Source organism: Rhamphochromis longiceps, linkage group LG6 (genome assembly GCF_057381845.1).
Source record: "Rhamphochromis longiceps isolate RC_006_pf linkage group LG6, R_longiceps_female_GT1.1, whole genome shotgun sequence".
NCBI classification, from domain to species: Eukaryota; Metazoa; Chordata; class Actinopteri; order Cichliformes; family Cichlidae; genus Rhamphochromis; species Rhamphochromis longiceps.
In genome coordinates this window covers 20,368,611-20,440,699 of record NC_140562.1, presented here as the reverse complement: position 1 = coordinate 20,440,699, position 72,089 = coordinate 20,368,611, and the positions used below count along the sequence as shown (strand labels likewise).

Sequence of the window (72,089 nt, the reverse complement as noted above, 5' to 3'; positions counted from 1 at the left end):
ATTAAGGTTGATAATGTCTCCATTATTTTTTAACTGCCTGTGGCAGTGCTCAGCACAGCCTACGGCAGCCATGTTAATGAGACCTCTCAAGATGGCAGGCAGCGCCTCCTCAGGACACAAAATGCAATCACTCTTAATCCGGCACTTTAATTGCTGGCCAAAGCCTGCCTAAGTGAATTCAGCTGTTCCATCTCTGCAGGCGAGTGGCTGCACCTCGAGAATATCATACTCGCGAAGATAAACTGGCTTCCAAAACAAATGAGAAGCGAGGCGAGGCGTGGACCGGCTTCTCATAAGCGAGGCTTATTTTTCTTGTTTGGGTGGGTGGGTGGGTGGGGGGTGGGAGAGGGCGACTGTCACCGCCTTCACACGTGATTTTTTTTAACTCTCCACAGAGGCGGTGTGGAGCGAGAACAGTAGCCGCCCCCCTCGCCTTCCTCTCTTTTGTCCTCTTCTCCGCTACTTGATTGACCCGCTTGCCCCCCCACCCCCCGCCGCATCATTATCCTTACCAATCCTCCTCGCTGGAGTAAATTCTTCTTCACTCCATCCTTCTCTCTCGCTCTCCTGCCTTCATGCTTCTGCAAGTCCTCCTGTCATATGTCCCTGTCCTTCCCCTCCGCCCACCGCCACCACCTCCTCCCCCCGTCTATGTGACCCCTCATTGCCCTCTTGCCAGTCTCTATTATTTCTGGCTGCCCAGTGGCCTGGTCAGGCTGGTGTTCCGGGGCTCGAGGCAGCCCATGTTATGACAGGTAACACTGGGCCACACACTCTCTCAGGCAACACGTGGAGGTCAGCCCTGTCATACCTGTCCACAGCTTCACTGCGCACAAGCACGCACACACGCGCACACACTGAACGGCATGATTCACTGTGTATGGATAACTGCCAGACAGCCCCGGCTGTAACCTTAGATTCAGCACAAGTGAGCGATGAGGCACAGTGCCGTAGAAATACACCTTTTCCCGCTCTGTTCCTTTGTGCTTTCCAAACAATGTCTTTTTTTTTTCTAAAGGTCTTACATGATGTGCTGCTTTTTCAGCCTTGGCAGCCAGTAGGAAGGCTGCAGTTGCTCATGTTTAGCACGGAGAAAGAGGATTTAACTGGATAGTGGTTGTTAACTACTTCTAGCCTCCCCTCTCTGCTGGCATGGACTGCTCCCTGTGTTAATGACCACTCACAGTTGCTGCCCTGAGGGGGCTGCGGGACAGAGTCAGCCAACATCAGACCCTCGCAGCACCTCCAAGACCATCTGCTTGAACAACGGAGAACATGTTCCGCGTGTTATTCCTCTCCATCCTTTGTCTTTTGCTTGTAAAGGAAAAAAAAAAAGGAGATGCCAAGTCACAAATGGGTTTTATTCATAATGGTTTTTAAAGGAATGGTTTGCCTCCTTTCCTTCCAGCTGCCCTCTTTCAGCCGAGGAAACGCCAGGTTTTACAAGGTTCAGGGCCCATAATGAGAACAGCCATCCTGAGCAAACTCGATCCACACTGGACAAGATGGTAGCGCCCCGGCAGTCGATCAGCAGTTGTTGTTACCTTGGCATGTTTCTGGCTCCCTGCTTGATCCAGGGCAGCGCCCCACCAACACTACCAGGCCTACAAGGGCCAAGGGCACGGCATGGGTTTGTTACGCCAGGTTGACATTTCAGGGAGCTTTGCCAGGACAACGTAGCACATTTTGTCCTCCTGGACAACTCAGGCAGATGGGCAGGCGTCAGTGCCAGGAGCACTGGACTGTACCGGACCACTGGCCTGGCAACTGTCAGCCAGCTAGCCACACAAAGCTTTTCCTGGCACACGGTGGTGGGGGAGGTGTCTCTGGAACACGTGTCTGTTTTTGAAATTCGGAGTCAGAAAATAAGATCAAACCATAAATTAAAAAACAAAAACACACAAAAATGAAATCACTCCTGTCACAGCGCTGGCGTGCCAGTACAGCAATGAAATCTAGTTAAAAACACAAAGAAACAGCTTACTGAAAAACATCTCACCTGCATGTGTGACAGGTGCTTCAGAGGCCAGCACGGCTCATACTGCTGACACATTCATTCAGAGTGTTTCAGCCCACGGAGTCTCCGGCAGGTCTGCAGATGAGCAGTAGTTTCTTAAAAATGTATGGATACAGCCAACAGCAGCTACAATAGGAGAGCTTACAGTTTTAAAATGCACAGTATGCTGGAGAAAAAGGTATTTGTCCCCTTGATTGTCACACATGTTTATCAAGAACATTTTTAATGTTCAGATAAAGATCAGCTAAGAAAATGTAAAATGCAGTTTAAATAATGATTACAATTATTAAGGGAAAGAAAGCTATCCAAACCTACCGTGGCCTAAGTAGAAAAGTAATTGCCCCCAAAATCCAAGAACTGGTGGTGCCATCCTTGACTGAAGGAGGTGCAATAACTGACTCCAGCTTCAGGGCATGAACCGATGGCCGGACATCATCCTTCAGGATTTTCTGGTAGAGCAGAATTCACGGTTCAATCAGTTACGCCAGTGAATCTGAGGCAGCAGAACAGCCCCAGACCATCACACTAACACCACCGTGTTTGACTGTTGCTATAATGTTCTTTTAATGAAATACTGTGTTAGTTTTAAGGCATACTGTAACAGGACTTAAAGCTTCCTAAAAGTTAAACCTTTGTCTCATCAGTCCACAGAATATTTTCCCAAAAGTCTTTTGGTAAATGTGAGACGAGCCTTTGTGTTCTTTTTGGTCAGCAGTGGTTTTCTCCTTGAACTCTCACGGAGGCCGTTTTTGTCCAGACTCTTTCTTATTGTTAAATCATGAACTCTGACCTTAACTGAGACACGTGAGCCCTGCAGTTCTTAAAGATGTTGTTCTGGATTCCTCTCTGACCTCCTGGATGAATCATCAGTGCGTTCTTGGAGTAATTTTGGTAGGCCGGTCACTCCCGTTCACCACCGCTCCATTTGACGATGATGGCTCTCACTGTGCTTCACTGCAGTCCTGAAGCCTTAGAAATAGCTTTGTAACCCTTTCCAGACTGATAAATGTCACTGATTTTACTTCACATCTCTTTCTTTCAATCTTGGCCCCATGTTTTGCTTTTTTAATTTCTTTAAGCTCACTTTGTCAGACTGCTTCTCTGGTTTTCAAGATTCAGCTTTGCATTGATTGCAAAATATTTTAAAAAAATAAGTATATTTTAATACATTACATATTTATATGTTGCAGTGATATGCTTTTGAATACATAAAAGCATCCAACATTAATTGCTTTGTTATTGTTTTTGCAATATTTTTAAAACTAGAAAGGTAAATATGATTATATATGAGTTAAAATAACAATTCTTTAAATAATTAGATTTATTTTGGCAGTTCTGGACTCTTTAGTGGATGTCTACTGTTATCATTTTCAAATGCGACGTAGGTCAAAAAAACCCAGATTGGATCAGAGTGGTCATGGATTTGTGACTTTTCGTGCATATGTGTATAAATACATACAGATCTCCAGTACACCAGTGCTGGCATACACCTGTGCATCTGCAGCGGTGAAGTCTGTGTTGTGCTGCGCATCTCAGCCAGGCCTGCTTGGTGGGAGGACCATTAATCTTAGCTAAATCAAATAAATCAAGTGCACTTTAGAAAAGAGCTGTCAGTGTAATTGTAGAGATAGCCATTCCCCTGCTACCCCAGGGGGAGCGCTATTGAAAATCGTGCCAGGGAATGTGCGCTGCCATCCAAAAGGACAAAAAAAAGAAAAGAAAAAAAAAAGCTAAGACTCTGAGGAAAGACGTACTCGAGGCTTCCCTCTGAATGAAGACATCTGAAGCCTCCCAGTAACATGATGCTGATGGGGACGTTTGGGGCCGTGGTTCTGCCACAGACTTCATCATGGTGGGATTCCCACGCAAGGCCGCTGCAGTCTAGCAGGCCTCCGTTTGTGTTTGATCTTCCCCGATGTTAAACGTGACCAAAACACTCCCCAATGCTCTGCTCTCTGCAGTTGGCACTGCTGTTAAATGATTTTTCTTTTTTCCTGAAGAGCGAGCCGCCATGACGATAAAACATCAAACCTAATCTGCAGCACCATCCCGCGCGTCTGCGCAGAAAGAGCACCGTTTGGTATTTTCATTTTAAAAGAATGCAAAAGCCTTTCAAGGAAACCAAAGGTCGCGGGGATGAGACAGAGGAGATAATGGGGATGGAAAGAGCAGCATGTGAAAAGGCTGCCGCTGCCCTTGTCTTCCCTCTCAACCAATGAGGGTTAAATGACTATCTGGGCACCTTGGCAACCATTTCTATGCTTCTTCTTCTTCTACTTCTAATTTAGCTGCAAGCATTCATCAATCAAAGTTTTCTGGCAAAAAGTAGCAGGTATGCAATTAAGATGTCAAAAAACAAAAAAAGGAACAGGAAGAAATTCTCCCCCCACCTCCACACCTGCTTTTTATTGTTATTGTTACAAATAAGCATGATTTCTTCTCCATGTTTCTCAGGGTTCCAGCAGATGGTGCCAAAAAGTGTGGGCGTCTTTGTGCGGTCAGGAACGTTCCTGAGAGGCGAAGAAGGCCGCTGTCACTCCACTCACCTTCACATTAGGCAACACAACAGCCAGCAGAGTGAAGCGGGACAAAGAGGTTCTCGGATGAAAGGCGATGGTGTATTTCTTCAGGGTTTCGCTGCAGAACACGTTTACAAGAGCAGCGTTTGTTTGTTGGCAGGAGCCTCCTGCCAGTGCCTATTAATAGTTAGTTATTTATAGTTTAAGTTAAACCACACTTAAACCGACTGAAAGCGGTGGTTAGAAGTAGGAGAGAGGTGGGGGGAAAGAGACATGGATGGATGCAAACTCTGTTAATTGTCTGACCCGCTCTCTCGCCTCAAATGAGAATGGATGGAGGGATTCCCGGTGTCCTGATTGGAAGATGGATGAGCGCGCAGCTTTGGCTTTAATTGATTGAAGACAGGAATTCAGTTAGGGGTAATTGAATCATGGAAATCATTAAAAAAGCTCAAGTGCAGGAGATAATTAGGAGAGCTAACCAGGTTGTAATCAACCCTGGTCTTCAGAGGGGGGGAGAAAAAGAAGCTTCTTACCCTGCAAGATTTAAGTTTCCCTTCTTTGAGCTTTGAAGCTGCTTTTGTGTCTGTGTGTGTGTGTGAGTGTGTGAGTCTGGGATTATATTTATTAAAAAATGAATGCCGTGCTTTAATATTTCCGTTTACTTTTGCCTAATTGGTCTCCAGGCCAGTTTGCTGCTACAGATTCCCAGGGTCAGCCAGGGGTCAGCGTTCTACTTCATTACTTCATCCAGGGAAACGAGGAGCCTGATTAGTTTGGGCTCGACCTTGGACTATTCTGTTAAGCTCTCTCCTCACTTTAGATCTCAGCAGACCACCCCCACCCCCAAAATCATTGAAATCATCATGGTAAAGAGAGGGGGGGAAAACAACCGGGGTGCGTGTGGATGTTTTGAATGATGCAGGGGAGGCTTTCTTTCTTTCTTGTGAGCTGCTGAGATTCGGTGGGCGATATCTGTAGGTTCAGTGTCACGGTGGATGTGAAGTGCAGCACGGACTGTTACCCATAGAAACTAAGTAACCTATGGCTGGTGACTGTCATAGAATGCCATGGTAACAGCAGAGACTGGCTTGTTTCCTATCTATTTCAAACACACGATCATACTTAAGTAGAGCTGCTCTCCCTCTGCCCATTACCACCACCCTCCTCCTCCTCCACCACCTCCTCCCTCGTTCTCCCTTCTATAATGTGTTTGTCATCCAGTTGGAGTGGCCAAGCATTAGCTTTATATTTGAGGCAGCAGCCAGCAGGGGGTTATGATCTGTCCCCCTCCTGCTGATTCAGGCTGCCCTAACTCTGGATATGCCAAGCCCAAAGACTTGTGGGTAATCCCCCCACTCGCCCACACCTACCTCCGCTCCCCAGTTTTCCTCCAACCCACCCGCCACCCCCCTCCTCCCCTGCAGTGCTTCCTGAATCAGATTGCTGCTGACCCCCGCCGAGTGATGTCTCACCCTGGAGGACGGGGGAGCGGGCGCAGCAGGGGGAGCAGGCAGGCAGTGATGCTATGCCCCCTGGGCCGGGCACCAAAACCTGCATTATAAATCCACGTCCCCACCATGCGTGTCCAAATCAAGAGCATCCCAGTGAAGTGACCCTCCAGGCGATCCCACAAAGATGATCTGAAGCGTGCATCAGGTGCTGACTGCCCCTCTTTCTTGTTCTTTCTTTCCTTTTTTTTTTTTTTGGAACATGTGACATCATCGGCTGGCTCTTCTGCATAAAATCAGCCGCTCTTCCAGTAGCTGGCAACCAAAACTTGCACAACTTCTGCAGGCGTTAAGTGCTCGAATCAACATGGAGCTTCACATTTTTACCACTTCATTTCTGTGCCTAATTTTTTGTCAGAGATGAATAGATTTACAAATCAACAAGCAGCCTCAGCGGAGCCTCGCCGCGCACAGTTTTAGCCTTGGCTTCAACCCATGCCAAATCGATTCCAGAGGTCATTTTCCCTTTCCTTTTTCTCTCTTTCCCCTCCTGCACCACTGGTCCTGCTCTGCAGACCCCACCCCACCACCACCACTGTACTGAAGTCTAAGACTTTGTGTGTTTATTTTCTCCTTTGGAAGGAAAAAAAATCAGATCTGTCTGCAGTTAGCAAAGCCTCGCCTTCTTCACAAGCTCGACAATGGAAGGATGGGGGAGGAGGAGGAGGAGGAGGAGGGGGGAGTCTCAGAAGTATTGATGTGGAGTGAGGAATGCATGAAGTTTGCTGCGAGATGAAATAAACGGTGAGGATATATGAGATGAGCGTGAGGGGTAAAAAGGAGAGATGGTGCTATAAAGTAAGGAGAGGGGGGAAAAAACAGAGAGTGAGGTGGATGTATTGAGGAAAAAACAGAGAGATGGAGAGAAAGGCCAGGCAGCTGGGAGCTCCCACAGACACGCACTTCTGTCTAAGCAGCTTTCCTCTCAGGGCAGGGTCGCGGCGGGTCATGGCGGGATTACACTTTTGGCAAACAAGAGGGAGCTCCTTTCTCACAAAGCCGCGCACGACTCCCCCGTGACTCTCGGCAGCTGTAATAAAGCCAAGGCAGCCCTGAACCTACAAACAAAAAAGCTAACACGCTATCGATCCACAGCGGCCAACTTTCACGAGGTGGTGTCGAGAGGTCGACACCGTGCAGACAGCTCGGGCTGGGGGTGAAGGGCTATTATTGGGATGAGGGAAAACTCTGGCGTTTGGTCTTATCGCAGAAAATTCCTCACTTAAGTTGGGCAATTTTCACCAAACTGTCAGCGCAGGGGATTGAGTTATTGTTATTCAGAAGATCAGTTATATATATTTATATAAAAAAAATTGCAGTCTGATATTCCAATCACCACAATCCAAATGAGTTTTTCCCCCCCTCTCTCTCTATCCTTTCAATCAATAGCCACCCCCTGCAGTGCCTCCATGTCTCTTTACTTCCTAATCAACACTTCCACTCATAGGGAGGTCAGCCGAGCAGGCGCACAGTGCCCCGAGCGCTGCTTTGAACTTAATTAAGCAGCTTTAAACACAGCCGAAAAAGATTCATTAATACACAGGCAAGATGAGCAGCTAAGATGAGAACATGACCCCCTCCCTCCCCTCAGCAGAGGCGATTCGGCTCCGGATGGCTGTTGAACCCACAAAGGGTCAACATTGGGAGGCGAACGGCTATGAAGGTCCCGCAAGGACTCCCAAATCCTTTAGATTTGATAAAGGTTCCATAAAAACTCTCTTTTTTGGCTTATAAAACCTATATAAACCTTGTGTATTTGCACAGAAGTAAAAAAACAACAACACCTTTATAAATATATATATATCTGTGTGAAGCACAAAGAATGAAGGGGAAAAGAGAGGTAAAGATGGAGGTGTGCATGCGCCTGGAAGGCTGCAGTGTGCCACCAGGGTGCTGTGAGGCAGGGCCTGTTAAAGGAGAGCTCCAGACCAAGGTGTTCTATAGCTCGGGGGCTAACGGTGATAAATGAGTCCCTTAATGTCGGCAAACACTTTATCTCTGCTTCATCTGTTTTCATTAGGCAGGGCCAACCTTTGGCTGGGAGAGAACGTGCTGTAACTTTCATTACTACAACACAGAAAGGAGAGGCGCAGAGACTTCCCATCGGTCTAATAAAAACACCAGCTAGACCCCATGACAGATCCTATTCCTTATTATTACGATGGCATGGCGCTGTTATAAATTTCGAGAATGCCACGTCCCTCAAAGATGATCGGTGCTTCTCCTTAACTCGCTGCTCATGATTTCTGCTCCTGTGGGTCTGAGACAAACTTGTAATCTTTCTCACTTCTTATTTCATCTTATTATTATTCACATTTGTCGCAGCATTGCTGAATAGCCACCACAGTGCTTGCGTTCATAATCAAGATGGCGGTGGAGGAATTAGGGCTTGGTTTGTTGTTGCTGAGAAAAACAATCTCACTGCATGCTTCATTTAGTGGCTGTTCTGTTCTTTCCCATCATGCACAGAACACAGCTTTCATTAGCAGATTGTGTTTGCTCGGTTACAAATGTAAATGTTTCAATTTAAGTATTTCATTTTTCAGTCACTCATTTTCATCTTTTTCACCCTGAACTGTTAAGATGACAGCCTCGGCACATTTAGAATCACACTCTTTGTAAGCTGACGCACACACTTCATTAGGTATGTATGCTTATTACTGCACATTTCTAATCGGCCAAACACATGGCAGCAGCTCGTCATGTAGACATGGTCAATATGACCTGCTGAAGTTTGAACTGAGCATCAGAATGGGGAAGAAAGGTGATTTAAATTACTTGGCGTGGTTGCTTGCATTTCAGAAACAGCTGGGATTTTCCCACACAATCATCTCTATGGTTGGAAAGAGAAAATAACCAGTGAGCTGGAGTTCTCTCTGGAGGTCACAGAAGAATAATCAGCCTACTTTGAGTTAATGGGAGGGAAAAGTAACTCAAATAAACATTTATTACAGCAAAGGTTTACAGAAGAGCATCACTGAATGTACAACATGAAGCAGATGGGCGACAGCAGCAGAAGACCACTCCGGGTCGTCACTCCTGTCAGGTAAGAACAGGAAACTGAGGCGACAGTTCACGCAAGCTCCCTAAAACTGGACAACAGAAGCTTGGAATATGTTGCTTAATCCGACGAGTCTCAGTTTCTCCAGCAATTTTCAGATGGTAGGGTCGGAACAGTGCATGGAATGGGCTTCCATGGGCAAACAACTGCATCCAAGCTTTGCATCGCCAAGCTCAATGCAAGTGTCGAATGCAGAGGTGTAAAGCACGCCACCACTGGACTCTAGAGCAGTGGAGACATGCTCTGTGGAGTAATAAATCACGCTTCTCTGTCTGGCAATCCAGTGGCCAGTCTGGGTTTGGTGGTTTCCAGGAGAACGGTACTTGTCTGACTGCATCTGATGGGTGTAAAGTTTGGTGGCGGGGGGATTATTGTGTGGGGATTTTTTTCAGGAGCTGGGCTCGGCCCCTTGGCTCCAGTGAAAGGAGCTCTTCATGCTTCAGCATACCAGGATATTTTGGATAATTTCATGCTCCAACCTTTGTGGGAGCAGTTTGGGGACAAGTGCTTCCTGTTCCTACATGACAGTGCACCAGTGCACCAAGCAAGGTCCATAAAGTCATGGATGAGCAAGTTTGGTGTGGAAGAACTTGACTGGTCTGCACAGAGTCCTGACCTCAACCCCTCTTATCTTTGGGATGAATAAGAGCAGAGACTGTGAAGCAGGCCTTCAGGTCCAACATTAGTGCAATTGTGAAAGAACGGTCAAACATTCCCATAAACACATTCCTAAACCTTGTGGAACGTCTTCCTAGAAGACTCGAAGTTGTTATAGCTGCAAAGGGTGAGGAGACATCATATTAAACCCTATTGATTAGGAATGGGATGTCACTCAATTTCACATGTTTCAATGCAGATGAGTGAATACTTTTGGCAATATAGTCCATTTTCTTGGCTCCTTAGTACCAACTGAGCAACATTTAAACAGCACAGCCTTCCTGAATCTTTTTGCTGGCCATCTCCATCCTTTTATGACCACAGTGTGCTTATTTTCTGATGGCAGCTTCCAGCAGGACAACACACCATGTCACACAGCTCACATCATCTCAAACTAGCTTCTTGAACATGAGAATGTATTGAAATGACCTCTACTGTGGGCACAGTGATTAATTATTCTGCCTTTGTCATGTTGTAATTCAGCAAACTCATCTCAAGTCCACTTCACTTACTACCTTCTGCTGTATAAAATGAAAATAAACGCAGAATGGAAGCCATGTGACACCTCTATTTAAATGAAAATGGTCAAAGATAACAGCAAATGTTGAAATGGAGAAATTTCATCCACTGAAAAATGTGTTGTCACTTTGAATTCGATAACATCTTTCAAAAAAAGTTGGGACAACAAAAGAGCATCCCTGAGAGGCCGAGTAATTCACAAATAAAAACAGGCAGGGGTTCACCACACGAAAAAAAAACAAAACTTTTCGGCCTAAAATTTGAAAAGAATTTGTGGATCTCATCATCTGTGGTACATAATGTCATTTAATGATTCAGAAAACTGGAAGAAAAAAGAGACAAGAATAGAAAGCAGTGCTGAATAGCCAAGATCTTCAGGCCCGGGGGGGCGCTGCATTGAAAACAGAAATGTATCCGTTGTGAGCTTCAGAAAGCCATTATCAGTGAACACAGTGTGTCCCTGCATCCCACAAATGCAATCTAAAACACTGACATGCAAAGACTAAATAAAAAAAACTGACTAGATCCAGATCCTCCACTTCTGAGCCTCAAGTCTCTCTGGAAACCGTGGGCCGTTTGTCCCCCGGCCCTAACAGGAGACAGACCAGCTGGTCGGGAACAGAGTTCGCATCAGTGATGGTTCAGAGAATTACTGAATTAGTGCCCACGACATGGGCAACATCTGGTAACATCTGGGAACATACGCTGCCATCCGGATGACGTCTTTTTCGGGGAAGGCGTTGCTTATTTCAGCAAGATGATGCCAAATCACATTAAGTACATATTACAGCAGGATTGCTCCACAGTGTAGGCTGACAGGTGTCCGTTCCACATCTGTCACCTGTATAAAACCCAGCTACCCACTCACATAACACAAAAATACCACAAATGAGACGCCAAACTGTTGGGAGGCTAAAATCCTAAGTTGGACAAGAATGGGAAAACCAAATGTTACACAGAGGACACGAGAAAGCCATTCAGAATAATTTAGTTCGAAACCACAGAGTTTCTTTTGAATGAACACAAAGGATTCGTTTTATTAAATATATCTTTGATGGATTTTTTTTTTCTCCCTGAAGAAAACTTTTTGAAGAACTTTAAGGAGCAGTTTGCTGTTGGTTTGAATTTTATCACTTGGTTTTGTTCTATATTAAAAAATAAATAAATAAAATTAAGCTAAAAGGGGAAAAACATTTCATTTTTAGAACTATAGCAATCATTCTCTTCCCAAATGAACCAAAAGATGAAGTAATGCAGCACTGTGGTAATCTTCTCCCAATCTTTTTTCCCTTTTAGAAATACTGTTGCTGTGAAATTTGAAATGAGAACCCCCCCCCCCCACCACACACACACACACACACACATCACATGCTGAAACAAAGTCTGTTATTTTTATGCTATTCAAAATTAAATAATGGTTTAAATGGGATGGCACAGCGGTTATTCGGATCTCCTCACAACAAGGAGGTCCTGGGTTTGAATCTGAGCCTTATTCCAAAATGGATTCAATTCATTTTACACCCCAATCTTTTTTCCAGACAAAAACTCCGTGATGACAAAGCAGAAAAGGTGTGCTTGAAATTCTTGCAAAGTCATTAAAAATAAAAAACAAAAATACAACATGTACAGAAGTGTTCACAGCCTTTGCCATGACACTCAGATTGATCCTGTTTCCACTGAAGTTCCTACAGCTTAAATTGGAGTCCACCTGTGATAAATTCAGTTGATTCGACATGATTTGGAAAGGTGCACACCTGGCTATAAAAAGGTCCCATAGTCTACAGTGCATGTCAGAGCACAAAACAAGCCATGAAGTCCAAGGAACTGTCTGTAGACCTCAGAGACAGGATTGTATCGAGGCATAGATCTAGGGAAGGGTACAGAAAGAGCTGATTGCCCGATTGGGGTACCTTATTTGGACCTTATTCAGGGAGGATATCAAGAACAACACCTAAAAGGCACATGACAGCCCACCTGGAGTTTGCCAAAAGGCACCTGAAGGACTTGAAACAACGAGAAACTAGATCCTCTGGTGTGATGAAACAAAGATTGAAGTCTTTGCCCAGTGTCATGTCTGTAGAAAACCAGGCATCACCTGACCAATCCCATCCCTACAGTGAAGTATGGCGGTAGCAGCATCATGCTGAGATGTTATTCAGCAGCAGAAACTGAGGGGTTGAGGGAACAATGAGTGCAGCAATGTACAGGGATGATAACTGCGAAGGTTCCTCTTCCAAGAGGATAACGATGCTGAGCGCATCGCCAAGATAACAAAGCAGTGGCTTTGGGACCACTATGTGAACGTCCTTGAGTGGCCTGCCAGAGCTCGGACTTGAACATCTCTGGAGAGATCTGAAAATAGCTGTGCACTAGTGGTCCCCATCCAACCTGATGGAGGTTCTGCCAAGCTTGTAGCATCACACTCAAAAAGACCTGAGGTTGTAATTGCTGCCAAAGGCACTTCAACAAAGCGTTGAGCAAAGGCTGTGAATATTTATGTACGTGTTCTATTTTTGTTTTGTATTAATACATTTGAAAGAATTGCAAGCAAAGGCTTTTTATTTTGTCATGATGGGTTATTGTGTGGAAAACGATAAGGTGTCATATGAATTTGATCCATTCTGGAATAAGGCTGTAACGTGACAAATTGTGGAACAAGTGAAGCGCTCTGAATGCTTTCTGGGTGCTCCGTAGGTATGCATGTGTGAGTGAATGGGCTCTCTCATTTCTTTCGGTTACCACTGTGATAAATTGGCAACCTGTCCAGGGTGTATGCTCGGCCCATGACAGCTTGGACAGGCTCCAGCCCACCTGCAAATTTAAATAGGGTAACTGGAAAAAAATAGATGGATTATATCTGCCTGTATTAATGTCTTTTTAATTTAATTTTTATTCACAGTTTCTAAACAAATTTGAAACCAGTTTATAATTAAACTACTTTGTTGGCATGGCTCTGAACTGTAGTGTTTAACACATCTGCCTCACAAGCAAAAGGTTCCCCTTGTTTGATTTTTTTTTGAAGACACACATTCAAGTCAATTTTATTTATGTAGTGCCAAATCACAACACGTCACCTCAAGGTGTTTTATATTGTAAGCTAAGAGCTTGTAATAACAGAGAAAACAACAATGAGATGACCCTGCTACAAGCACTTGGCGACAGTGGGAAGGAAAAACTCCCTTTTAACAGGAAGAAGAGCCATCGGGGAGAGAAAACGGAAAGAGACACTGTGGAAGAGAGCCAGAGATGAATAATAACTAATGATTGAATGCAAAGTGGCGTATGAAAAACGTTGGATCACAAGCTAATCCAACTCTGGTCTTGGGTATCAAGCCCACACAAATGGGAGGACATCTAGTGTCACCAAATCAAACACGCAACATTGGTCTGCTGCGGTGACAGCCTTGGGGAAATCAGCCAAAAGTCTTGGTCATAGTCTCTGATTGGGAAAAAAGCCCCCAAAACCTACATCTGTGAAGATGTTTTGTGCGGTTAAGTGAGCGTCGAAATCCAACAATATCGCAAAGAAAAAGACAAGACAGCCGACATAATATCTGATGTAAGCTTTACTTTCAAATCCTGTTACATTTAGATCTGGCAAGTTGAACATAAAATAATGCCAAACAAAGAAAAACAAATACAAAACCAAAAAAAAAAAAAAAAAAAAAAAAAAGTACAAATGATCTATTTACCAGTTATCATCACAACCCTGTACAGCCTTGACAATGGAGTAATAAAAAAAAAAGCTTTGTACAGCACATACCAATCTTTACCGAGTGCCAAAAGTTAAGATAGTTGAGCCTTTTCTAATCATAAAATACAGCCAAACTTAAAGCTAACTGATTGCAGACAGTGCAGTGTGATGCTAACTAAATGCAACCGAGGGGGAGTTAGTTTGAAACACAATTAAGTGCTAAAGAACTAGAGGACAATGTCATGCATACTCTGAAGTGCTCAAAAAGGTAGTCAAGCATTAAAAAAAAGAAAAAAAGGTCACTGTGCTGCTTACAGTTGGGCAAAATAAAGAGAATAAGTGCTTAAGAGTACTGGGTTTCAAAAGGAGAGAGCCCTGTTGCCTTTTTAAACATTACACTCAAACTAAAGGGGGGAGACAGGGAGGGGGGAGGATGTAAAGAAGTGCAGCCATTCATGATTACGCTGTATTAAAAAGGCAGACATTTTAAAAAGGTGTCAAGAGGAGACATTCTTTTTCTTTTATTATTTATCTCTGTTTTTTTTTCCTCTATTGGACCCTGACAATTAGTTTGACTCATTCTCAGAAGTCTCAGGTGGTTTCCTTCCACCAAGTGGCACTAGAGTATAAAAGATAACATAGATAGTACAAGGAAAGTGTGTGTATGTGTGTCTGTGTGTGTGCTGGAGAGATGCTCCCTTTACTCCAGAGACAGCATGCCAGACGTCGACAGAACAAAAAGGAACAAACGGGAATTTAAAAAAGAAGAGGAAGAGGGGGGAGACAATCGAGGCATCACTCCAGAGCAGGACGTGACGGATTCCATCCTAACATCACGTACTGCCACGAGTTACAATTTGGTCTTGACGATTTACGTTCTCTGTCCAATCGATGCGTTCTTCTTTTTTGTTTTGTTTTTACCTTACATAAGTGAAGTAAAAAAAACCAAAATAAACATGCAACAATATTTCATTTTTAAAAAAAGAAAATGCACAAGTAAAAACAGACACATGGAAATAATAAGGGAAAACAACCCCTTTACAAATAAGGGATTTTGGCTTAAAGACCACTTAGGAAACACAAACGCGATCGATGACGGGTAAAGCTCTTTTTTTGTGCCGCTCCATTTTGCAAAAAAAACCAAACAAACAAAAAAAAGACTTGTTTTCGAGCATTCTCGCGGATAAATACATAGTCTCATAATCAAAAAGTGCAGCACTGTGCAAAATTGGCTATCACAATTTAGCCTGGGACCTTTAGTTCCCAGGGGGAGCTTGACCTCTACTGTCTAATTCATGCAATTTGTATTCATTTGCTTTCTCTGATTTCACAGAGGCAGACCCTTTTGCACCGCCAGAAACGTCTAAATGTGAAACTAAGGGGTGTTGATTGAGTCATTTCCAGCAACTACTGCCTACTTCACATTATGCTAACTTGGTGGATCTAAGTTTGCACTTAAAAAAAAAGGGGGGGGGGGGGTGTAAAATAAAAGGTTTAAGTGCTTTTGGCTTGAAGTGTAACTAAAGTAAGTGCAATTAAAACTCAAAAGGTTGACACGAGGGAAGGAGGCGGGGGGACTAAAAGCAGTACCGTGTCTGCCGGCCTAACAGAGGCCCGGCTTGGCTTCATCGTGGCACCTACAGGAGCTTTGCCTCGTCACGGGCTCTCTATGAACGCTAGTAGAAAAGATTTATTATGATGTAAAAGGCTCAGTTAAAAATAAAATTAAGGACAAAAAAATGAGAATAAAAATAAACGAGGACACAGAAAGGCCACCAAACACTAACTTTCCCCGCCTTTACCAGCACTGAAGACGTCTCTTGACTGTTCACACTTCTGTATCGCCTTTTTTTTCTCCATGTACATAAACAAAAATACATTCATTCAAGTCATTTTGGAACAGTTTTTTTTCTTCCTTTTTTTTTGTACACAAAAAAAATTACAAAAGCTCCAAAAAGCACCATTGAATCGGCCTGCGGTGACGCCTGCTGCGGGCTAGCTCGCTAAACCCGAGAGCGGGTCACCTCCACAAAACAGTTATCTCATATCTCTTCTAAGTATAGGTGCGTGATACATAGTTCTGCATGTGACGCTGCTCTGACATCGATCCCGTCTCAGGAGAGACGAACGGATGTTTGTAACTTTTTTTTTTTTTTTGCAATATTTCATATTTAGATTGATTGATGACAGGTCGGATTTTCCATATTTACATCGTCACAGCTTACATATTTTTTTTTCTGAGCTTAGAAATAACTACTAACTCTGAGATGGAATCGATATCAGCCAGCAGCTACGCACAATACCGTTTCACCATTATACAACAAAAAGAAAACAGAAATTTAAAAAATAATAATAATAATAAAAGTAAAAAAAAATAAAAAAAAAGATGGGAAGGGGGGGGGGCTATAAAACTATGTACAAGATTGATAAATAAGTAAGTGCGTGGTTTGAGGCGTTGCTTTTGAAAAGCATTCCGTTTCATTGGTTCTGTCCACAATTGCACCGCTAACACTTCAAGGATATCTCGAATTTCGCTTCCTAATGACGTCAAAGCTAGTTTGAAACACAGAAACAGGCATGCTATTCCGATGCATAATAGCGATAGACAAAAATGCACTAAAATTGTAGCACTTGCGAGTTTTGTTTTTCGTCTTTTTGTCTCCTCGAAACGACTAACGAAAAATTAGCTATAAAAGTGAGAGACGTTAGTTCCGTCAGGTAATGCAGCTGGGTCCAGGTCATTCAGATGCTTAAAAACAGGGGAAAAAAACAACAAACAAAAACAAAATATTAAAAAAAAACAAAAAACAAAAAACAAAAAAACAGGTAAAGAGAGTAGTAATTGATGCTGAAGTAGTAATAATTCAATTGATAGAACTGATAAGAAAAGCAGCTTTTTTATATATAAATGCATTTTAGCATGTACAGCCTTTTTCTCTTATAAATGTTATTTTTTTCTTTTTTTTCTCTGGTCCAGCTTATTCTGCTGGTCTGATTGGAAAAAAGGGTTGCTCCCGCCGCAGTGGTCAAGTGTCATTCACACCACCGTCCGAGGAGTGAGGGGAAAGAGCAGGAAGGGGAAGGAGGAGGAAGCGGGGGAGGAGGAGGAGTGGCGGGTGAGGTCAGACAGTCTTGGCCCTCTCCATCAGTCCCAGGTAGGCCAGGAAGGAGTGTTTGTGGGAGGAGGGTGAGGGGAAAGAGCGGGAGGGGGACGCCAAGTTGGAGGAGAAGAGGAGAGGAGACGTGGCCGGCCGCCATCTGGAGTGGAGCTGGGAGTGGAATGTGAAGCGGCTGTTGTGGGTGAACAGGGTGGTGAGGGGGATGAGGTGGGCCCGGTCGCAGTTCCTGTACTGCTCCAACATGTGGCGGGAAGAAGGGAGGAAGAGGGAGGGGCTGCCGCCGTCGCCGGCAACGCTCGCTCCGCTGGGGTCTCTTGGGGTGGCGCCGCCAACGCCGTTGGCGTTAACCAAACCGTGCCGGGGGCCGGCGGGGTCCAGCTGCTGGGACTTGCCCAGCGTGAGCGACAGCGCGACGGACTGAAGCGCCTGAGATGCCGTGAGGCTCATGAGAGGGCTGTTGCTCCCGCTGCCTCCGCTGCTACTACCACCGCCGCCGCCAAACAGGAAGTTCTCCTGGCTCTTCTGCAACGACGAGCCACCCGGTGACGTCTCCATCGGCAGCTCCTCCCCTACCGCCTCCTCGTCTTCCTCCTCTTCTTCTCCTCCGCCTCCTCCTCCCCCTAAGGCTCCGTCCACCCCCCCCGTTCCCCCGCTCTGGTGTTTCTTGAGGTGGCGGCTGAAGACGAAGGGGTGTGTGGTAGTGAAAGGGCACTCTTGGCAGCCGAAAGTCTGGCGCGGCGCGTGCTTCAGCTTCTTGTGCAGGTTGAGGTTGTCCTTGCGCTTGCAGCTATAAGAGCAGCGGTCGCAGTGGAAGGGCCGCTCGCCCGTGTGCACGCGCACGTGCTCGATGAGCTTATTGGCCGTCTTGGACAAGTAGCCACACTGCTCACACTTGTAGTGGTTGCCCAGGCGGTGCCTGCGCATGTGGGCCTCCAGCGAGGCCTGGTCGGGCCACAGTCCCTGGCAGATGCGGCAGCGGTACTCCATCTTACAGTGCGTCTTAAGGTGGCACTCCATGGCCGCTGGACGATTGGTGGAGTAGATGCAAAAAGGGCACCTGGTTAATGGAAGGAAGGACGGAGGGAGGAAGGGAAGGGGGGCAGGGAGGGAGGACACAACACACAAAAGCAAAAGACAGCTGAAAGGAACATGTATGTCCACAGCCATGTAAGACACCTTGAAACTTAATAACACGAGAATGATGAAGAGGAGGAGGACAGATAAAGGAAAATTGAGTACAATGTACAGTTCTGTGTGCACGTGGTGGTATGTGTGGAAGTTTAATGGTGAAAGAATTGAAGTGACCAGGTATGCATGTGTGAGAGGGGAGGGGAGGGAAAGGAGGAAGGTGAGGCAGTGTGGGGTAGGGGAGATGACAGGCAGGAGAAAAAGATTGGAGCAGTAGGACATGAAGGGAAATGAAGGAATGGAGTGGCACTTACATTTAAATAGCACCTTTCATCTGCTCTGGGCCCCAAAGCGCTTCACAAACCCTGCAGAACAGAATTACCTCAGAAAAACCTCGAAATGGTCAAGGCCCTCTCTCCCTCTCTACACACTCCTACATATACAGAAACACTTTACATTGCTCGAGTGCATACATGTGTGTGTGCGCACACAGGATGGGAGGGGGGAGGGAAGGGTGAAGAAAAAAAAAGTATTGATCTGGGCTCAAAGGGGGGGTAAGAAAATGCAGGCAATCGAAAAGCAATTTTCCCCGAAGGTTCTTTAACATTTTTCTAGTTGGCTTAATTCTGCCTGCTTTTATTAGTAAATATAAAAGTGGCTTAAAGAAAGTAAGAGTCTGGCAGAAGGTCACATATGCAGATGTTAACAGTAAGGTATACGAGTCGAGCTGGAGCGAATTGAATACGCAGACATCAAAAGAGCTCTGTTCTTCCCGTTTAAAATGTCCTCTATCCAGGTCTATATTATTTGTATACTGTACCATAAAAAATTAATCTGGCTTCAGAAACGTACACCAGACAAACAGTTAAATCATTAAACAAGAAGTCCTTTACATTTAATCGCTCGCACTACAGCTAGCAGCAACGTGTCGAGGTAACGACTAAAAGACGCCGTGCAGGTCTTCGAGCTATGAAGGGGCTTCTTGTGTCATTTTTGCATTCGTATTTTCAGATGAGATAAAAGTCAGTGCAACTCTGTTAAGCAGCTTCCTGTTTTCATTCAGTGAAATGCTACCATTTCCACACATTTATAGCAATGTTGAGAACTTCACTGATGGCTGAACAGAAAAAAAAAAAAAAAAAAAAAAACTACAAAAAACAAAAAAATGTACAACACAGGTCTTTCGTGACAAGATGAGGCGGTATTCATAATGATATTCGATGGTTCTGCACATGCACGGGACTGGAGTTGTGTGAGAGACTCGAGAACAAAAACAAAACATGACTCGTGTTGCTTGAAATGAATCTTCACAAAACATCTGCATTTACTTTTTAAGACACATACAGAAGCTTGAATCTTGTATCCAGAGTGGCGTTAACATGGCCGAAGCTAAAGGTGTGTTTAAGTACATTGGTACATTATCAGTGTGTGTGTGTGTGTGTGTGTGTGTGTGTGTGTGTGTGTGTGTGTGTGTGTGTGTGTGTGTGGGGGGGTGCTGAGGTCAGCAGATGAGTTTTATGTTAGCTTGACAGGCCTGAAATGTCACAAGGACGTGTCACAGTACAACAAAGGCTCCTGTGGGACTGGAGTATGGTGATGGAGAGGGAAGCGTGAGGAGACGAGAGCTGTACACACAGTCGGTGCTAATGGCTCAGTCACACTAGAGGAAAAGTTGGTGGTTGTCCGGTGTTTGCGCTGAATTTTTTCCACATTCGGCAGCTGAGTGCGCAGAACTCTCAGCCTCTCTGTGACCACTTTTGATCGCACAGGTCTCCTAGTGGGAGGCAACCGGTTTGAAAACACTCATGGTCTGAGTGCAGCGACTCTCAGACAGATTGGTGAAGGTTTACAAATAGCTGCTGATTAGTTTATCAACAGACTGCCAACATCTTACAATCAGTCAGAGTCAGTCTGCAACCATGAGCACAACTGGTTGCAGACTGGCTGCATTCCATTATATTCCTATAAAAGCCACAGAAGTCGCAGAGCGCCTATGTCACTTTGTAGTCAAATATTTGTCCTGCGGCAACTACGTCACTATTTGTGGAGATATTTCTGAGGTTCTCGCTGGACTCTGAATGTAAGTAGTTAATATGAAATTCTGTGCATGTAGACGACAACAGATTTGCAATTTAGTTGACTGATTGCTAGATTGAAACGGATAGCCGACCGACTCCAGCCTATTGCCGTTTTATCTCCATCTTGATGTGCCAAAGTTGCTTTGAAGGCAAAACTGACCACAAGCGGTTGCAGACTTAGTCTCTAAAAATTTAACAACTTCAAATTGATTGCGCACAGTCGCAATACTTTTGGTCGCACTGCGGTCTCCGACTGCCGTTTTCTTCTAGTGTGACTGTAGCATAATAAAAACAAGGCTGCTTTATCAGAATACATTAAAAATAACGGAACCATATGCAGTGTGCATGTGTGTTTGTTCACACTGGTATTTAAAGGCTGTTCATTCTTTCCACTGCATGCATTTAGACTGAACAGACTGCGAGTGATTTAGACATTTGTGATTATGGGGTGCCTGTAACGCGCTTGATTATCTTTTAGGGGTGTGCCAACAAATTTTATATAATCAACAGCAGAGTGCACCATGTGTCTGTTATTTTGAGGAGGGAGGGACGTAGTTTTGTGGAATGCAGGTTTCCTAAGATATTTTTTCCTTGGCATGCCTGTTAGCTGTGGGCAGAGGAACAACAGACCCTGAGGGGAAGCCCGTTTCCATCTCCTTTCCACTCTCCCTTCTGTTCACAACAGCCACTGCAGACCCACAGACCGCTGTCTAATAAGTTGGACTTGCCAAGACAGGCTGTTGAGAAAAACTGAATCAAGTATCATTTCATTTGCTGGCCGCAGATAATAACCATTAAAAGGGAGGTTAGGCGATTAAAGGCATGCGGCCCAAATAATCTTCAAATTAAAAAACGTGTTGGTTACAATCAGCTCTTATTTAAATGAATAATGCTTATATATGCTTGTGCAATTTTTTAAAAATGTTGCATTTATAATAAGTTACAAGCACACCCCACGAGGTACTCTAATGAGTGTGTATATACAGTATGTGATTTTTGTGTGTAGTGAATTGAGAGGGGAAGGGAGGGGAAGGACGGGCGGAGTTAGGAACCTCTGTCTGTACTTGCTTTCCTTACTTGAGCCCTCCGGAGGGGACGGTGTGGCACTTCTTGTGCTCCAGCAGCTGCTCGGGCGTCTTGAGGAACTTGTGGCAAACGTCGCACTCAAACATTCGTGTGATGAGGTGGATCTGGAGGTGGCGCTCGTACATGCTGCGCGTCTTGCACACAAAATTGCAGAAGACGCACTCGAAACCTGGAGAGAGAGCAAGAGGAGGAGGAGAACGGTGAGTATTAAGACCGGGTTTGTTTTTTTGTAGAAAGCTGATCTGCATTTGGACGAAATCTCAGAGGTTGCCCATCTGCTAAGGGGAGAGAGAGAGTTCAGATACAGGGAGAGGTCAGGTGTAATAATGCCCTCTTAGGCTGCAGGAGTAAAATTCCTCTGCACTTCTGTTCAAGCAAAGGGGCTCACGAGAGACAGATCGTGAAAGTGGACGTCCAAGGAGATGCAGCAGCGGCTGTAATATCCTGACTGAGTCCAAAAAAGGGCTCGAGCTCTTTAAAAAACACACGACCCTGCAGTTCTTGCAACAAAATGACCCCTTACCGCTCTGTAACAAAAACCTCTTTCTGTTCTACAGTACAGACAGACTTCAGAACACGGGACATGGTTTTTGTACACAGACTCTCATTTAGAGTAAACTAACCTTCATGGATAAAATCTGCAGAGCATCCAAATAAAAGGAAAAAAAAACAAAACAATTCACAGCATCCTCGATGAGGCCACATACGAATACAATTAAGTGAATCAAGTTAGTATGTACTCATTGGCTGTGCTTGGTTGAGAATTAATGAGTGTGTTTTTGAAGGACGGAATCGGTTTGGGGGCGTTGTCCCGTCTTCTTGAGCCCGTCGCCCAGCGTGCACCTTCCTGACCAAAGCATTTAGTCTTAATAGATCTTCAAAAGACAAGGGTAATTATGGAGACGGGATCTCTTTAATACTCACTTTCTCAATCAGAGGAGTACCCTCAAACTGTTTGGCCAAGAGATTTGTTGATCAGTTTGACCCCAGCGAGGTTTCAAAAACATGTCAGTTTTGCTTGTTTGGTCACTTTAAACAACTTTTTCAGAACACCTAAACTCTGATTCTTGCTCATTTAGAAATGAATAATTCAGTTTGTGGAGATTTCAGGGGCTTTGAAAGTGTATTTGGGTGCAACAGTTCCCACAGTCCCTTGCCTTTGTCAGACTTGTCCTCGGTTCCTGATCCCGAGTGGCTTCCGGAGCTGGACTGGCTGCCGGCGGAGGAGGGCGGGGCTAACAGGCTCTTGAGTTCTTCGTTACCGTGGGTGAGGTCTCCGCCCTCCGAGCTGTTGAGCGAGTCGCTGAGGGCCGAGAGGGAGGATGAGGTGCTCTTGGTCTCGCTGAGGGGACTTCTCGAGTTCAGACCTGGACGCCGGAGGGCGGAGCACAGAGAGAAAGAAACGTTTGTTGGTAGGATCTAATAAGCAGGGGAGAGAAACTGCAGGGGCAGTGAAGAGAAAATAAAAATCTACACAATCTGTGAGCGACACATCATCGGTTTCTAGATCCCCATTGTTACGCACGCGGACACATACACAAACAGAATGAAAACAGGCAGGCTCGATGGTCCTGAGCTCTGACTGAGGCCCTGCTGCCAGTCCAATCAAGATGCAGTGTGCTTTTATTGATCCCCGTCTGTAAGTCTGCAATTCAGTAGGAAAAGAGAGGGAATAAAGAGCGGAGGGGGCGGCAGGGAGGGAGGGGCGAGGAGCTCGGGTCATGGCCAAAGGAGCTAAGATGGCGGGAGCATCTCAGGGCACAGCTCAACAAAGGGCATTCACTCAGGAGGGAGAGGAAAAGAAAAAAAAAGGAGGGAGGAAAAGCCTGCACCGATCCTGAAATGGTTGACCTACCTTTTTAATAACAGCCTAGAACACACACACACACACACACAAGCATAAAATGTACAGGAATGTGCACATGCAGCGCACATGTGTCTCCCCCCGCCTGGTATCACAAGATGACGAAGCGCCTTCAATCAAATCTAAATATACCAGGGTCATTCACAGCACGGTCTCAGCAGCTTTTAAATACAGCGTGCCTCTGTCTCCTTTGCTGCAGTATTTATCATCTGCTGGCCTTCTCTTATAATATCCCAAAGGCTAATGGCAAAAGATGCAAGCGGGGAGGGAATGCCCTGAGCCACCGAGACTCGACCTTAAAACACACTTAACTGAGAAATATTTAATTTTCTTTCACAGAATAACTTTTCTGTGACTGTCCAGCAACATTTATGATAAAGAGAAATAAAGAGGCAAATTTTCACTCCTCCCTTCTTATGAAATCCCACCCACACAAGCCCCCGCCACCCCCCACTCACTGCAAACTTCACCGGAGGGGGTCGGCTCAAACACCCGGTGAGCTCTCTGCCATCTCGCGCCTGGGTGTGTCCACACATCTGACAGGCTGCTGAGCCCACCCTCTCCGACCACCTGAAGTTTTGACACTTCACCAAAAATGGGCAGGACCTTTGACAAATCATTAAAACATCCCTCACGAAAAAAGGCGGGATGCACGTTTCTACAGTTGAAGTCGCTCGTACCCCCTCCCGCCACCGTTTGTGCGTTTGCCACTGGTGTCCATCTTGTGCGAAGCTGAGATAAATGCCAAGAGACGCTGAGAGACTTAAAAGATGGCCAAAGTGGCATCGTAAACCCAGCTCGTCTCCAAAAGGACCCGAGGCCTATTGATTTCCCCCCCCTCAGGCACGATAAGGGCCAACCTTCTCAGATAAACAAGGCCGCCGTGGCCTCTGAAAGACCCCTCAGCTGTCTGGGCCGGACAATCCCACCCTCCCACCCACACATAAGGAGCAAACACACACACAAACAAGGAGCACTAGCAGAGGAGCACAACGTCAGCAATAAACTGGACAAAGCTGTTTTAGACAAAAACAGTCATATCGACCACCAGAGGTTCAGACCAGCAGCTTTAAAAGTCCAAAGAAGGTCGATTGGAGGAGACTTGTTTATGAAACCCAGCTCTGCCGCTCGTCTTTCCCTCTGTCCTCGGAAATGTGTTTTTATCAAGGGTTACATTAAGATGTTTTTGCTTAAAACAGCCCATAGTGATTTCCTTTAATTACACAAAAGCAGCCCATAAATATTTAAACAGTGGCAGAGTTTATATTGCTGTGATTATGCTTTTTATTTCTCTCAAATTTGATATCTGTTCACAAAACGCACATACACCAGCCAACTCAAATGCTTATTACCGAGCACTTTACCTTTAAGTTGTTCACATACAGACAAGGTGAGCAGAGGAGGAGCCCTACGATTGCCCTGCTCGCCCTATCTGCGCTGCTAAGGGGGGGGAGAGCTCTTTAACCTCACCCGTTGTTTAAATTTAAACTCCATGTGTTGGAGTGCAGAGCCAAAATAATAGAAAATGTGTCACTGTCCAAATACCGCACTGTATTTATATTCTGAGCTGCGACCAAGAGCCACAATGTGTAAGCTACCACCCACTCTTCCATGCGAGAGTAATTTTGAAAATAACTCCATAAATCTCTTTTTCTGCGGGAGCTGAATCGGGTGCTTTTGCAGAACAGGTCTGAGGACCCGCAGAAACAACAGCGAGCGGAAAGGAGATTAAAAGACGCAGAGTGCGGTTAAGTCCCGCCCATATGGGAAAGAGTTCTCCATCGAGTTTACGTGATTCCTCATCTCCTCCTACCTGTGACCGGGAAATCATGTTAGTGTGCCGTTCTGAAACATCTATCGTTTCCTAGAACGCACTGAGAGGAGGCAGGAACGAAGAGAGGAGGCCTGATTGAGGGTGCGCAGATGTATCCTCTGTGGCACCGTTTGCACCCATGACATATTACAGAGGCGTGAGACACAGATAACACCTATACGTTTTACACCAAATTAGGTTTAGGTGTGAAAAAGAAAATATTGTATTTCTTTTAGTTCCTTTCTTTAATATCTGGAGGGGAATATTTAAATCATGCACAAAAACTTTGATTTACTGCCAATTACACCAACATTTCAGATGGAAAAAAGACATGTTTTGCGCTCGATATTCAAAAAAAGACGCAAGTGATTTAGAGCGCAACATCTGTAAATCACCCGTAAAACTAACCACAGGAGTATAGCGCCTTCCCCCCCTTTAGTAAATCTGGCCCATGGTATGAGGAGGACTCTACAACTAAGTCTTCCTCCTTATCCATTAAGTGCATCTATGAGAAGCTTGTTTCTGCTGCTGAAAAGAAATTCATCAATTCAAGTCATTTTTTGCCATTCAGAAGCCAAAAGTGTTTTTTTTTTTTTTTAATTAAATACAATTAACATCCTAAGATACAAAATAATAAGAAAATAACATGAAATGTTGAGTTATTAAGTTGAAATATAAAAGCTCTTCCTGAACGCCGGTAGTCTCATCTGACATCTGCTATCCAACAGTAGGCTGTGACAGTGTAACAGCGGGCAGGCCATGCATCTCTGCCACATGTCACACATAACCAGTCGCTTTAAAAATGAGGTTCAGATTCAAGGACGCTTTTTGCCTGGACTCCTTGCATCCTCTTGTGGGTGGGACTAGACGCGAGGAGAGCAGACGAGGAGGGAAACGGTGAAATGTGAATCATTCAAAAAGCTGCGAGTAGCGTGGCAGCAGTATGCTAACACGCAGCTAACATTAGCCTTCCAGCAGCTAATGAGACAGAGCAGGAGGCTGAAACAGTAAAGTCTAATATTTCAGCCTCGCCAGAGGGTGAGCTTTTTCTGTTTAGGAAAAACAGAAAAAAAAAAAAAAAAAAAAAAGCAAATTGTGTGAATATTTCATGCTTTGCTGATGAGTTGGAGCGTATTTTTTCTTTTTGCAGAACTTTCCTAACATTTTCTTCCATAAACTGATCATCAGCTCACTCCAACAATACACATACAAACAATCAAACAAAAATAAAAATCAAAGACTCTCTCATCAGTGCTGTCACCACCAAAAGTCAGGCCAGCTATCTGTACCTGTGTGCCCAGTGCTGATGTGGTTCCTCATGTCGGTCTCCTCCATGCACACATAGTCACAGACGCTGCAGCAGAGCGAGAACATCCACTGCTCCTTGTCCACATGGAGCGACATGTGGCTGACAAACTGGGCATTCAGCTCCGTCTGGAAACCACACACATGGCAGCTGGACAGAGAACAGAGAGGAAGAAGGAGGAAGAGGGTGAGAATGAGAGGAGGCCGACGGGCCGCTTCAGTGTTAGATTTTCCCTGCAAGAACTGCCAAATGGTATGTTGTAGCTACATTCCTCTCAACGTGATAAAGACTGCTGAAGATAACATACAATTCAGAAATAGTGCAACTGACCTATTTTAAAAGACATTGGACACATTAAAGTGTCCAGTTACATCTTGGAAATTCATCCAGTTAGATTTTTTTGCAGACATTTACAGAAAGAAGAGATGATTAGCTAAGTTCTGTTTGTTCAACCAAGCTGCTCACAAATCAAAATCCAAGCTGTTTTACCAGAACAGAGTAGCTGTTTATTTTTAAATATATATAATAAAAACCCCACAATTGAGTTCATTTGTTTGTTGTCCTCCAAAAAAGCCACACCACTCTTTATGCTAAGCTACAGTACTTTATGTTTTGCTTCCAAGGAACAAGACCTATTTTAATTTATTTTAAAGTGTTGTTGTGCAATAGCAAAAAAACAAATTAATTAATTAGAAAAAGGGCACCTAACTGAAGGGATGAACCAATTTTAAATACTTGATTCAGGTCCTAACTAGCAGCGTGTCACACAAATAGCTGAATCTACAAAAATGCAAAAAAGACCATTTTTATACCAACAAGATGATTCCCCAAAAGCTTGATTCTTGATTTGGTGTCCAGTATGTCCTTAATTTTTTTTTTTACAAAACTGGACAAGGAGGAGAAAAGAAGATAGCAGGGCTAACAAACAAAACAAATCAAATAAAAACTATCAATCATAAATTGATTTATGGACAGCAATTTTAGACATCCTTAAAAGATCCAGAAAAAATAGAAAAACAAACAAAAACAGCAAAGACCCGACACAGGACCAGACAGATGCATCTGGCTCTTTAGCTGATATCCATCTACTGTTCACTGAAGCTCCATCACAAATGGTCTCAGTGGAAGGTTGGCTGTCAAGAAGTCATTCTTAAGGAAGAGAAAAAGCTGAAGTGTTCCACATTAAACACGAATTGGACTGAAAAATACAACAAGTGAGTGCCTACAGTCATCTGTAAAACACCGTGGACACTGTGTCATGGTTTGGGGCTGGATTTCAGCCAGGGTTGTTGGGGGTCTTGTGAAAAATGACGGAATTATGAGCACAGGAAAGTGTCCAGCATCCTGGATTTAAAAACAAAACACAAACACACATGCAGTGGAACACCATCAGTCATAGATTGGCCTCCCCAGAGCCCAGAACGCGACATTATTGAAGCAGGGTGGGATCATCTTGACAGAGAAAAGAACAAAAGGCAGCCAACATCCAGAGAAGAGCTTTGATTATCCTTCAAGAAACCTGGAGAACTAATCCTGAAGACTACTTAAAGAAGTCAGAGGAAAACCTGCTAAGAGAGTTCAGGCTGTTTTGAAGAATAAAGGTGGTCACACCAAATGTTGACTTTCTCAAGCTTGTTAGAATTTCAAACTCTGTTTTGTTTTTTTATACTGTATTTCCATGTATCGCTAACATATTTCTGCAACACTCATTTCTCAGCTTCCCAGCAAAACATAAGGAAATGTGGGACTTTTGCACAACTGTTCACTGGGTCTTGGTTCATGTGAAAAGCACAGACACAAGAGCAGATCTACTTCATCTCCTCATCTGAACCTTTAGCAAGAAGGCGAACGAGCATGTTTCAGATAAAATGAAAACAAACCTTTAACATGTAGCAGTGGCAGAGAGAGGGTGTAATTGTGCATCAGAGAAATAAATATATATATATATATTTTTTTTTTTGGAAAAGCCTAAATCCACTATGTGGTACTGGCTTGAGATGTCCTCAGCAGGTGTGGTGGTAACACGTGGTCCTACCTGTAGTAGTACGGGCAGTTCTTGCGCTCGGTGGAGTCAGCTGTAACAGCGCTGACAATCTGCTCAGCATCTGTGTTGACCAGCTTGACAGAGTGGATGGTCAGGTGCTGATTGAGGTTAGCCCTGCACTTGGCTGCATAAGGACACAGGTGACACTTGTACTTCCTCTCTTCTGCAAGGAAAGACACACACACAGACACACACGACCCTGGGTTACTGTAAACATCACCTCAGATGATATTTCATTAAGTTGCGCTCAGCCTCCGAGCTTTTAAAGCAAGCCTAAACCTAATTACTTAACGCTTAACCCTGCCTCACCTTCGCCCGACCCCAACTGTAAACCTGATCCCCAGATTTCTGGGAAAAACATGTAGATACCACAAGATGTTTTAACAAAACAAAACAAACAAACAAAAAAAAAAAAACAACAGGCACACATGAACATCATCTCCCAATAATTTGCGAGCGCTATGAAATCCACGCAAAAACACACTTCTCTTTATCTGAAAACAAATTAACATAACAGCACATCCAGCTCAAACACACACATGCTTACACAAAGACACGCGCGCGCACACACATACGCCATTTGCCCCAAGGACACAAAGCCAGGCAACCTTTATGTCGCCGGGGAAACCAAAAAGACCATCACACTGACATATGCCCCTGCTTCTGCTCTCCGTGGTGTGGCCAAGCTGTTCACAGCCAACACTCTCAGATGGTGAGCGTGCATGTCGTGCAGTGTGTGCACGCTAAATGTGAGAGCATGTCCAATTGTGTGGGGGCATTTTGTACACTAGTCTCCATTTGTGCACTTTGTGTGTGTATAGTTATTCGTTACTAATCCTGAACAGACAAAAACTTTACAAACAGGAGAATCATTTTATTTATTTATTAATTCATTTTTAACCAATAAGGAATGAGGAGAGTGGAGAGTTGTGGAAGACGGCGATGGGGTAGAATGAATCGATGGGGTGCAAAGGCGGGCCGAGTCTGAAAAACACAGGGTAATCAGGACACAAGGGAGTGAGGCAGACTCCCAGAGAGAAAGTGAAAGAGCTAACCAATCGTAGCAGTATCAGAATTACTGGGGTGTGGGTGTGTGTGTGTATACTCCGTGGCATCCTTCTAGCTGGGTAATTAGACGGGCAGTTTTCCCAGTGAGACTAATCATGGTAGTAATCTCTTTAAAGGAAGGGTAATCTAGTCTAGTCAACCTTATTTATTTACTGTGGGCAGCATCAACAACACAGGTGAATACCTAATGCCTGCACTTGAACGGAGAAGACGTCACAGCATGCTGGCGGTGACTTACCTGTGTGCAGGGAGAGGTGTCTAGAAAGGGTCTGCTGTCGACCAAACACCTTGCCACAAATGGGACAGGGGAAGAGCTGTTCGTTTAATCTCCACTGGGCGATCCCATTTCCCAGCTCTCCGTCATCCTTTTCCGAGTCTAGAACACACACGTGCACACACACGGAGAAAACCGTTCCCATCATTTGCTGCCAGCTACAGAAACGACTGCAGACTGCTGTAACTCAGCCAAAGTTACTTACGCTCTACATGCACTGCTGTGCTAAGTGAGCTTCTACTAACCACAGTGTTCTCTGGATTATTGGGTAACCTTTGCTTTCCTCGTCTGTTTTAAGCATTTTCTTTTTATTCAATAATCTATTGTCAGGTGGGATATGAGGCTTCAACATTAGCCCGCTACGATGCCCCAGTTACTTCCCTCCTCAGACCAGTAACGCAGCTTTATCGAGGCACACTCGTCCGTTCATATTTTCGTTGAGAAATATTTTCACATTTGAAGAAATCTGCTTATTTGCTTTCTTTGAGGACAGGATCTAATAATTATTGACCTAGCAGCCAGGCCGTTTTTTTTTTTTTCCACAGGACAGGCAGAAAGTAATAACAGCAGCCCAGCAGGATAAACAGCAGCAGTAAAAGGACATCTTGCGTGTACACTGTAATTTTCATACTTATTAGTGAATTTAAATATGTAAGGTTTATTTTTGAACTGTGGACAGAACAATGCCAGCCATTTTTTGCCCTCCTGCATCCAGCTGACATAATCTAAGCCGTCCTGAAATTTACCCTGATGAGCCAAAACATTATTCTCACTCCACAGTGAAACAAACAATGTTGGATATTTCATAACAGCAGCATGTGTCATGGTCAGAGATATATTAAACCTTTAGGGAAAGGCTGGTTCTGCAGGTCAATTTACTGAATGCAGGAAACATGATCTGGTGCACTGAATTATCCTTATAATTGCATATTTGAAAGTGAATATCCAGACTGCGGTACAGGAAGCTTTTTGAATGCAGTTTGTAGTAACAACTACATCTGAGCAAAATTCTTGGCCCATATATTCTCTGGGTACAGCAGCAGCTCCAAAACATGGCCCATGTCCCTAAGAGTCATCAGATAAGAGTCAAAGTTTCTCAGCTTTAACAGTGACCAGGTGACCATGGCACGACAACTGGGTTTAAAAAAATAAATAAATCTCTTGACAGCTTAAAGTATAATGTTGACAGGCTTTTAATAAAATTTAATTCAATGCAATTTGATTTATATAGCTCCAAATAACAAAAACAGTTGCCTCAAGGTGCTTTAAAGGGGACACGCTTGAACAAGACTCAGCCGAGTCCAACAATGCGCGCTCCAACTCAAACGTCTTACACTGGCTCCCTGTTAAATCCAGAATTTAATTTAAAATCCTTCTCCTCACATATAAAGTCTTGAAAAATCAGGCGCTGTCATATCTTAAAGACTTATCCTAACAGAGCTCTTTGCTCTCAGACCTTCAGCTTGGTTGTAATTCAAAGAGTTTTTGAAAGTAAAATGGGAGGCAGAGCCTTCAGCTATCAGGCCACTTGCCTGTAGAACCAACTCCCAGGGTGGATTTGGGAGACAGACACCCTCTCTACTTGTAGGATTAGGCTTAAAAGTTTCCTTTTTGATAAAGCTTATAGGTCTGGATAGTTATGCTGCAATAAGCTTATGCTCTAACCAGATGTGCAGGATAGCCGTCACAGAGCCTGGTTCTGCTGAAGGTTCCTTCCTGTTAAAAATACGTTTTTTCTTCCCACTGTTGCCAAATGTTCGCTCATGGGGTTTTTTTCTCCATAATACTGTAGGGTCTTTACCTTACAGTGTAAAGCACTTGAGGCAAATGTTAAGAATTGGCACAATATAAATAAACTTGAATTGAATTAAAAGGATTTGCTGCAACCATCTTGGGACCAGATACTACACGACACTTACAGCATGCAAAAGGTGTGTTAAGCAGGGGTGGTCACAGTATTTGGCTCTTAAAAGGGTACATAAACATTTTCTAATCTAATGTAATAATTTCACATAGTTTCACATTCATAAAGGTGCCTGTGTGTGCCTACCCATCACCCACCAGGACAAGAAACGGGGCAAATGAAACAGAATGGTGACATGTTTTGTTAGTTCCTTCTTTACGAATGCATTTTAATTATAATCTGCGTTCACGTTTTTGATGATTGTAAGGTAAAATCTGTTCGACAGCCAAAAGCTTGAAAGGTAAAAAAGGCTTGTTTGAGAAAATATGCCCCATAATCAAAACATTTTCAGGCATATAAATATGAAAAAGTCTTAATTCCCTTCGTCTGAACAGCAGACGACTGATACACCGCGGGCTAATTTGCTAACCCACGAGAGTGAAACCTGTCTGCCACCATTTGACAGATGCTCATTGTTTAGCCTGCAGGTGGGATGCAGTCTAAATGCATTCTTAATGTCAACAGCAAGCACAAGTCCTTTGCTCTGAAGCCTGCAGCACAAGCACACCACTGTAACTCTCCTCGCTGTATTTCACCTCTTTCATTTGGGAGAGGATGGAAGGAAAGACATAAAAAGAATAACACTGAGAATTTTCACTTGCTTTGACAGATGCTGAAGAATAGAAGTTACAGCTTTGAACTAACCCCCACCATATGAATAGAGCAAGGAGTAATTCACGAGCGCAAAAGCATGTACCCCATTGTGGTGTACAACTACCATGAATGAAGGCAGAAATTTTATTTACAAATGTCTATGCTGTTCAGGGAACAGGCTACACAGGTAGCCTTGGCCAAAACCTTTCTATGTGCAAGACATTAAAAGGTGAAAAAGGCATCTTTAAAAATTCTTTAGTCTCTCTTTTTTAAAATGACGATAAAGAAAAGGAAAAAATGCTGCTCATTCCTCCCACTAGCTCAGAGTTAGATTCTTTGCAGATGGAAATCAGTGCACTTCAGTCCACTGTTGATATTTAACAACTGCTCGCTATCACTTTTTTTATTTTTATTTTTTATTTTTTTAAAGGCTGTCCTAAAACATACCGTCTAGCCAGCCGATGAGCTACTCGTGTGGGTTTGAATACCACAATGAGGGAAAAAAAGCAAAGATTGTTTTGTGGCATTTTGGGGGCATGTTTAGTGGCAACTGGTAAAGAACAGATGTTGGTGTGAAAGGACATTTCACTGCTGCTGCAGTGACTCACACAGCTTCACGCATTTAAAAATCGCCTCTCTAGCCTCCATATGCAAACTACTGAATTTATCTAGCATATCTTTGTTCATGTTCTGTCATCTGCGTCACACCGTCTCCTCGCAGAGTTTCGGAACTGTCAAAGCAAGATCACGCACAGTCAGCTCGACTTTTCTGCAGAGAATCCAGACAATAGATGCATCCAGACAACAGATACAGAATTCTATCAAAACAATTACTTTTCTTATAAAACTTGATTCAAGCCAAAAAAAAAATTCTCCTACCTTGAACCACTCGTGAAATAACGATTTGACAGTATTTCTAAGGAAGTGTTCAAGATTCAAGGAGTTGACTACAGATTGAGTTTCTTGATTCATCCAGATCGTTTTTAAACTGGACGTCAAACTGTCTGAATGAACATTTAAATTGATTAACATGCAGAAATGTCAAATATCCTCTGGTAGGAAAGTTCTGGATTGCTGATCAGACAATGTGAAAACATCCGAAAATGTCGCTTTGGGTTTGGGACTGCAAGTAAAAAATAGATTAAAAGAACAGTCTGGAACTCGTTTGGACCTTTAAAAAAAAAAAAAAAAAAAAACTAATTTGAAACAGAATTAAAGGCAAGGTGTCACATGTTGAAACAACATGAAACCCATTGTGAATTTAATTACCTTTAATCAATTTTGAAAAAAAAAAAAAAAAAAAAAAGGGGAGAACATGTGTAATCATACTTGTTTCCCGTTCACCGCTCTGCTACAGAGAAGGATGAACGAGGCTGGAATACGATGGTAAATGCATGCAGGCCGGTGTCAAGCAACACCTACCATTAGTGACGTTAATAACGAGTGACTTTGTGTTTCTTCACACGCATAAACACAGTAAAAGTCCTCAAGGTGACATCCTGCATTAGCTGGAATCTACCTGCATCTATCGGTTTTTAAACTCATTCGCAGTTTGTGACCTATTGTACAAATCCTAATCTTTATTATGTCTTAAAGCTAAAGTATACCCCATGAAAGCATTAACTTGTCCTGACTCACACAAGTGAGACTCGGGGATGGTTTTGGTCACACAGAGTGATGAGAATCCAGACAGCAGAGGCTCAAGGCCATGACCCGGCATACACACTGATGATTAAGCCAATTAGGGTGTAGGGGCCTTCAAGTGGTTAATGGTTTAATTAGTGCTATTAGAGCAGAAGAGAGGGACGCAAACAAGAAATGAAGGATTGTGTTAAACCCCAGACTGGAGGGAGGAGACAGCGAACTCCTCAAGTCACACTGGTATCACACTAACTCCTACTCATTTATTCTCTCTTTCTTGCTTAAAGGGAAATGCTCACACTTTTCAGCTTCATCTCTGCATGATAGCTGCTCCATTAGCTGCTTCATAATGGAGAGCATTTTTGTGCTACAGACGCTCTGCTGAAGCCGTTATGTCGCCTGTTATGCAGTTCACAGTCTGGTTTTAAGTTCTTTTATGGATTTTTTTTGTTTGTTTTTTCCAGGGGGTGGACGGACAAATTAAAGTGTAGTTTGTAGATGACAACAATAGTGCAGCCATTAAAAAATAAAAAATAAAAAAAATACTGGAACAATTTCATTTTGATTTTTGGTGTAATTTTGAATCCGGTCTTTTGTCCGTCATGATTTTCAACTTGATTATTTCAAGTGTGCTTTAGCGTAGTCCTTAATTTTTGAACACTATATATTAAGCCGGAGGATCTATACTGATTAAAAATGATCAAGTGAAATTTCAACTGGTTTGGATAAACTGCACGCACGCACACGTGAAATTGAAAATGCAGGTTTTCATAGAAAAATCGTTATCTTACACTGACATCAAATAAGATATCAACTAGCTGTTTAAAGGCTCAGTCACCTACTTACAAGTCTGGATAATGACTTTGGATTGCAAGGCGACTGCATGGGTCGCCTGGTGAGAGGCAACCTGTATCAAACAGCTGTGGTCAACTTGAACTGGATGCAATAACTCAGATTGGAGGTTTGCAAGTAACTTCCTTTTAATTTCTAAACGCAGACAGATTGCGAACATGTTGCAATTAATCTGAATCAGACTGCACGCTCAGGCGCAACTCATCTTCTTCCAACAGAGGGAATCGACTCAGCTGGTTATATTCCTATATAAGTAATGTTGCAGAGTGCAGGTATCATTTTGCAGTTAAGTCGCCGTCTTGTAGCAAGTACATCACTGTCTATGGAGGAATTTCTGTTTCAAACCTATGATGTGTAAGCGGTTAACCTGAGTTTGTGTATGTACATGCAACAGTTTTGTGATTTTTATTTTTTGTGTGTCTATTACAGTTAAAGGCTGTATTACAGTTTGCAATTGGATATAAGAGCTGGTTTGACCTCATTCAATTTTAACCTGAGAGCTGCCTCGGTTTTATTTGCAGTTTTGATGCAACAAAGTTGCTCTGAAGATGACAACTGACAGCGAGCCGTCACAGACTCGGCCCCCATCTTTGAAGCAACCACGCGGTCTCTAACCACTGTTTCCCAATAGTGTGACCGGACCATAGTATGTCTAAATCGAATGTTAAAGGAAACTTTGAAGTTGGGATCTACAAACAGAATAAGTCCATCTTCAAAAAACAAACAAACAAACAAAAAAAACCAACCTAATTTTGGAATTTTAGCTGTTGATTGGATCAGATTAAACACTCAAATTAAAAAATAAATTAAAAAAATTATTAAAATTTAAGACCAAGTCATGTGAATAACAAACAAAAGAATTAAAGACATTTGTTCATACTGGTAAGGTGTCATTTTCTGCTCATTGGTTTTTACATATTTTTATAGGGAAAAACCCCAAAAGAACCAAAATTTGAGGAATTTTATGAAAAGACTAAATTAAAACAGAAAACTTTACATCTCTGGTATTTAGTGAAACTCTCTGACTGTGGGAAAACTAAAGACTTAAAAAACAAAACAAAAACACACTGATCACCTTTTATAAGTTGCGGCACATCTTTTCTTTTTGTCTTCTCATGGCCACAGCAGCTGAATGGCAGCATTTTCCAGGAAAATACTGTCTTCCCCTATACACTTCTATTTATAACTTACATTATAAAAGTTATTTGTATTTAACAAAGTGGAGTCCAGTGGAATGTATAATCATTATATTACACAGGAGTGCTAAACAAAGACTCGAGGTATGCCTTTGACAGCTGACGCAGGATCAAAACCGCACAGTGACATCTGCGCTATAAAGGAAAGGTGGCACAAAGTGGCAGGGAAAAGATGGCAGTTCACCGACCAATGAACTGAAAATATGTTTAAAGGTCTGCCTCCCTACAGCTGCGGTGGGCAAACTTACCGATCGAAGGCAATGGAGACGCAATAAAACGCGGACACAATGAATGAGGGAGGAAAGAGAAATGGTACAACTGTAAAAGAAAGAAAAAAAACAGAGAGAGAGAGAGAAAAGGCAGCAGAGGCTGAATGTGAAGCTTAAACACACAAGGGAAAGGGGGAGGTGGGCTGGGCGAATTAACTTTCAGGACACTCTTGACACCCAGAAGCCAATCAGATTTTCATTAACTGGCAGAGGGACAGGCAAAGCTGGCACAAGCTAATTAACCTCTGGATCTCTTACTGCCAAAGGAACAAGGAGGGAAGTTCTGAGATGCCAGGAAAGAGGGGAAGAGAGGGGATGCCCTGAGCAGAGCCTTCAGGTTGGGGAAATGTGCGAGAGTTCAGAAGGGCCTGAGGCAGCTCTATATATGAAAAGGTGAGAGGAGTGGTTTAACCACAGTGTGTGTGTGTGTGTGTGTGTGTGTGTGTGTGTGTGTGTGTGTGTGTGTGTGTGTGTGTGTGTGTGTGTGTGAGTGTGCTGTATTCACACGAAGAGTATTAATCTGTGGACATACTGTATATTGTAAGAAAGCAGGTAATGAGCAACTCTACATTATCAATTATTTCCCGAAGCTGTAGCGGGAACAACATGAAGACTTGGAACCTTTAAAGACCATGAATGATGCAGCGATACAGAGTCCTGGCAGTTAATTAAGTCTCATATTTTGTCGAGCTGCGGAGGACTTTTTTTAGTCCAGTTTCTCTCGTAACAAAACACAAAGACACCCGATCAATTCGCTGATTTTTTTTTTTTTTAGCTGAGGCCACAATGATTTTCATTCTCGATCAATAAGCAAATTACTTTTCTTTATGTGATCAATTATTTAAATTCCATATAAATTATCATTTTTAAATTTGTCTTTAGGTCTAATTGAAAACACTAGAACTCGAATCCCGCATCTTTAACTTTTATCTACATGTCCGTGTTTCCCCGTGATGATGTTGGCCCACAGTGTGTGTCGGTAACGTGTCTCACCGTTGAATGGTACCCTGGTAGAGGAGCTGGCCTCTGCGGGCGAAGTGCTCTTGGAGCGCGAGTTAAAGGGTGATTGTCTGAAGCACTCGTCCAGAAATGGACTGAAATGGAGAGACATGAAATAAATCACACAGCCTACTTACACGGCCATCAAACCAACCCAATATTCAAGCCATGTAATTACTGATCAGACATTGAACAAAAACACGTGTATTTACAGTCTATTTACAGACTTACCTGTTTATCCCCACCATGTTACTGTCTTTGTGGTTGTTGGCTTTGCTGACTTTTTCTGGAGAGAAAAACAATAAACCATACGTTTAGATATCTTTTCTCTCAAACCACTGTGCTCAAATTTGAGGGACCGGTGACAAGCTGTCCATTTAGGCTCAGTGTTAGTCGGCAAGTTTCCTAAAACGCCCCGTGGGTCGTAAGTCGCTGTCTGACAGTGACACAGAGATGAAACATGTGCAGAGATTTATCCAACATCCCAGACAATCTTAGTTTGACACATGAGCTGCTATTCAGAGGAATCACACAGATCAAGCCATCGGATGAATAATTAAACAGCGCTGTCCTAACTTTCCTTCTTGATCGGTTGTGACACAATCAGGACAACGGCAAGTGAACTTATGGCCAGACTGCCAAGTTAAGCTATGCTCACGTAAAGTGCAGGTTTGCCACAGCCAGTAGGGAGGCCACTGGCCATCTGGATTAGTGGGAGTTTCTCCAGCGGGTCTGCTGACCTTTGCGCCACGAGCTCGCCCAACAACACCAATTTGCAAGCATTTAAAAAAATTAAAAATAACAATGTGCACGGCTGCCCAGATATGCATTAGCCTACCCAGATGACACATGTGTTGGTGTACGGTCATGCTCTTGTATGATAATGTAGGGGGGGGGGGGGGAAACAAAAACTGTCAACATTTTAGTATCTAAATCAACACCACTACTCTTGCACCTATGGACTCAAACCACAGCACAAGAGCTGAATCACCTTCAATAACATGAAGGTTGAAAAAGATGGGAATGTTTAATATTCGACTGTATTACACTGTATGCACACATTCCACACCAAAGTCTTCCTCCGGTGTTCAACTCAATTGAGATTTGCTGCATGGAAAGTTCACAGAATGTGACTCACAACACTTCCATATGTAACCAACCATTCAGTGACCACCTCTTGCCCAATGGATGCAGGCACCGTCACGCTGTACGAACCTGCTAATGCCTCATCAGTGCAACAATGAGACCACAGAATAAGTTATGCATTTACACATGAGTCTGAGGGAACAAGTAAACCCAGAAAGCCCCCCACAGTGTAACAGCTCACTGTTGGAGGTTAATGGTTCAGCTTTATCCTCTAATGTTTTACCCATCTGTAAATAGGCAGTTTAATACACTGAGTGACAAAGTAAACTCTTTAAACTGGCAAATATTTATTTGCCCCAAATTGTAAAAAGCCCCTCGCCCACAAACACAGCAAGGTGCTATTAATTTTTTTCCCACCGAGAAACTGTTTAGTAATAAGAAATATCAATATAAATGTACTAAAAGAGCAAAGATTCTTTTTTTCCCTCCTTAAAAGAAAAAAAAAATCAAAAACCTTGAGAATCCTACAGCACTACAGTACAGGAAATCTCTTAAAAGTAAAGCAAGAATTATCAAGTTGGACACTAGGTGCCCAGCAAATGTGCGCACGGATCATGGCTGTTTCAGTATTTGGCAGTAAAGAGCACTATACAAAATGCCTGAGAACGGAGCCATATGTGTGAGTTTCAAGGCAACGCATTGAAGTGAATTTCAAAGCTGCAATCATCTCAGTGTTCAGAGCGACCTTGCTACTGATGTGTCTCTGAGGTCCTACTGCTCTGGGTAATTCATATTGATTGCTCATTGTGTGACAGCAGCCCACTCTGTTCCAGTCCCCCTCACATTCAAGCCCAGTTCTAAGGCGGGCGGTCGTCGCTGTTGCCAGGCTAGTGATGGCCTGGCCTCCCTGGGTGGGCATACTCCGTACCCCCGCTGCCCTCCCTACCCTCCTTATCCTCAGCCACCCACCGCCTTTGCTACAACCCACCACCACCACTACCAAAACCCACCCCCTACCCAAAACACCCTATTCCGTCACACTGCTCGCCAAGGACAGAGGTCTCTTTCCGCGTTGCCATGGAGATGCCGCACGGGAGAAATGTAAAGGGAGAGAAGGAAGGAGGGAGGAAGAGGAAGTGCAGGGGGAGCGTGTGCAGCCAAGTGTGCTTGAGCCGGCATGTCTGAAAACGAATCGAGAGAGAGGGAGGGAGGGAGGGAGGGAGGGAGAGAGAGAGAGAGAGAGAGAGAAGAGGGGGCATTTGTGCAGACACCACTCCCCATGGGGCCTTGTGTGAGTGTGTAAAGGTGTGCAGGAGTGTGTGGGAAAGAACGATTGGCAATGTGTGAATTTGTGAATATGTGTGAGAGCAAGACGAGCAAAAAAGAATTAAAAAAAAAAAAAAAAAAAAAGGAAAAAGAAAGATTTACACAAGCTTGTGTCTCTGTACAGCATTTAAGAGATGCAATCAGAACCTGGATAGAGCCCTGGGTCCCAGCCCAGGGCTACAAACCTCATCTCTCACATACACACATGCACACACCTGGTTTTTCTCTGGGGGGCCATGAATACACGTCAGTGCTCTGTCTTCATCTAGCAATACAAACAGCTGTCTGCTGCTTCAATGTCACTTTCATGGCCATACAGGTAAAAAGCAGGAAGTCATTACATCCTGACTTTACTACAGAGCCACCAGAGGATGGAAATGGAAACATGTAGGTTTTATGGTCAAATATCACAAACTGTCCAAGGTTTACACCAGAGTGCTGAGGGGAGAAAAAAAAGAACATGATGCTCCTGTGTGTGTGTGTGTGTGTGTGTGTGTGTGTGTGTGTGTGTGTGTGTGTGTGTGTGTTGTAGATCTTCTATGGCTCAGTAAACAGTGAGTGACCAGCCTGAGGTAGCATACCTGACAATTTAAACAATAGTTCAGAGGCCATTTTGACCGATATGTCTTGCGAGAAGAGATCTTTCTGGGGGCATGCCAACGTCTCGTGGAGGTTACTCATTGGCTCGCTCTTCTCACTCGCCCCTAAAGTGCTGAAGGCTAGCATGTGGGAGGCAGGTGGGGTGAGGTCTGCAGGTGGCGGGTCCACCTCCATGGGTTCTGCCTTTACCTTCACCTTCTGGTATTGGGCATCTTTGTTGTTCTCTGTGGAAAATAAGCAAACAAGGAGCAATTATTAGGGTTTCTTCAAAGAGATTCAACCAGCACACCCAAATATTTGTAGGTAAAGATTTCACTCTAGCTTACTGTGATACCGAAACCACAGAAAACCCTGAGCAATAACTTAATAAGAAAAATTAGCAGTATTATTACAATTATTATTGTATATTTTTAACTACATTAGTGCATACTTAATGAATTTTTAAGATTAAACAGAAACATACAGTACGCCATTTACATTAAACCATTGGTTCCAGTCAGTTTTGGAGTTACGACCCCTCATAATGATTCATATATACATGTATAGTTACTGTAGCAGGTTCATCCAATCATCCAATTACCTCTGATCATTTCAGGAAGCCCAGGAAAGTAAAACTTTCCTTAAAAACAAAAACAAAAGAACAGTCTCTCATTCCTCTTGAATAACATTATTCATCCTCAAATTTCATGATCATTTCCATTTTTCCACACCTCGCCTTATTTCAGATTTTAACATCACTACACCTGTCCTGTTTGCCTGCATTCCTCCAGCCAATCAGACCGGGGTCCTTAAACTAATTATAATTGATGGCCCTTGTTCTTGTATTCCAATTAATCCATCCTTATTGAACATTTTATAAAACTCTCTATTGTTAATTTGTCTAGACTTAGCGCAGTATAATATTACACTGCACTTTTTCAAGTAAACCTGACAACAGAACGGTGTAATTGCTGATGAAAGTGCTTCATTTGGCACATTTTTCCTCTAAAATTACCTAACAGACGTGATTACTCTGTTTAAGCAAAGTCTATTTTAAGAAAAGTAAAACCCTCCCTCTTCTATCTTTGAACATACTAAGTTAAATCAGTGATCCTGGCATTTCCTGACTTCAGAAGGCAAAAACAAAAAAGGTTTACACCACTCACTTCAATTGTTGTCAATCACTAATGATTAAAAATAAATAAAGAAATCCAAATAGATTTGTAATGATCAGCATGATTACATTATGAAATTCTAGTTTATTTTCCCTGCCTGAATCACATTCACTTAACCGAGATTCACTCCATACCCCACCCATCCCTTCTGCCCATCCTACCTCCACAGAGACCCTAAACCCCAGCAGGGGGGCATGCCGTTTTAAAAGAATCAAGTAAGACTTCAGTTTAAACTTCTTTAAAAAGGGGAAAAAACATTTAGTTAATTCAAATTTCACCATCTCACCAGAACAAAACACTCAAACTCTCCCTTCAGGTCCAAGTAAATTAAGCATCCTGCATGCGTGTTTACAGATGTTGCATGAATGGAATTAAATCTAAACCAGCAGAAATCCGAATAACAGCCAAAGCATGAGAGCACTGGCTCTAAAGCTGAGCTGAGCCGGTTAGCATCTAGCTGTGTGATTATGAGGGCAAGAGGGCAGCGGGAGGTCATGCTGTCGCTTGAGGACAGCAGTCCATGTAGGTTTACTGAGGCAAGCAACAGAGACAGTAAAACCCTTTAAATGTTACCTAGGAAGCAATGCCTCTCTGTTTATGATGACACGTGTAATGTGCTCCCCTCCCCACCATCTCGCAATCAATGATGCAAAATGCTAAAGCAACCAATGACTTGTTTCTCGTGCAAGTTTAAAGAAGGGAGCAGCTAAAAATAGTCATGAGGGAGATGGCAGCTGTTAGGAATGTCCTGAACTGATCTAGACTCAAATTCCATCCATGGATGTTTAAAGAAAAATATGAAGAAACTGGGGTTACACCGAGCTATTTCAGTGTCACAAGCTCTCCAGTGGTCTTGATTGCTATATTTACCAGATTAAATGTACTTCTGAGTTCATTTTACAGCAGGTTTTTACTGTGCAGCTGCATAATGAGGAAAAATAAATAAGTAACTTAGATCCAAGACACAAAAACAACAACAAAACCCCCAAAAAAGAACAACATTGGGACATCCTTAAGCATCTGCAATTCCAAGATAGCTGATCTTTGACCAGAGTGATGGCAGGAGGCAGAGTCTCAGTGTGATGACAAACAGAAGCAAGACAAAGCAGTGGGGTTTATACAGTGCTGCTGACATGGCGACTCACACGATTAAAGGGATATACAAATTTGGCAGGACATCAGGAGCAGTGGGAGGCGTGGGGGAGGCTACAGGAGCAGGAGAGAAAGACAGGAGGGCAATAAAAGACCTGGGCTAACCCTGCCACCTCTCCTCTTACATTCTTTATCCGTCTGGTCAAAAAGGCCAACGTGAGACAAACACTGGTCCTGCATTAAAACTGAATTTACTAAATCCATGTGTATGCATACACTCCTGTGTTTATGTGCATGAAATACGTGCTACCAGCCCCTTGCCTCCTCCCTGAGGTCCAGGTGTCTGCTTTATTGGTAGTAGCCAGCATGTGGGGGACACTGACAACCATCAGCCCCACTAATCCCTTAATCAGGTGGCCAGAGTTGGCCAAGAGTAACCTCAGAGAGGCTGATGGAGAAGCACAGGAGAGGAGGAGGAGATAGAACGGAGGGTGGAGGGGGTAGGGGGCACTGCACTGTCAGGGTCAACCAAGGGACACTCGAGCCTTTACCATCAGATCTCCACCCTAGTGACAGAGGCTGCGTGAACTGATCTGCTGCAAAACAGATGAAATGCACCAATGTACCAGAGGATCATTCACGTGTTAGGATAAATATGCTTATAACTCAAAAAGCCATGACACAACGATCACATGATAACAGACGTAGCACATTTTAAAGGGCTTACTTCTCCAGGATGTCTGGATGGGCGATGTGCTCTCATGCAACCAAACATGTTCTGGTATCAGTGGTTAAGAAAGACCTATTTTCAGCCGTCATATAAATATGGACAAGTGCACACTTATCATTTGAGCATTAAATAACTACCTTAAATTATTTAAAATGCTGCAGCACTGTTTTTTTTTTTTTTAAGTTGAGAGCGTGCCGTGCACTGCAGCAAATTTAGTTAATTTAGAAAAAACATGGACAGATTTTCTTTTCAATCAATCAACTGGTTGAAGAGTAGTCACAGTTTCAGTCCAACAATTTTGATTGGTCGAATTCATCCCTAAACATTTGATCTTAAACACGCCGACACTGAAAGGATCACATCACAGCAGGCTGGATGAAAAGTCTACCTGTCACCAAATAAAAAAATGAAAATGTGGCCTTACTCCCACATTGATAATAGCTATGGCTTTTTGGTTGGGGTCATGACCTAATGTTCTGAAGCCATAAAAAGCGGCCCTTACACTGTCTGAATCCAGCCCGTGCAAGAGCGCATGTGTGTGTGTGTGTGTGTGTGTGTGTGTGTGTGTGTGTGTGTGTGTGTGTGTGTGTGTGTGTGTGTTCCCCTCTAGTGCAGAAGCCTCCAGCTGCCATTACGCCACAGAATCAGGTCTGGAAAAATGTCTCAGTGTGCATGGTACGCACAAAAGAGACTGTGCCCTTTCTCAATAAATATCATAGCTTTTCTTTAGTGTCACTGTTGCTCCAGCACCACTATTTCAAGATGGGAACCAGACTACACAAAAATAGTAAAAGGAGTTTGTCACATCTGGGATATTTCCATTTCCATTAATATTCTATTTTTAAAACTTTCTGTGGCTAATTTCTTAGAGCTTCCTCCACTTTCCTGATGGTTTCCATGGCAGCATTTCATTAATTAATACAGTACTGTACAAAAGTCTCGAGCCACACCTCATTTCTTTATATTTTGCTCAAGGAGCCAAACTTTCTTGCATTTTTTTAAGTGGTCTTCAGCATTAGTTATCTGGGATTTCTTTGGACTCTCGCTGCTTCTTCACTCATTTTTTAATCCAGTCCTTGTAATGACCATTTTCAGAGAAATCTTTTTAAGTTTGTTTTGACCTATGAATCATTCAAGCATAAAAAATAAAATAAAATCGTCAAACACAAGGGATGAACCAATGTTGTGTCTACAGATCATAGGAAGCTTAGGAAAGAATTAATTTCAAGTTGGATCGTTGCTACTAGCAGCTTGTTTGAAAAATAAATAATCTGTTCCAGTTTGTTTAGATGAATCTCTGAAAAATGGTAAAGATGACACAGTTTGACAGACATTAAATAGAAGTTTTGCACCAACAATGTGACTCACAAAAACCTACTGGCAAAAACTTGATATTTCTCTGCATAGTGCGAGTGTGTCATTAAAAATGAAAATGGACAAGTGGAGGACAAGTGCACACCTAAAAAATTAAAAAAAAACTATGTACCGCAGATGGAACAGCAGTTAAACGCCATGTCTTTTAGGAATCAGAAGACTGACACAGGACCTGAAACATGGATCTAATTGTCAACGGCTTAATTTTTAGCATGGCAACGATCCCAAACACACTGCAAGTGCAGTAAAAGCATACCTGGATAGAGAAAAAAAACAACAACAAAACCACACAGTGGAACACCATCACTCATGGATCGGCTTCTCCAGAGCCTGAACCTCAACCTTATTGAAGCAGTGTAGGATCATCGAGACAGAACAGAATAAAAGGCAGCCAACGTCCAAAAGATTCACTTCAAGCTCGTGAGAATTGTACAGATTCTTTTTTTGTCTTTGCTAATACTACGCTGTATTTTCATTTTTTGTTTGCACATGTTTCAATAATTTACTGCACCTAATTCGTACATGTTTTTACACATTTTTGCAAGGAATTTGCAACTCAAAAGAAATTCAATGACTGATTTGAGACGTTTGCACAGTACTTTAAGTGTCCACTTCCTCTTGATACATGTCAAAATAACAGACACAAAGGTTGTGTCTATTTGCCATTTTCTGAAGGCTCAAGATCTTTTTTCAGTTCTTAAGAGCAGATGAAACAATTTCACAGACTTGCACATATCATTGTCGTTCCGAATCTTTTTAAAATAAGAAGTGGCCTTTTAGTTTAATTTGGGTTTAGTTTCAGTACTTCACGTCTTTGTGTCTCTGTTTTACCAGAGAAATGAAGCTGCAATGAAGTTGAGCGATAAAAATGTGCTTTGATTAGATCATATAAGAAGTGTAAGAGCAGCCATTCTGTGCAACTCTGAATGTATGCCCCATTACTACAAACATGTTATATTCTCATTCTCTCTTCCACATCTCCACTCAGTGTTTGAGTCAGACTGGAAGTGATTGGGATTTGTGTGATGTTCTGTTTTTAGTGATCACCTTTGGCCTCAGGTGTCAACTTGAATCTGTGTGGACCTGGGAGCCTGTTTTGCTGAGGATACACAGTGCACAGGTTGCACAATTACACTTGGATTAAAACACTCACACAGTCCAGTGATTTAATACATGCACAGTCAATTTACTGCACTACTTTGGTGCAATGAAAGCATAGGAATAAAAACTTTGAGTGACAGGCAGTGAGGGAGATAGAGAGGTAAAGAGGATGGGTAACGATAGGGAAAAATGTCAAACAGTGCTAGAATAGAAGAAGAAAAAAGAAGCACCCGAGGGTAACAGGGTAAAAAAAGCAAAGTGAGAAAGAAGAGCTGGAAAAGGACAGAAGGATGAGGAATAGCTAGAGCCTAAATGACAACCTCTCCACCTCTCCCCCTCCCGTTACCCAAGTCTACACTTCTCCCTGCTCTGTTATTCCACATCTCTCTCCATCCCTGCCCCCATCCCTCGCTCTCTCAATCTCTCTATTCTGCTGCTCTCCAGCCGACCTGCTCAGACAGGGGTGAAGAGTTCAGGCGCTTCAAAGGCTGCAGTGTAGAGACTGCATGTCATGTGGGAGCCACAGCAGCCTTGCCTGCAGACTTCACAGACAGCTGCTGCTACAATTGATCCTCGACCAGCCAGTGTGCAGTAGTTCAGGCTTCCAACGGTTGCATACTGCAGCTACATCTGACTCTGGAGCAGCGTGCTTGATATACAGCCCATAAGTAGCCAGATAGGGCCTTTGCGAAGAACTCCTAAACAAAAACATTGGACACAAGCCAGAGCTGAGGTAAGGATACTAAAGCCTTATCATACAAAGGTCAGGACAAAAGGTGCCAAGTGATTTCCTCTGTAATTTTGTCAATCACTGCTGCATATATTACCAGGCACTCAGGAAGCAAACACATCCAGCAAGGGGCAAAAGGAATCAACTCTGCATTTCTGTAAATAGAACTTATAGGCAGTGATGAGGAGCCAGTGAGACAGAATATGGAAGTAGGAAGGCGGGAGTAGGAGAGGTCAGCGAGCGGCCACACTGAGGAGGCACAGTGAGGACACTGCCAGAACAGTGTAGAGCTTAATATAAAGTAATACCGTACAGTAATGCCAGTGTTTTGAATTAGAATGAGGTGCTTAGGCATTACGTTGTGATAGGTTATATTGAGTAAACAGTGAATCCTTTTACGTGCAAGTGACGAGAAAAATTACAATCGCATTTACTTATTTGCTAGAAAGAGGAAAGGTTTTAAATATTTAACATTCTTTACATCCAAACCAAAGCTGGGATTCATTCAAATTACCTCATCTTTTTAAATAAAAGGTATTTATGTTTGTATCTAATATGCATTATAACAAAATGAATATTATACTGATCAGACATGTAAGTAAATAAACAAATGACAGATTTTTTTTGTTGTGTGTGGTTTGTTTTTTTTAATGTATGTAGGTGTAGAGGATGCTTTATTTTCTAATGATCCCTTTAACAGGATAACATTGATAGTTAAAAGAATTCCCAGGCTGTACCCAGGCTCTCGCCCTGTAAACACTCAGGCTTTTGGGGGTGGCAGACAGTGGCACTGTATGTGGGCCATATTGGACCCAAGTCAATGGCAAATTATGACACAAATGTAAATACTTGTATCGTAGCCTTTGTCACATTTCAGTCACCAATAAAATGGTTTACTGTATTTATTGAGAGTTTCTTTTTATGATTTTCTGGGAAATCATAATACAACATTGTTGCTCTTATTTTGAAGGACTGCTATTTCTAACTTAAATTAGCATGTCTGCATGAAAATGCAGATTCTCTCTAAATGCGCTGGAAAAATGGAGAAAAAACAAACAAACCCTAAAACAAAATAAAAAGATTAATGCACAACCTATATTTTTTAACAAGACTTGGACTTATACTTCAGTCAATAAATAATTACGAGGTGAAAGCGTGTACTTTGTTTGTGGAGAGCAGATTGCCGTGTCTGAATCATCTCATGAGGCTAAACATGACAAGTACATGCTTGGATAGGCTCATGCTGAAATAGGACAAACAGGATGGTGTTACAACGGATGGAGGTCCAAATCTGACAGGGAAAAATGTTGGACTTTAGAAACTGATACAAGATAAAGTGACTGAAATATCACCTGAAAGGTGTAAGCAACTGCTAAGAATTAACCACATGGAAATTGATTACTAAATTAGTTTACTTAATCAGAGCAAGAACACCAAATCACAGACAGTTTGCTTTACTTTTGAACTAGGATGAGACTGAACATGGTGACACAGGCTACCACACAGCTGTCAGGTAGCTCATCGAGGTGCCATTAAAGAGAGAAAGAATATGGGACCTGAGAGCAGAAATTTGAGAGTTTTATGAGAAGAAAAGTAATAGAGCTCTCTGAAAGGAAGGCAGACGTTGCACTTGTTGTTGTGACTGCCCCTTGCTTTTCTACTCATACAATGAACCAAATTTTAAATAGTTTAAGCCTAAAACAGACTAGATTTCCCACTTAAAACTACAAGCAAAATAGCAATAGCATAGAGTCATTGAAAGAAAATACGCATTTTATTCAAAACTGTTTTTGGGAATGTTGAATAAATAGTGAAACAATGTTGGCATTTTTAGTACGCCCATTTCACATTCTCATTACAAAGTGTAACATCTACTTTTACAGTAACAGTAGCAGCTTATAAGAAGATAACTTAATATAAATTAATATTGAGCACAACTGAGTTCAGCTTTATGTAGTCTTCCACAACAGTTTCTCAAGTGGTCTCTTACGAAAATGAATTGCCCGCCCCTGGTCTAAGAAAATGTATGAATGAACAATTTGTTTCCCTAAAAATTGATGTGCTAAAAAAAGGAGTCCAAAAAGTCTTGTAAGAAAAACCCCCACAGCAGATCAGCCCATGTAGGAAACTGCCAAAAAAGAAAGATTGTCCATGGTGTGTATTACATTTTTCACATAACCAACCAAACTGATTCTAACCAGAAGAGAAGCGGGATGATCTAGAGGAAGATAAGTAAACCAGAGTCTCCATATCTGAGGCTGGCCGTTAAAAAGAAGAGCATACACTCAAACTTTCCAAACTCTGACTCAAAGGTCAGCATGCTGGACTGTTTAATGAAACTGCCAGTCGATGACCTGTGAGGCATCTGTTTCTTTTAACAGAATAATAATCCTAATCTCCACAACAGAAAAACTACCAACAAAAGGAGGGTTGTGAAAGAACTGAATGAAAGCCCAGATGTGTAGTACATGGACAAAAATCCTGAAACACATCACCAGTGAAGAAATTCTGCAGAAAAAAAACATCTGTTGACATTTTAGTTAAAGAGGAAAAACGGAAAAAGTCCTTTGTGAGCTGTATCCATGTATGTAATCAAAGAGGATAAAAAGCTTGCTTGTCAAAATGAGATTTTCATTGGATTAAAAAAAAAATAAAATAATGAACTGTTTGTTCGTTTCCACAAAACCATAGTTGAAATATTTTATCACTGAAAAATGATTTCTTCCAGGTAAACAAATCCACAACCTTCTTTAAGTTCCACATTTGTGGTTAAACATTATCATGTTATTGTAGCTGCTGCATTTGAGATAATCGTGTCAAGTCCATTAATTAGGAAGCCAGGTGAAGCTGACTGTTAATTATCAATGAATTAGATTTGGCCAGTGCTACAAGATCTGCCGCTACTACTGGAAAAAAGCTGAAAAGGCTTCTTTTTTTATTATTTAACATTCAGTTAATTGATACTGCTACACAGATGAAAAAGCCCAACCTTACAGCTTTTAAAATCACAGCGACCCCTCTATCAAAGAGGTGGACCACCAAACCAGGGGAATTGCCAGCAAATATTAATAGCTAAAATTGAATGGACATCGGAACAGGCTCCAGTGTGATGCATTTGTCCCTTTTCCTGCAGAGTGAGTGCATACAGTCTGGCTTTCTATAACAACAACAATAAAACTAACCTCATATGTTAAAAGGGTGTTGCTGTCAACTGCTCGCTCTAAATCTTTCTGCTCCTTAGTGGTCAAAATTGCTTAATGCAACTTTTATTAGCAAAGTAACGAGCACTAGAGAGGGGAGAGGGCCCGTAAAATGTCCTCGGAGATGCAAGGCCTGTTCCTAAGAAAAAAAGAAAAAAGAAAAAAAAAAAGAGTTAAGTGAGTACAGTGTGATTTCACACCTATGGTGAGGGTGGCTGGATGGTGAGTGGGAGGCACGGCTGTTACCCACACGATGCCAGTCTGCCAGGGCACCACCTAGGGCCCTACATCGCCCCCCCTTTTCTCCCCCTCCCGTCCTGTGACGCCATGTTCCCCTTGCCCTGCAACACCAGTGCCCATCTGCTAGGACACGTTAGCCGCTGGCGCCAGGGACTATTTAGCCTGGCGTAATTAGCCCCCAGACACCAGCAGCCTGGTTTTTAAACAGATGTGGGGGAGGTAGCACTAGCAAGGCGACTATATACGACCAACAAATGTTTGATAAGGATGAGAGAGGAAGAGGGGGAGAGAGCGCGAAGAGAAGATGTGACCTAGTTAAAGGGATGATGCAACTTATGTTACAGCACAATGGGCAGTAATGATGACAACCCTACTTGCTCTGACTGTCCAATGCCATGGTCGAGGAAAGCCGAGCAGATGAAATTTAATTAGGCTGTGTCCATTTGCTGTACTGACATACAAGTATGTGGAAATAAACACTTTAACAGACAGACAAGGATGTTTTAACCTAAAATACCGATGCGTTTTCCTTATTCCGAGTACCCTCACTGGCTTATTGTGTACTTGGCCTGACCTTTAACGAGGGACAGAGAAAGGTTACAGTGCAGATGCCCTTGAACCTCATGATCGTAATCACACGTGACTGTAACGGCAATGACCTTTACCCGCTTCCCTCCCCTCCTCCTCCTCACCATCTTTTTCCTCCCTTCCTCCACACCCCCCAGGGTCATTTGAGGGTCCAGACTCTTGTCAAGGCTGTCACTCTAGACAGCCCTCTCCATCTACCGCCCCCACTGTTGCCATGGCAATGGACGGCACTGCGCTCCGAGGACTGTGTGAGGGGGCAGAGGGAGCCAGCGGACGGATGAACGCTGCAGCATCTTTCCCTAACCTAGGTCAACCTTGCAGAGCTAGTGTAAGTAACGGGAGGGGATAAATGCTGGTCATGCCGCTTGAAGCCCAAATAAACTGTCAGGATAACGTCAGCACAGGGACGGGAAAGAGCAGTGATGAAACAAAGAGCACAGGTAGAGGGAGTACAGTGAAGGAATTATATAAAGCCCATAAGCATTGTCTCAATTTCTCTGTTTACACTCACGTAATCCCTGTCTTCTGCAAAAGACATGCACACACACGGAAACGTGACCTGGGGGCAGGCACTGGAGCAGCACACGTGTACTATCACAGAGCTCCCAGCCAGCATGAGTCACTGTGAACACCAGTCGACCCAGAGAGAACAATGGCAACCGGTGTGTGTGAGGGTGTCTGTCAAGCGTGCACGTACTGGCACAGGATGAAGAGCCACGGATGGAGCAACACCCCACTGCGCCACCGTCAGACAGCCATTTGTTTTCTTTGTGTGGATGCATACTTGCACGAGTGTGCCACACTGTACGTTTTATGATTGCACCGCCTGTCTTCCTCTTATACTTGTAAAGGAAAAACAATTGCGCTGTACACATAATGTGAGCACTGCAATTAAGCAATCAATAAGGAAAGAATCACTCTGCTCATATGTAGTTGGAAAAGCTAGCTGTGTCGGTGCATACTTCAGCCTGTTTCATTCCTGACTGCCTGAGAGACGCACTCCAGCAGCCCACAGTGGACAAACACCTGTCCATAACACACTTGAACCGGACCTGGCATTCAGTAGAGATTCTGATGCAGGTTTAAAAAAAGCACCTGCTCTAACACTTTATTTAGCCCGTGATACAAACCGTATAGTACGTTGAAAACAATGATTGCATTTATGTAATGCTAAGCGCAGAAGCAGCAGCGCACACACTCCGAAAGAAGGAATCAGGTTTGCATCTTCTGCTTCCTTGGGCAGGGAACCAGAAGAGGCAAAGGCTAAATCACGCTGCAATGCATGATGTCAGAGCGGTCCGCACAGGTTGAGACGTGGTTCATGTCAAAACTCTTGCTCTTAAACTGCCTGACATGGAACAAGGAGCAAGTCAGGGTTGAGTTTAAGTTCAACAATGCAAGCAAGGTTATATAATATTATATAATTTGCCATTTGCTGGCCTTGTTTTGGGGGACATCAGAGCAGAAGACACTAAACAAAATAAAAGTGAAACAGAAGCTTCAAAAAAACAAAGACAATTATCCCCCTGCAGGTCCGTAATACTCTCCTCAGTTTTAGCTTGGGTTTTATGTCAGTCAGCGTCTTAACCTTTGGCCTACATCTAACCTCCCAAGCTGATCTGGAACATAAACAGCCAACTGGTACAATAAATAACAAGATAACAGTGCGTGACCTGTTCTTTCCTAGAACTACTTGCAGTGGTGACCGTTCTTTTAGATATGTATGTTTGCAGAAACTGCTTTGTTGAAACTCACGAAATACAGTGCAAGAATTCAAAATATATATTGAAGACCACAGAGTTAGTGTTTTGCATAGATTTAAGGGCACAGAACTGTGCCAATTGTTGCAAAGACCGATCTGAGAGCTATAAAGCTCATTTTGCATTTCTACAGTTCTATAGATAAGCAGATAGTCTACCTGAAAGCTTAATCAGCAGCTCAGAGGCGACCTTAACGTTGATATCCTGGCTCAGCAAGCTGTTCTTAGCCATGGGGCTTCCTTCTCTTGGTTTCAGCGACCCTGGGCGATCTGTGGCTGCTGCAGCCACCGTTGGCCCGTCTGGGCTGAAAGTCGTAGGGAAGCTTGGCTGGATCTGGCTCTGGGACTGGGAGGATGGTCTCGGGCTCAGTGCTTCCTCCACTTTGGGCTCTTCCTTCAGTTGGAACGGAGATTTGAGTGTCTCCCTCTGATTGGCCGCTGGAGTCAAGAAGACAAAAGAGATCAGAGGGAAAAGTGATTATCCAAAGAAGGCCATGACCAAAACACCTGACATGCATTTCATAAGCTGAAGTCACTTACGCAGCACTGTGAAAATGTAAAAAAAACAAATGAATGACAACATTTTCCACAATGGGATATCACAGGTCATACTGGCCAACAGTTGGCGCGATATGGGGGGAAAAACCCAGGGCGCAATCTTATGATCTCATTTCGTCTTAAGGGTATCCACAACAAATTCAGAATTCCTCCTCTCTTTCTTTTCTACCTCACAGAGCCTTTCCCTCTCCCCAACCCATTCATTTCTGTGCATATTATTCTCAACCTTAAGTCTGGATTCCTCGTTTCCTTTTGCATTTGACATCATCTGAATCCCCTTCATGAGGGGACATGAAATAATTGGACATGAAATAATTCCAGCAGTTCTGATAGCAATCAGCCGAAGTCTTATCTGCCATCTTTGCTGTGTGTAGCCTAGGTTAGGGATTGAACTGTCACATGGATCCCTCTGCTCTAAAGTCATCTTCAAGAGAAACTGGGCCACATCTAATCCGCCTTAGATGAATAATTAATAATTAGACATGGAGCAACTTCCGATAGCCGCCAAGAAAAGAACAGCAGGGCAAGCGCCTCTCTTTGTGTCTCTGAGCACATTCCACTACTCCCTGTGCTAAAGCGAAGGTTTTTACAGGTTATGGCTCAGAAAAATGGTTGAAATAAAAACTGCTTTAACACACACAAAAAAGAAGAGCTAAAAATATTGCCAAAAATATACCATACTGTTAGTGGAAAGACACGTCACGTCTGTTTAATACAGGGCTGTGGGAACAGAAGGTTAAAGGATACCACTGTCTACCAATTAAGTGCAGGTGCACTATACCATTTTTCAGAAAGAACGCGAGTACTGAGGACTTTTTTAACAAATAGATTATTGTGCAATGTCACAAAACTTCAGTTACTTAAATTTAAGTCACACTGTTTGGCCACAAAATTAAAAACCACTTCCTCTAGATCCCTCACTGAACCTTTTTATGTCACTAGAGCCATTTTCATTTCCAAATATAGTTTTGTTCTTCTTCTTTTTTTTAACTATGTCAAATGATTCAAAAATGCACTGCACAATATTTGTTTGATTTATGAGGACACAATAACTTGAAAACTTACAAAGCCTTCTGGACTTAATTGGACGTATTAAAGGATCAAAATCCCCCGCTGTTGCATGAAGTGAAAAAGCCGAGTTTACATGCTCTTTGATCTTGTTTATTCAAAATCTAAAGAGATCAGCCCATGTGACTTGTGAACACTATCTGCAATAGTGGCATTGTGATGTGGGGCAAATTCATATGCGAGTCAAGAAGCAGCTTCGTTGCTATGATAACCAAACATGACAGAAGTTACAAAAATAAAGTTGGTATATAATGTCATTTTTACCCCATAGCAACATGACTCATTTGTAGAAGGACATCACTGCAATCTGCAATAAATCAATTTGCGAGCGCTCCAGCAGACACCACGGTTGAGTACCTGCTAAGGAGCTATGCAGGTATCACTAGTTCAACTTCATAATTAGCCACACCAAATTTGGCTTTCCATTTTTCCATTTGAATGCTAATACTGTTTGACTGTGCTAATGTCAAGTGGTGCAGCGACAAACACATCTTCACATCTACTGGCACAACCCCTGACACTTGTACAGTTTGAAACAGCTTGTACATCCTAGCATGGACACTCAATCTGCAACACACACACAAACACACACAGAGCATGGCTATAAGAGAGGCTATCACTCTTGGGCAGACTGCTGTCCAGTCTCCTCTGGCCCCAGCAGAGATCTGCTCCGCTCCTCACCCGATCGTCTCACCTAACATCTCTAACCGCCACAGGCCTGCCGCCCCCTGCCCACATCATCAATCTGCGCTGGCCCCGGCCCCTCTGATTAATGATGATCTATGCCGGAGGGATAGAGGGCTCAGGGACAGGGGATACAGGGCAGGGAAAGGGGACAGGTGCTGGCGTTCTGACCACCCATGTGATGTTGTGATGCCACAGTGCCACACAATGGCAGGGCTGGGCTTGCAGTTCAAGAGGCTGGGAAGGAACAGGGTGAGCAGCAGCAGGGAGGGGAGGGTGGGGGGACATGGGGGTGGGGCGATGACCTTCAAGTTCAGGGGGGCAGTGGCGCAGGGTCGCACATGGCACCAGCTGGAAATGTCATGCTGTCAGATGTCAGCGGACAGGCTAAGTATAACCTGGTCAGCACCTGGAAGGACGTCCTCTAATTAGAAGCGTGTTGGGCCATGTCGGATCAGACAGGGACAGCACACTTGGTCAGCGCCTTACAAACACAGATTAAACAAAAACTCACATTTAACCATACTTTGTGTTGCCGTTTGCTTCGTCATGCTGCGTTCAAACCCCGGGCAGTCGCTGCGCTTAAACCACTGACAAATAAATACTAAACGCAAGCTCGGATTCTCGAATCCTTCTCCTCGGCGGCCTCATGAGAACAAAAACAACTCCAGGACGTGCACTCACACACAAAGTCACACCACTCCTGTGACCTTTTGGATTGCTATAAATAGAGCGCATTTCCACTCAGAATCTATGTTACAGATCCCAATGAATAATTTAGTAGCCTAATCCAGTAGGCAAGTTTTTTGTTTTTTACTCCTCTGAGCTGATGGCTCAAGAACAAAAAAAAAAAAAAAAAAAAAAAAAGGCAGCGCAGAGCACCAACAGGAACTATTCAGCCAACAACACCACCAAGCTTACACTTTTGGCCTTTTGTCTGTCAAAATTCACAATCACAATAGCATCATGAGCATCCAGTCCCTGGCAGATCATTCTGTGAAGTGAGCACAGATTCGCGGAGGAGATGGGCATCTCTGGGTGACTGGGCTTCGCTTATGTGAGTTTCGTGACTGTGTGTGTGTCTGTGCATGCGCGCACCAATGTCCAGTGTCAGCTCCCTGCGCTGGTTCTAGCTCAGGTTTGACGATGCTATCAGTTTGTCTCCGTGTTATCACACCCTTCTGACACCTGCCACCAACGCTACTTCCATCGCCGTTCTCCTGCCCGTTTCTCTCCCCCTCGCTACGCTTCTCTCTTGCGCCTCATCTGTCTCACTGCCAGGCGCTTGTCCACTCCACCTCACCTCTAGCTCCGTGGCCAGGGCTGCCGTCAAATAACTTCATTAGCTTTCCACCTCTGTCACGCCGGCCTGCTCCCCCTCTGACAATTGGCTGCTGTTTTTTTTTTTTTTTCTTCAGAGAAGAGGAGGAAGAAAAAAAAAAGCACAGGGCTACATGGGGCAGGTTGAGAACCCAACAAAAGCTGACAGTGTGCTAGACACCGGACAGTGATACTGATGGCTGCAGTGGGGATGTATGGACCAGAGGTCACACACAAAAGACCTGCCTGTATCTGCTCATGCAGAGCTGGAAAGCAGGGGACACATACGATTAAATCTAGACATTCTTAAAAGAAGGGAATCAAAAAGACTCTGTCATGAGACGTTCCCAAAAAAATGGCTTACAGAATCTTTCCTGCATACTTTTTTCCTTCAATATGCATAAATACACACAAAAAACCTCGATCTCCTGCTAGGATGACACACAAATGGCATGTTTTACAAGTCTAAATTCTGCTTTTGCGTCACATTACTGTACCCAAGCACCACATGGGAGTCGCTCTCCCAGGAAACGCATAAATAAGACAACTGCAGAAGCATCATGACAGATGCAACACCTCCTATAAACCCCCCCGCACACCAATTATTCACACCCAGCCAGGGTCAAGCACGTTGTGCCTGTGTCACCACAGCGGGGTGGGAGTGGAGGGGGTGTTCGGAGGGTGTGCAGTGCCCGCTGTCATTATTAACTCGGGGTCCACTGGGCACAGGGTAGGGGCTGTGCATTTCAAAGTGCCTCTGTGGCTTTCATCTCTGAATCAAAATGTGGATCACACCGGATAGCTAACGGTTGTGTCAGTGTGCAAGGATAAAAATCAAAGGGTATCAGTATAACACTCAACGGAAAGCAGGGCAGCCACCCCCCAAAAAAAAGAGATATGCTTATTATGTCAGAGGTCACTGAGAGTTCACTGGCTTTTTATGCCTGGGGAACTCAATGCAACTCCCTCTTTGCTTTTTACTCCCTCCGCCTTTGCTTGCTGTCACTTTATCTGTCTCATTTTTCTCCCCGTTTTTCTTTTTTTTTAATTTTTCCCTCTGCAGCTTTTTAATACCCCGCCCCCGCCTCCATAGGGCCTTGTGGGATCGAGGCACTGAGACAGCGGTGTAAAAGCAGGAGGGATGAGCTGCTCGTGTACGCACTCAATCTGGGTTGGCAGGGAGGTCAAAAGAAATGGAGTCTAGAGGTCCCAGGAGGAACTTCCTCACCTCTCCTTTCCTGGCTGCTCCTTGGCATGGGTAAGTCTCATAAAGATTTGAGCCCACTTCTTTCCACTTTCATAACCCTCCTTTCTTTAACTCCGCCCCCCAACAAAGGGAGAGAACTTTGTGATCAAAGAAGTGGTATTCATTAAAGCCCATCATCACGCATTCAAGTTCAACATCCTCTCGTCCTGTCTTTTTATATCCTGCCTCACTCTCCTTGAATGATGCCCCGACTAAGATGTCCGCCACTTGACACTGGGCTGACATTGCAGGGAGCCATCTTGGCTCCTCTGGGAGTTGCCTGGGCTTGATTGTGCAGTCTGGGAGTGAAGCGCAACTGGCACCCAGGGGGCATCCATGTGGAGCCGGGGCGTGCAAGATCGAGCGGGAGTTAACTAAGCCGAGCCGAGTCCCCGTGCATCCTGGCGGGGTCACAGGATGGCGCTGAGGGCGCTAATCATTTCAAATTATGAATTCCTTTTTAATTATGAATTATGCATAAATTTTTAATTAATCTAATGTTCCCAGGGTTTTTTTCCCCTCCCATCCTTACTCTCAAGATCTCAATCTAATTACACAGTATTAAGAGGAAGAGTGGCAGTCGTCGCCTCGACCCTGGCGCTGAACCCCGGTCAACCTTTTTCCATCAATCTTGCCATCTTCTCCAAGCTCATCTTTTGATATTTTCTGCAACACAGTGAAATGCATCTAAACATGGGTCGGGCCACGTACGGCTGGGAACAGCGTGTTTGTTAAGTTTGTTCAAGAAAGTGCAGTATCATAGCTGGCTTAGGAAAATAAAGAAGGAAAGGACAAACTTCCTATCAAGAGCAGCCAATATGAAGTCTTCTATTTTAGACGACAATCTTTAAGTCCGCTTGGGTAAATATTCAGTTTATCCCTTTGGCTAATTTGGAATTGAATTTGTCAGTAATAATAACAACACGTGCAAGGAAAAGCAGGAGGAAGACGCCAGGAATCTACAACCGTGACAACTGACAAGATGCCGGCGAGAAAATTAATTCCTTGACCACTATTGACGAGGTACCCTTGAGCAAATCATTTAGTCCCTGACTGCTTTTGCGGAATTAATCAGTGCCCAGCTGCACAGAGCTAAAGACGTGCCACCGGGCATTACCAAGTGTCAATTTTACCAACAAAAAAAAAAAAAAAAAAAAAACACCCCATCATACTGCATTTATGTTTGACTGGATAAATGATTTTAAAACTGAACCTTTACTTGGGTATTGATATGTAAAAATAACTGCAATTTCCAAAAATTAGACTAACTAAGAACATGCATGTTTGCATGAACTGCATGTTTTATGCTATTGGATTTAAGGTTCTGCCCTTTCCCCCATAAATACCACACTGGACGACCTCCCTCGTACCAGCAATGATGGGTTTTGACACCTCTGTGTACATCTATAAAGACAATTTCCAGGTTTTCCCAAGGGTAGGTGATACAAACCCAGTCACATGACCGAAATATGACAGAAACCACTCAGTTCAGGAAAGAGCATCAAGGGTTACTCCTAGTAGATAAAGCATTAAGAGCGTCACAGTGGCACATAAGTCAATTTCCTGTATATATTCCATTCTGCTGCTACCAACCCTGGTTGTGCGTACAGTGGGATGCGCTTTGCCCGATTACCAGCAATTTATGTTAGATGTTTTGAGTCATTACCGACAGGGTCCTCAATTCATAAGCAACAACAACAAAAAACAGAAGAGACAGGAAAAGCTCAGAAAAGGCTTTCTGAGCAGTCTTAGCCCCATGCAGTGAATTGGGCAGAAGGAGGATGTGAGTAAATGAGCTAGATGTGTTGAGCCCAACAGTTTCTCACTTATGCATAAACTCTGTGTATCAATCATTGAAATGTGTCAGCTTTTGAATATGGATTTAAAGCCCAGATCTCACCTTCCCGTGTTTATCTCAGCGTCATCTGTGCTAGGGTTTGTTTTGTTTTTTTAAACTGATGTTACTGGAATATTTTAAGATGCTGTATCAGTTCACTACATTATGTTTTCAATAGCAATACAGAGTATATATAACAAATACCTATGCACAAGCAAGAACACGTTAGGCCAAAACCTGGATCAGAAACCACTATTGTCGTGTGGGTACCACAATGTATGGTACACAAACAAATCATGAATGGATGATGTATGTATGATGTATAAGACACTACAGTATACTATGATTAAAAGGTTTGAATTCCTTTAGTATAGTTGAAATTACTTTGAATACATGTGGCATTATGACACCACCTTTTCTGTGCTCAATAAGTTAAAGAGCTCAGTCACATATGCCAAAACTCATCTGTGCAGTGCGACTAGATGCACATAGTCTGAACTGTTACGTTTCTTTTCACCGTTTAAAGAATGACACCAATGGGAATTTTAAATGTTTTCTAATGTTAATGCCCATAAAATAAAATTTAAAAAAGAAGCCTGAGATGCGTTGGTGTACGTGCTGCTGTCAAAAGCTAAAACTCTCTATTCCCCGCATGTTTGAACTAATAGACATTTTACGTTCTCGTTGTTTTTATAAGCCATTTAAAATAAAAAATAAATTAAAATAAAACAGCTCAGAGACATTCTGCAGCCTTGACCTGAGACAATAAGCATAAAAAAGTGTTTACACTTCTTACGAATGTTATTTCTGGTGACAATGAAGAATCAAAACAAAACTTAAGGCAAAGGGGAGACAACATCTAGCTGGAGATCAGTGCCGATGTCTTCATATGAGAGTTTGGAAGAACTGAAAAACTCTTGATGAAAGTGCAACTGCAGTGAGTCGAGTTTAAAAAGTCAAGCTGAGAAAGCGGCACAATAAACAAAGCAATTATGGATTACAGGAGTTACACCACCGCTGCGTCTGTGTGAGCTGCTTTTCTATGCGTTTCTGCACAGCGTTAACTAAATGCAGCACTGTAAAGACTGCACTATAAAAAAAAAGCTTTCGTTTAACGTAGGAAAAAATAAATCTATGCTAACCTGAAAGCTTCATAAGCAGGTCAGTGGCCGTTTTGGTAGTGATGTCAGGGCTGAATAAGGAGGCTGTGGTCGGAGCGCTGGGGCTGGATCTGACGCCGACTCCGACCCCTACTCCGGGTAGGTCCAGGGAGTTGGCGCTGCTGCTGGCACGGTCCCTGCAGATGCTGAAGGGGGAGAGCACGGACAGGTCTCGCTCTTGTGGCTCCTCCTTGATGTGGATGTGATTGGAGGACGCCTCGACTGGAGGGGACGTCTGCTGCTGAGCGTCCGAGTGCAGCGGGGACACCTCCGTTGCTCTCATGTCTGCGGAACTGCCGTCACCCATCAGGGAGCCCTCGCCCTCCGTGTCGGTGGTGATCTCCTCTTTCACCTTGACGTCTGTGCGTGGGAAGTGCTGGTGGCAGCGCATGTGAAGCTTCAGGCTGAAGTGACGGGAGGAGGTAAAGGGACAGAGTTCGCACTGAAACGTCTCACCCCGGTCCTGGTGCTGATGTACCTGGGAAAAAAATGGGGACAGGTTTAAGCGTCAAACCCCTCCTTATCTCCAGCACTGCATGGTGCCAGGAAGACAGCTTTAGGACATCTTTTGCTTTATTTCTACATTTCTTTGTGAGCCGCAACAGTATTAAATCATGCAAAAGAGAAATGGAAACATTTAAATAGTGATCAAACACGACATGTAAGGGGATCAGATCAGAGAGGAGAAAAATAAAATCCAACCTTCATGTGGGACTTGAGATTGTCTTTGCGAGCACAGCGGAAGGGACACAGCGGACACTGATGGCTTTTCAAGCCTGTGTGGATGACCATGTGTCTCTTCCAGTAGCTCTTGCGTTTGATGACCAGGCCACACACAGGACACTGGAATGGTTTGCCACCATCCTCAGGAGAGCCTTGATGGGAACCAAAGAATTATTATTCTTATTTTTCTGTTATTTATTTTTTTTATTTAGAGGCAAGATCCAGTCCCAAGATGTTGATGGACTTTGATGAATGAATATGCACTAGCTAAACGAAGCATTTAGTTACTGTAAGTGAGTATTGTGAGTGCGAATGGTTGTCTGTCTCTGTGTGTTAGCCCTGCGACAAACTGGCGACCTGTCCAGGGTGTAGCCCGCCTCCTGCCCTATGACAGCTGGGATAGGCTCCAGCACCCCCGTGACCCTGAAAAGGATAAGCGGAAGCGAATGGATGGATAGTTACTGTAAAGCAAGCGTGCCAAAAGTCCATCCATCCATCCATCCATCTTCATCCGCTTTATCCGAGGCCGGGTCGCGGGGGCAGCAGCCTAAGCAAAGAGGCCCAGACCTCCCTCTCCCCAGCCACCTCCTCCAGCTTATCCGGGGGAATACCAAGGCGTTCCCAGGCCAGCCGAGAGATATAATCTCTCCAGCGTGTCCTGGGTCTGCCCCGGGGCCTCCTCCCGGTGGGACATGCCTGGAACACCTCACCCAGGAGGCGCCCAGGGGGCATCCTTGTCAGATGCCCGAACCACCTCAGCTGGCTCCTTTCAATGTGGAGCAGCAGCTGGCCAGCCACCCTTCGGAGGAAGCTCATTTCTGCCGCTTGTATCCGCGATCTCGTTCTTTCGGTCACTACCCACAGCTCGTGGCCATAGGTGAGGGTAGGGACGTAGATCGACCGGTAAATTGAGAGCTTCGCTTTTACACTCAGCTCCCTCTTCACCACGAGGGACCGGTGCAGCGTCTGCATTACTGCAGCTGCAGCCCCAATCCGTCTGTCGATCTCCGGCTCCCTTCTCCCATCACTCGCGAACAAGACCCCAAGATACTTGAACTCCTCCACTTGGGGCAGGAACTCATCCCCGACCCGGAGTGGGCACTCCACCCTTTTCCAGCTGAGAACCATGGCCTCAGATTTGGAGGTGCTGATCCTCATTCCCGCTGCTTCACACTCGGCTGCGAACCGTTCCAGTGCGAGCTGGAGGCCCTCACCCGATGAAGCCAACAGAACCACATCATCCGCAAAAATCAGAGATGAGATTCTGAGGCCACCAAAGCGAAAGCCCTCCGCCACTTGGCTGCGCCTAGAAATCCTGTCCATAAAAATTATGAACAGAACCGGAGACAAAGGGCAGCCCTGGCGGAGCCCATCACCCACCGGGAACGAGTCCGACTTATTGCCGGCAATGCGAACCAAGCTCTTGCAGCGGTTGCCAAAAGTATTGATCCTATTTGATCTCAAAAGATCCATATGTAATAATGCCGGCACCACTGCACTAAGACTGCACTAAGTGCATTTGGCTGAAAACAAATTGGATTTGTTAACGACGATCTTCATACGTTGCAAAGCCACCTAGCGGATCAGGGATGGACAGTTCGGTGGGCTTGTTCTCAGCCGCAGGATCCATGTTTGACAATCCCACTGTAAAGAAATGCAAATCCCCTCTTTAATAAGGGAGTTACTCAGACACTGATCAGATCTGCGAGAGACAACGTCTGCGCACCTAATGATGAAAACTATCACGAGAGAAACACCAGCTGGAAGCGATGGAACAATGAAAGCAAAAAACTCTAGCATGTTTTAGTATCTCGATTATTGTTGTTGGCTTCATATCCGGCATCCATTACTGTTTAATTGGTCTTATTAGAAAGAGGCATGATTGCATTACAAATTCTACAAGGGCCTGTCAGGATGGCTTCATAAGTATTCCAGTGCCGTTCCTTGAAAAACATCTGGTAATCAGTGTTTGGTGAAATTACTGTGCTCAGCCATTCATTGACCTCAGGTGTAAAACCTCGAGACTGCCTATTTGCAACAATAAACCACCATCTGCGGCCCAACCTCTCCAAGCACAGCAGAGATCACAATGCAGAAATGACTTGTGCTTAGTCTAAGTTGAGGCGAACAAAGCAGAAATAAAACCAGGAGGCAGCGTGTGTGTGTTTAGTGCTTAACATGTGTAAGCCTAATCACGTGTTAGAAAAACGGGAGTCGATTCTTCCTAAAACACGAAAGCACAGCATGCCAGCGTGATACAGTTTTATAGCAGAACTAGCGAGGGTCTGCAATAAAACAAGACATGACAGTCAATAATCAAGGTCACATTTTTCAGTCTGGCAACCAAACAACTACCTGCATTTTTTTTTTTTTTTTTTAAACAGTGCTGCTCGACCTTGACGGCATGCCGGGTTAGAGCAGACCCCTTTTTAGCATGCAGATCACAGAATATTACATCGACTGCCTCATCTGTCTGAAGTCAATTTGATCCAGCCATTTTAGTTTTGGCGGGGTTGCGACACAATCCCTCAAAAGTGCCCATCCATCTCCCTGAAAACGTTCTGTTCTCCCTTAAGACTACTTAGCTGGAGCTTGCACTTTGAAGTCATCTCTCCGCCTGTCCAAGAGTGAGATCTGTGTGTGCACCCTTGTTTGGGTTGCACGTCTACATCTGAGCACGCTCTTACAGATTATACTGCGTGCCCATTTGTAAGTAACTGAGAGACAGCGTGTACGAGAGGAGAGAAGAAAGAGTGAGGGAGAAAAAAAAAAAAAGAAAAAAAAAAGAGTGCACGCATCTGTATCCAGTCAGTGGAAAGTATGATGTGTTTGGCCTTAAGTCTGCTGTGCTGATCAGTGCAGAGGGCTCTGGTTAGTGGGGTATGAAGCCAGGAGGAGGCTGCTGAGATGGATATGGACTCCAGGGCTCCCCACTGTGCCGAGCACACACTGACGGCCCCCTTTTGGCAGCACGCACATCCGAGCACAAACGAGCTGGTCTGGGAAGGCAGTGAGGTCTCAGTCGGGAACCCCCCGTCGAGCCCACAGACCATTTCCCAGACTAGAAGGCCAGCCAGAGCTGTTTTCTCTCGGCTATGCTCTCTGCTCGGCTGACAGTTAAGCTGAGGCTACACTACACACTGCTTCAGCGCCAGTGAGGTGAGAACAAAACCATTACAAAACTAGAGAAAACATGTCACCGAAGTTCACAATTCTGTTTCTCCGCCGGCATTTCTTTTTTTTCTTTTTTTTTTGGTGACATGCGAACCTGCCGCTGCTACACGAAAAGGTTTTTGGAGTCATCCTTAGAACGAAGTAATAATTTAGCACTGCTAACGGTGTGACTTTGAATTTCATAGTGTTGTATGTTTGGCCACACGATGGCTGGGGAAATATAGAAACTGAACTGACAGTCAAAAGACGTGAATTATTTTCTGCTGCAGTAAGACGAGCTTGCACATTCAACCATAGCAGTCTTGTTTAACTTTAAGCAGACAGATTGTGTGTTTAACACAATCTAACACTTGAGTGTACTTTAATAATTTTGCAAGTCTCTCTTGCTAAAGAAGAAAAAACTACATATTTTAAGTAGAGAAATATGGAGTTATGCACCTACTGTACTGTACCGTACTGGTGCAACCATTATTTTAATTAATTCACTAATCTCATTATGCTTATAGTGATTCCCATGCTTATTATAGTCCTTTATTGTGCTTTTAGATTACCTGCTTGGTTGCTGGGCTTCCCTCTGCCCTTAGGAGGAGAGGGCAACAGCAACTCTAGGCTCTGATTGGGTGTAGAGGGCGTGGGTGCTTTCTGGTTCTTGTCCAACAGGGGCTTCACGTCCTCTTGGAGGACCCCAGTAGTTGCCAAGGGGGAACCGTCTTTCTTCTCTGCCAGCAGGTTTCCTGCTGCCCTGGCTGCCACCTCTTTGAGCAAGGCAGCGGAGGAGGTCATAGACACAAGTGAGAGGAAGGAACTCGCTGCTTGGTGGTCCGTAGCAGCACTGCCCGTTGACGAGGCTTGGCTCCGTTCACTGACTTTCTTGGAGAGCGCAGCGAGGGTGGAGCTAGCTGACTGCGGGCTAAACGGAGAGTTAAAGGCATCGAAGCGCACCACATCGTCTCCTCGACCACCCCCACCCAGGGTGGGCACTGCAGATGAGGCAGAGGTGGATGAGGAGGAAGATGTCGTTGAAGAGGAGGCCACAGCGTTCTTGTCTTGAAGCACAGCGTTGGCTGCTGCTTTTAACTTCTGGATTGCAGAGTCCGGGGACAGGCTGGAGCCGCAGGGCGTGGAGCAGCTGGCTGGGGGCCACTTATCTGCCACACCTGCCCATACAAAGCCACTGCCGTTGCTTGGGGTGACAGAGTTAAAGGGGTCTAGGGGCTCTTGCTTGATGTTGGTGGCTGAAGGAGCTGTGGAGGCCGGTGAGGCTGAGCCACTGTTGTTGTTGTTGTTACTGGCCAGTTTTCGGGCAAGAGCACTTAACTGCTGGGCGTGGTGGGAAGATGGAGAGAGTGTCAAAGGTGGGGCTAGACCTATTGGAGGAGAGTCGCCCCCAGCCCCTCCCCGTGATGACCGACCCAGGAGCTCCCCGGTGTCGAGTTTTAGCGACCCAGCTTCTAGGAGGCGCCGTAGGTTGCTGCTGAGGGGCTTTCCCAGGGCTCGAGATGCTGCCTCGCCGTACAGTGACGATACCACAGACGAGAGCGTGTCCTGGGCCGAGAATGCACCTCCATCCAGTCCAAGAAGTTCCAAAGAGGCACGATGGATAGGCGTGGGGCAACCCAGTGAGCTCTCACCTCCACAGGTGTCATGATCCCCAGACCCAGCGCTGACTCCAGGTCGTTCGTCGGGAGAGGAGCCCCTGGGCAGGAGGACCTCATCCTGGGTGTCTCCAAAAGACGACGACTCTGAGCGCGTGTCAGAGGCGTTCCCAAACCAGCCTTCCTCCTCCACAGCAGTGCCATCAGGCCCTCCTTCCTCATTGCTGTCCACATCTGGAAGAGGAGAGGAAACCAAAGGAAGAATTAATGAAAGTGTGTGAGTACTGTGGCAAAGGTTGCTTTAGCGAACAGTTAAGACTGATGATTATTTCACAGCTAAACAATTGCCGTACAGCTCTAACTTAGGTTTACAATTATGATGCTTAAGACAGTTAAGCTTTCACAGTCCGGCTTCTACACTGCAGAGATTAGCAAACTACACAATGCAAAATCCTAAATGGGAGTCAAAAAGCCTTTAAAAGCTGAAAAAGCAGGCAGACAACTAAAAAGACTTAAAGCCCAAATTCAACTTCTTTTTCTTTTTCTTTTTTTAATACAGTCACAAGGCACATCCAAGATGTTTGAGTAATTTAGATTTTTCTGTCTTTTTTTTTTTTTTTTAAACCTTATTTTTCCCACCCTTGGTCTGGAAGAGCCTAGTAAAGGGGTTACCATGACAACGGGTCCTTCTGGGAGGCTAGACAGCAAAGATTAGGGTAATGGAGGTTACAGAACTAGATTAATATTCATGAGCCTGCGGATACCACCGGGGAGCCAATAAGGATAGGGTTAAGGTCACCAAGGGTCATTAATATACACTTCATGTATCAATATTCATAAGCAAAACATTACAGCTTGCCAGACAAGGGCGAACAAAGAAAAGTGAATATTCCTGATACATATTAACAAACCTCCATAAGAATATGTCAAATGCACCAAGCCCGGGTGAAACAAAATGTCAAAATTGACACCTCCTCTTTGGGTTACTGAACACACGAAGCTCACGAAACATTTAACAAAAAACTGGCTGAGATTCATTAGAAGAGCAGGCACTCAAAAATGAAAATATCATTTAAGATGTCTTACACACCAACATACATTTCCAAGCACACCAAAGCTGTGTTCACCTTCACGACCCTCGCTGAGGCCCGGTGGGTCCGCTCTTTGTTTACAGGCAAAGGCAAAATCGTTGCCAGGCAACCCAGCCCAGCAACCTGTAGGGATCATTAGAGATGGCTGACATCTGGCCAGCATGGCTCACTGTGGTCCGCAAAGGTGACCACAATCACAACCCGCTGTGACCGCTACTCTCCTTCTGCAACAGATATCAAACAGGGCCTGCACACTTCCAGATATCTTCTCATCTCAAACACATCCCCACTTCCTTTCTTACATTTTACAGTAACACAGAGGAAGATGTCAAAAAGCAGAGCAACGGATCACCTTATAATATCAGCCTTAGTGCTTTCCAAACATCCTATAGCCACATGCCTAGTAGCCTTCACCTTGACAAGATATTACAGGATGCACTTTATGGCACTGACGAGCTCGTGTGACACTTTGTTGAGACTATTATTAAGGTGAATGAAAAACACCAAAATGCACCGATTGTGAACCCAATTTACCATGCCGCTTGAAGCCATTTTACCACCGGAGTAGGGTTAACAGGAATAAAGGGAGGCAGAGGGAGAAGGAGCCAGTGAGTCATGCAGGGCAGGGCTTGACCCATTTCCATGTGACATGCGAAAAGCAGCAAGAGCCACTAATGGCTGTAATGTGGTTAGAGGGAAATCGCTAGATTACTGACCCGAGGTCTCATCTTTGAGGCTGAACTTTCTTGCTGCCTAAGTTCAATCTTAAACCTCGGGGTTAGGTGCAGCTGCACACAACACTAAGCCACTGGGCTTCTGCCTGAGTGCTACAGTGCGCACTTCACTACCATGGCTTTGTGTGTCACAGGCGAGCCACCCCTGTGGACAGAATGACATTTTCCAAGGTCATGGTCTCCAGACCAGCTCTAAGGGGCCTTCATGCCAGTTCTGTACTTACAGCTAGTGCTACATGCCCATCGTACACATTGAGACATTCTTTGAAGAACAAACACATGTTTAATTGCTAAAGTCCTGCCCATGATTATCTTTTCCTTTTTTTCTTTTTCCCCTGACATACACATTTAACTGCTTCGGCTCCTCAACGGTGGCTGGTTTGATGATGGAGGCATGGAGATACTGGCCGAGGCGGCAAGTGTCTGCCACTGAAAGGGAACCATTTAGCGGTGTAATGGCGGGGATGACTTGCATGTTGAGACAAACAGCTGCGGGGTGCTCAGCAGTCTGGATCTGTTATCACTCACACACGGATGATTCACTGGCAAAAACGGGAGGGAGTTTTCTCTCTGGGCCACTGAGATGTATAGCGCCACCTTATTATAGACAGACAAAGACAGACCTATAAAGGGGTCCAAGTCCAGCCTGAGACTCCATTAAAGGGAGGGCCAAAGGCTTCAAGACTTCCCAGAATAAACAGTGTTGAGCTTGACCAGAGATGCACACAGAGCAGATAAAAATATTTTCATGTACAGCGTTTAGAAATTTGTTGTGCTAACCTGTCAAAGGAAGAAACCAGGAGGCTCACAGCCCGTAACTACAGCTAAAAACAGTTGGACCTTCCAGGTAGTGGAGTTGTTCATTGTTTCACCACACAGAGCTGTCAACAATCTCCAGTTGTGAACTTGGCAGGATTATTTTGGCTGAGGCTTTTCCAGGTCAGAGGGTTGTGCACGCATGTGTGTGCTTTCGTGCTCAGATGTAGACGTACAGACCGTGTGCCAGCTATATTTCAGCTAACCTTGTCGCACAGAAAGATCACTAGTTAAAAAAAAAATAAGTAAATATATAAAAGGAAGGCGTGTGAATTAGAGAAAGGAGAGAAGAGCAGGACACTAGAGTAAAAGGTAGGTCAAGAGGTCACCGACCACATGACTTCTGCGAGGCTGCTGACTAACATGTTCCCTCTCCTTTTTCCTCTCTCTCTTACACACACAAAGCTACTCTGTTGCTTAGCCAGGCATGAATATTGGCCTCCCCGACCCCAGGCCTGAACGGGGTAGGGGGGGAGAGGAGACGGGACAGTGAAGGAAGGAAGGGACAGATAGAGAGATGGCAAAAAGGGAGGGGCTGATCTGACTGGGCAGGCAAGAAGAGGAGGCCATTAGCCGATTAAGGTTGGAAGGGGGTGCATCAATACTGCGCTGATGTCAAAAGGAGAGTCGTGCCCATGAGCTAATATAAGAATGAGAGAGAGAAGGAACAAGAGCTAGAGAGAGGAGGATAGTGCAGGTCAGGGAATCACTAAAAATCGCACAGACTGCTGACCGCAAAGCCCTACAAAGTGAAATAACATGAAAGACTGTCACAACATACCGAGACTAGAGCCATCACATTTACATCACCAAAATGATTAGCCTCTCGTTCCTTCTAAGACTGGGAGGCTCATCGTGGTATGTGTGCTTGGGTTAAGGAGGTAGGGCACAGGGTGAGGCCATAGGAAGGAAGGCAGGGAAGAAGGTGTGGTGAAGAAGGAGCCGGGGCAGTAATTAAGTGTCCGGCTGGACCCTGGCGGGGGTTGCCACAGCCGCGGGCTATGCTAATGAGCAAGCCCGGCGGTCAGGGCTACCTTATTAGTGCTCGCTGGACAATATGGTGGGAGAGATGCACTACTGACTGCTTCACGTCTCTGCAAATGACTAACAGTCCTCCCAAGGAGGAAGGTAATTCCATTAATTGGAACACAGTGGATCAGGATCACCTCCCTTTCCTTTTTCCACAAACCCTCACTTGCTTGATCTATGTCAAAATCACCCCCCCCTCCCCCCTGAATTAAGAAAAAAAAAAAAGTAGAAATTACTTATTTCGTTATTCATTATTACCTGTAATCAGTAAAGTAGTCTCAGTTGTGTAACCAGGATGTTAGCCACTTTGTCATATACTTTACTTCATGCGTGTCTTTTTCCCTAACACCAACCAATTTTATAAAAGTTTTCACTTTGAAGAAGAATAACAGCAAGAGAAGACTGCAGGAGTAATGATTTAACCGAATGTTAACACAATACTTCATTGACATTTATTAGAAACATTAGACTTACTTTTGATTCAACGTCAACAAGTGTAAAACACATGTAAGTCAGTACCTTTCTAAACAGACAAATCTTATATTAAAAATGTAAAAAAAAAAAAAAAAAAAAAAAAAAAAAAAAATATCAATTAAATTTTTACAAATCCAGATCCTGGCTCTTTTGCCATTTCCCATTTTTGAATATAAAACCAAAGGTTTAAAGAAAAAGAAAGGTGTCATGTGTTTAGAGTAAGGACACATCTGTAAATCGGTTGAATATTGATGTTCCTTTGCAGGAGCAACATGACCATCACTCCATCGAGTTTATTCATCGTGTTGTTTCCATTAGGAAGTTGATGAAACATGACAACCAACAAGGCGACAGGCAATACCAGTGATTACTGAGGCGAAATGTCATACAGGACAGTATGCCTCCTATTTACATTAAATGAACTTGTAAGACTGTGCCTGTCCTTTATGTTAAGCAACACCACCGCTTAACAATCTTAAAATAATCTGTAGTGTCAAACAGGGGCAGGGCTGTTTAATGGGACTTCTTAAAATTCCAGCTCGGTTCCAAAACAAAAGGGGAAAAAAAGTGGCAACAGTGTGAAAAATGATGTCAACTGAAACAGAAAACATTGACTTGGAAATCATTTTAAACATCTGTTTAATTGATAAAATAATGTCCAAATGATTTTAATAAAAATGATCACTGAATTTAATGCCAGCATTATTCAAAGCAAAGGCAATGGAGGTGAGAAAAGAAGGCATTTGTTGTGTAGTGCTAAAAAAAAAAAGAATACAAATAAAAACACACCTATTTCTAGAATTCACTTTTAACGTGACCTTAGTTCGCATTAGATCTTCTTAGGTTCACATTTGAGGCATTTATGGAACATCTGGAAATTTTAGCTACAGAAAAAAACCCAACCCAAGCCTGTGCTAGAAAAGAAAGTGATAGTGTAATGATCCATCTAACTATTTTTCGAACAATTAATCACAGCACTGCTGTCCTATCCTAGTCCTTTCTAGTGTCACTAGTTAATCTCGCACGCTGGTTTTAATTTCATGTATGGATGATCAAATGTATAATAACCAAAGATGTTGCTTGCCGTGCACCATTTTTAATCACGATTATATCGAACTAATTAAAAAAAAAATTCATCAGCAATTAATTTGTTTTAACATAGTCTCAGCAAAGTGCACAAATACAACTAACTTACTTAGATTATGTATACACATGTTTTTGTACTTTTGACAGTACTATGGCTCACAACAGAAAAAACAAACAAACCCTGAACCATGTCATAGATCAGGGCCCTGTGCTTCGTACGTCGCTTACTACATCCAAGATCAAATGAAACATCCAAGACCAAACCATCGCGCTAACCGTGAGCGCGCTAATCCGGTTCCCCGAACACACCTGCTGTTGACGATTAGTACAGCTGGACGCAGTAATGTGACATCACTGGGTGTCGTAAAAGGGGCTACGCATCGATAGTAGAAACATTGATCGGCAACCCTCTGATTGGTCGGCGAAAATGTCGACGGAGCGCGCTCGGCTCGGTATTTTTCGGCAGCAGAGCAAGAACTCTTGAGTGAGGGATTTCAGGAGTTTCAGAGTTTAATCAGAACGCAAGGGAACACTGCAAAGGCTGCAAAAGCAAGGAGCGAGGGCTGGCAGGAAGTTGCTGACAAATTAAACTCGTAAGTAATTTAATAATAACAATAATAATGGAGTGGGTTTATATAGCGCTTTTCAAGGCACCCAAAGCGCTTTACAATGCCACTATTCATTCACTCTCACATTCACACACTGGTGGAGGCAGCTACAGTTGTAGCCACAGCTGCCCTGGGGCAGACTGACAGAAGCCAGGCTGCCATATCGCGCCATCGGCCCCTCTGGCCAACACCAGTAGGCGGTAGGGTAGATTTATTATATTACACTATATTATCCAATATTATATTACATTATATTATAATATGTTATATTATATCCCCTTTCACATTAGAGCCACGACAGGACCTACTAGAACATGGGAACAGGTAAAAGTGGAATATAAGAATATTCTACAGAATGGTAATATTTATCACTTATATTGCTTTTAGTCTCTAGGAAAGAGACCCTGGAATAATCTGTTTGTTTATAACAGCAACCAAGAAAAGGGCAGAGCAACAAAAGACAGGTGGTGGTCCTGCACCCCCTCGTCAACAAGTTGGTTAAGTAAATAATACCCTCACGGGAAAATCGATATCTCTCTATGAGCACACTGTCGCGCTGAGCTAAAGGATCCTGTCTGTCCCGCAATATATGCTGAATTCTGAAAACTCTCCTTATCAATCTTGCACCTTCCGC

At 43.8% G+C, this 72,089-nt stretch overlaps 1 protein-coding gene across 1 annotated transcript; it reads right to left on the bottom strand.

Annotated features, from left to right (window-relative positions):
- Positions 1-13,871: 13,871 nt before the first annotated feature.
- znf827 (zinc finger protein 827) lies at positions 13,872-66,896 on the bottom strand. Its single transcript, XM_085409633.1, has 14 exons — positions 66,745-66,896; positions 64,574-65,851; positions 60,828-61,000; positions 60,108-60,603; positions 52,412-52,690; positions 40,266-40,508; positions 37,504-37,558; positions 37,267-37,367; positions 29,723-29,860; positions 28,408-28,579; positions 26,356-26,522; positions 22,547-22,756; positions 21,381-21,558; positions 13,872-18,154 (listed from the first exon to the last, which is right to left on the bottom strand). Exons 1-14 carry the CDS (start codon positions 66,869-66,871, stop codon positions 17,101-17,103), a joined length of 4,671 nt encoding a protein of 1,556 aa, XP_085265759.1. The 5' UTR covers positions 66,872-66,896; the 3' UTR covers positions 13,872-17,100.
- Between the last annotated feature and the right edge of the window lie 5,193 nt (positions 66,897-72,089).

Bases quoted from the DNA above. Each gene is read 5' to 3' on its own strand.
- znf827 (XM_085409633.1), bottom strand. From the start codon at position 66,871: ATGCTGGCCAGATGTCAGCCATCTCTAATGATCCCTACAGGTTGCTGG. The intron at 52,691-60,107 runs GTTAGCATAGAT...TCTTGACTCCAG, and splicing joins CCTGCTTATGAAGCTTTCAG to CGGCCAATCAGAGGGAGACA. The intron at 40,509-52,411 runs GTAGACTATCTG...TATTTTCCACAG, and splicing joins GCTGCTGATTAAGCTTTCAG to AGAACAACAAAGATGCCCAA.